The 72,089-nt window shown below is 38.9% G+C and overlaps 3 non-coding genes across 3 annotated transcripts; 2 read left to right on the top strand and 1 right to left on the bottom strand.

Annotated features, from left to right (window-relative positions):
• Positions 1–15,619: 15,619 nt before the first annotated feature.
• LOC130938470 (small nucleolar RNA R71) lies at positions 15,620–15,727 on the bottom strand. The gene has a single exon (XR_009069633.1). It is a non-coding gene; the product is annotated as a small nucleolar RNA R71 (small nucleolar RNA).
• A 28,455-nt stretch (positions 15,728–44,182) lies between these two features.
• Positions 44,183–44,290, top strand: LOC130937826 (small nucleolar RNA R71). Its single transcript, XR_009069022.1, has one exon. It is a non-coding gene; the product is annotated as a small nucleolar RNA R71 (small nucleolar RNA).
• A 13,909-nt stretch (positions 44,291–58,199) lies between these two features.
• On the top strand, positions 58,200–58,307 carry LOC130937193 (small nucleolar RNA R71). Its single transcript, XR_009068422.1, has one exon. It is a non-coding gene; the product is annotated as a small nucleolar RNA R71 (small nucleolar RNA).
• The last annotated feature ends 13,782 nt before the right edge of the window (positions 58,308–72,089 follow it).

Here is a 72,089-nt window from a genome sequence, read left to right as displayed (position 1 = left end):
TTAAAAATAATTTCTGATAAAATTATGCTTGTATCTTGAAATCTAGTTAACTTGTTTTATTCTACAATTTAAATTATTTGTATTAAAATTGTAGAAATTGGGCTTGTTATGTTTCTACTCTTTTTCTTAAATTGCTTTAGTTTAGTTTTAGTGCATTTGTGTATTATATTAGAATTTGTTAAATTGCATTAGTTCAGTTTTCATCATACCAGTGGCATTAGTTAGCATCAGTTCATTTATGCATCAAGTTAGCATTAGTTCATTTGTGCATCATTCATGTATTAAGTTAGCATTAGTGCATTTGTATATTATATTAGAACTAGTATTTTTATGCATAATAACATTACGAGAATATTTTTTTTAAATTATAATTCACTTTGTTCTAACAGTATAAATTATGCATGACACAAAAAATTTATAAAATCAAACTACTTTTACAAAAAAATCGTAAGTTGACAAAAGTTTCTGACTAAGAAGACCAAGATATCTGCAGATAAAAAAATTAAATAATAAGATTTTTAGTTATTATTTTTATATGAAATAGTCTAATTTTTTATTAGTAATTAATTTTAACATTCGTTATCTAAAATTTAAAATAATTTAATGTGTATAATTTTATATTTAAAATATTTTAATTGTAAAATAATATCGAATGACATATTTTGATTTGTCAAATTACTAATATAAAATATAATTATATATAGAGTAAAAATAGTAGAGAGAAATATAAAAATGGAGAGAGGTAGATGAGAGAATTTAGGAAATGAGTTTATTAATTTTGAAAAAAAAATTCTCAAGGACCTATTTGTCCTTCGAACTTTATTTGTAAAATGACGTCAAGGACTTATTTGTCCTTCGAAATTTTTTCCCCTTCCAACGTGGCACCGTAACGGACACCTGTACACCGTTTCAGCCACGTCAGCCAGTTCCGTTAGGTGTATGAGAGGCAAATAGACGGAAGGACTAAATTGTCCTCCGTTAGTTAAAGTCAGGGACTTTTTTGTATTTAAATTTTGTCAGGGATGTATTTGTCAAAAGTTTGAAAAGTCAGGGACCTATTTGTCTTTTTCCCTAAATAAAATTTCAAAAGACTCAAAGTAGCATCCATATTGGCTAAAAGATAATTAATTCTTTATTAAACTCAACAAATTAGATGCAAATTCACTAGGAAAAGATAGGGAAAATGCTCACGTATCAGTCCTCATGGACATATATGTGGAAGGAGCTCAGTGGGAAAGAGACTCCAAAGGCAAGCCGGTTCATTTGGGAAGGCATGACCTTAAACCCATGGCTAGAGGATTGTTGGAATTCATCCAATGCTCTATCATTCCTACTAGCAACCGATTCGAAGCGACTGTAGATCGGGCTATCATGATCCATAGCATCATGACTGGACTGGAAGTAGAAGTTCATGAGGTCATATCTCTAGAACTCTACAAAGTGGCTGACAAAACCTCCACCTTGGCAAGGTTAGCCTTTCTTCATCTCATCTGTCACCTATGCAATTTAGCTGGAATTGTCATAGAAGGAGACATCCTCATTGAAGAGGACAAGCCCATCACAAAAAAGAGGATGGAGCAAACAAGAGAACCCACTCATGGACCTTAACAAGAGCATGAGGAAGTCCCTCATCAAGAAATCCCTGAGATGCCTTAGGGGATGCATTTTTCTCCACACAACTATTGGGAGCAACTCAACACCTCTTTGGGATATTTGAGTTCGAATATGGAGCAACTAAGGATGGAGCACCAATAGCACTCCATTATTCTCAATGAAATTAGGGAGGATCAAATAACTATGAGGGAAGAGCAAAAAAGGCAAAGAAGAGACATTGAGGAGCTCAAGCATTTCATAGGATCTTCAAGAAGAAGAACTAGCCGCCATCACTAAGGTGGACCCAATCTTTAATCTCCTTGTTCTTATTTTTCTGTTTTTCAATTTTTCTGCCTTATGTTTGTCTATGTTTGTGTCTTTATTACATGATCATTAGTGTCTAGTGTCTATGTCTTAAAGCTATTAATAATTTCATGAATCCTTCACCTTTCTTCAATGAAAAATGTGCCTAATTACAAGAGAACAAGAAATACTTTAATTTCAAATTTTATCTTGAATTTTGTTTAATTATTTTGTTGTGGTGGCAATATTTTTTATTTTTTGAATGAATGCTTGAACAGTGCATATTTTTTATAGTGAAGTTTATGAATGTTAAAATTGTTGGCTCTTGGAAGAATGATGAACAAAGAGAAATGTTGTTGATAATCTGAAAAAAAAATTATGAAATTGATTCTTGAAGTAAGAAAAAGTAGTGAAAAACAAGGCTTGCGAAAAATAATGGCAAAAAAGAAAAAGAAAGAAAAAGAAAAAGAAAGAAAAAGAAAAAGCAAGCAGAAAAAGCAAATAGCCCTTTAAATCAAAAGGCAAGGGTAAAAGGGATCCAAGGCTTTGAGCATTAATGGATAGGAGGGCCCAAAGGAATAAAATCCTAGCCTAAGCGGCTAAATCAAGCTGTCCCTAACCATGTGCTTGTGTCATGAAGGTCCAAGTGAAAAGTTTGAGACTGAGTGGTTAAAGTCGTGATCCAAAGAAGAAAGAGTGTGCTTAAGAACTCTAGACACCTCTAACTGGGAACTTTAGCAAAGCCGAGTCACAATCTGAAAAGGTTCACCCAGTTATGTGTCTGTGGCATTTATGTATCCGGTGGTAATATTGGAAAACAAAGTGCTTAGGGTCACGGCCAAGACTCATAAAGTAGCTGTGTTCAAGAATCAACATACTGAACTATGAAAATCAATAACACTATCTAAATTCTGAGTTCCTATAGATGCCAATCATTCTGAATTTCAAAGGATAAAGTGAGATGCCAAAACTATTTAGAAGCAAAAAGCTACTAGCCCCGCTCATCTAATTGGGACTAAGTTTCATTGATATTGAGAGATTTATTGTATATTCTCTTCCTTTTATCCTATTTTGTTTTCAGTTGCTTGGGGACAAGCAACAATTTAAGTTTGTTGTTGTGATGAGCGGTTAATTTATACACTTTTTGGCATTGTTTTTAGGTAGTTTTTAATATGAATTAGTTTATTTTTAGTATATAATTATTAGTTTTTATGCAAAAATCACATTTCTGGACTTTACTATTAATTTTGTATTTTTCTATGATTTCAAGTATTTTCTAGCTGAAATTGAGGGACCTGAGCAAAAATCTGATTCAGAGGCTGAAAAAGGACTGCAGATACTGTTGAATTCTGACCTCCCTGCACTCGAAATAGATTTTCTGGAGCTACAGAAACCCAATTGCCGAGATCTCAATTGGGTTGGAAAGTAGACATCTTGGGCTTTCCAGAAATGTATAATAGTCCATACTTTGCCAGAGATTTGATGGCCCAAATTGGCGTCAAAACGCCTGTCAGAGACCCTTTTCTGGCGTTAAACGCCCAAACTGGCACCAGAGCTGGGGTTTAACTCCAAGAAAAGCCTATGCACATGAAAGCTTTAATGCTCAGCCCAAGCACACACCAAGTGGGCCCTGGAAGTGGATTTCTGAATCATTTACCTATTTCTGTAAACCCTAGGTTACTAGTTCACTATAAATAGGACCTTTTACTATTGTATTTTTATCTTTTGATCCTCTTTTGATCTCTTGATCACATTTTGGGGGTTGGCCATTCGGCCATGCCTAGACCTTCATCACTTATGTATTTTCAACGGTGGAGTTTCTACACACCATAGATTAAGGTGTGGAGCTCTACTGTTCCTTGAGTATTAATGCAAAGTACTATTGTTCTTCTATTCAATTCAAGCTTATTCTAATTCTAAGATATTCACTTGCACTTCAACCTGATGAATTTCATGATTTATGACACTCATCACCATTCTCACTCTTGAACGCGTGCCTGACAACCACTTCTGTTCTATCTGCAATTGCTTGAGTGTATATCTCTTGGGTCTCTAATCAACAATTCACATCGACTCCCCTAAGATAATGGGGCATCTGAATCTAAGATTAGAATCTACATGGTATAGGCTAGAAACATTTGGCAGCATTCCTGAGATCTGAAAAGTCTAAACCTTGTCTGTGGTATTCCGAGTAGGATCTGGGAAGGGATGACCGTGACGAGCTTGAAACTTGCGACTGTGGAGCGTAGTGACAGATGCAAAAGGATCTTTGGATCTTATTTCGACACGATCGAGAACCGACAGCTAATTAGTCATGCGGTATCTATGCATGGTATCTTTCATCCGAGACGAGAAATCCGACAGTTGATTAGCTGTACAGAAACCGTAGATGACCATTTTCACTGAGAGGACGGGAGGTAGCCATTGACAACAGTGATCCCCAACATACAGCTTGCCATGGAAAGGAGTATGAATGATTGAATGAATACAGTAGGAAAGCAGGGATTAAGAAGGAATAACGCATCTCCATACGCTTATCTGAAATTCCCACCAATGAATTACATAAGTATCTCTATCTTTATTTTATGTTTATTTATCTTTAAATTATAAAAACTCTATAACCATTTGAATCCGCCTGACTGAGATTTACAAGATGACCATAGCTAGCTTCAAGCCGACAATCTCCGTGGGATCGACCCTTACTCACGTAAGGTATTACTTGGATGACCCAGTGCACTTGCTGGTCAGCTGTGCGAAGTTGTGAAGAGACGTGTAAATCATGGTATTGTGCATCAAGTTTTTGGAGCCATGCCATGGGATAACAATTTCGCCTAGCAATGTCAAATTTTATATATTCGATAAATGGGTTTATCCACCCGAGATTTAGGCCGGAGACCTTTAAGACGTCTTGTTTAGTATCCGTCTTGGTCACTGTGGGTTCTTAGATTTCTTGGATCAAGCTTCTGTTATTTCCTCCTGGTTTGGTACTTGCCAACTTGGAGAGGGCGTCAACTCTGCTGTTGAGTTCTCTAGTTATGTGTCTAACTTTGGTTTTTGAGAATTGCCTAAGATGCTTTATAGTCTTTTCTAAATACTATTTCATATTTAGGTCTTTAGCCTGATATTCTCCATTCATTTGTGAGCTCACCACCTGAGAGTTACTGAAGATCACTACGTTGGTCGCACCGACTTTTTTTGCTAACTTAAGTCCGACAATTAGTGCTTCATATTCTGTTTGGTTATTGAAAGCTGGAAATTCAAATTTTAAGGAGACTTCTATTTGAGTTCCTTCTTGGTTGACTATCATAATGCTTGCACCGCTTCCGACCTTGTTGGAAGAGCCATCTACGTACAATTACCAAGTTGTGGAGGCCTCCTCTTGATTCCCTGCATGTTCTGCCATGAAGTCGGTTAGGCACTGAGCTTTGGTTGACATCTGAGTTTCATACCTCAAGTTAAACTCAGACAACTCTATAGCCAATTGAACGATTCTGCCCGCAATGTCTGTTTTCAAGAGGATTTGCTTCATGGGCTGGTTCGTTTGAACTTTTATAGTGTGAGCTTGAAAATAAGGCTTAAGCTTTCTAGACGCCACTATTAAGGCATACATAAATTTTTGAGTTTTTGATACCTTAACCCAGGGCCTTGAAGAACTTTGCTGGTAAAATGGACAGGATGCTGCCCGACCTCGTCTTCTCATATTAGTGCTGACGCCATAGCCTTATCGGCGACGGCAAAATACAAGATGAGTTCCTCTCCTACTTTAGGTCGGTTAAGAACAGGAGGTTGGCTTAAAAACCTTTTGGAACTCCTGAAAAGTTTCTTCACATTCAGGAGTCCATTCGAACTAACATCTTTTCCTTAGTAGAGAAAAAAGTGGAAGGGATCTCAATGCTGATCCCATTAGGAATCTGGATAAAGCTGCAAGTCGGCCATTCAACTACTGGACTTCTTTCAGACAAGTTGGGCTCTTCATCTCTAGGATTGCTCTACATTTGTCAGGATTGGGTTCTATCGTCCTTTGTGTTATCATAAATCCTAGAAATTTTCCAGCCTTTACTGTAAAGGTGCACTTTGTGGTATTCAATCTCATGCCGTGCGCTCTTATGGTATTAAAGACTTCTGAAATGTCGGTTAGGAGGCTGGCCTCATCCTTGGTTTTTATTAGCATATCGTCTACATATACTTCCCTTAGACTCCCAAGGTGAGGTGCAAACATGGTGCCCAAAATTGCAATCACACTTTTGCAACTCCGCATAACTAACCAGCAAGTGCACTGGGTCGTCCAAGTAGTAAAACCTTACTTGAGTAAGGGTCGATCCCACAGAGATTATCGGCTTGAAGCAAGCAATGGTCATCAAATAAATCTTAGTCAGGCAGATTCAAATGGTTATAAGGTTTTGATAATTAAAAGATAAATAAAACATAAAATACAATAAAGATACTTATGCAATCCATTAGTGGAAATTTCAGATAAGCATTTGGAGATGCTTTGTTGCTTCTGAACCTCTGCTTTCCTAGTGTCTTCATCCAATCATGCGTGCTCCCTTCCATGGCAAGCTGTATGTTGGTGGATCACTGTTGTCAATGGTTACCATTTGTCCTCTAAGTGAAAATTGTCCATATACGTTTCCGCACGGCTAATCATCTGTTGGTTCTCACTTGTGTCGAAATAGGATCTCTCTATCCTTTTGCACATTGTCACTGCGCCCAACATTCGCGAGTTTGAAGCTCATCACAGTCATCCCTTCCCTGTTCCTACTCGGAATACCACAGATAAGGTTTAGACTTTCTGGATATCAGGAATGCTGCCAATTGGTTCCAGCCTATACCACGAAGGTTCTACCTCACGGACTCGAATGCTCTGTTGTTAGGAGAGGCAAGTCAAATCCGTGGATCAGAGACACAAGAGATTATACTATGGCTGTGGTCCAATGACTACGTTGAACATCATGTAGACCGCTTGTGGTTGTCAGGCACGCGGATCTTGGCTAAGCGAGTAACGAAGATAGTGGGTGATTGTCACGGGTCACCCCTTCATTTTGACTTAACTGAATTAATTATGAGAGTATATCTTGGAGAAGAAGTAGGCGTGAATTGAAAGAAAAACAATAGTACTTGCATTAATTCATGAAGAATAGCAGAGCTCCGCACCTTATCTATGAGGTGTAGAAACTCCACCGTTGGAAAATACATAAGAGAGAAAGCTCTAGGCATGGCCGAATGGCCAGCCTCCCTCAAAGTGATCAAAAGATGATCAAAAGATCAAATACAATAGTCAAAAGTGCTATTTATACTAAACTAGTTACTAGGGATTACAGAAAATAAGTAACTAAATGCGGATAGTGCAGAAATCCACTTAGTACGTGTTTGGGCTGAGCTTTGAAGCTTTCACGTGCATAGGCCATTCTTTCTAGTGCCAGTTTGGATGCCAGTTTGGGCGTTTAACTCCAGTTCTGGTGCCAGTTCCGGCGTAAAATGCCATAAAAGGTCTCTGGTGGGCATTTGGACGCCAGTTTGGGCCGTCAAATCTCGGGCAAAGTATAAACTATTATACATTTCTAGAAAGCCCAAGATGTCTACTTTCCAACGCAATAGAGAGAACGCCAATTGGGTATCTGTAGCTCCTGAAAAGCCACTTCGAGTGTAGGAGGGTCAGAATCCAACAGCATCTGCAGTCCTTTCTCAGCCTCTGAATCAGACTTTTGCTCACGTCCCTCAATTTCAGCCAAAAAATACCTGAAATTATAGAAAAACACAAAAACTCATAGTAAAGTCCAGAAATGTGATTTTTGCATAAAAACTAATAAAAATATACTAAAAAGTAACGAAAATATATTAAAAACTATCTAAAAACAATGCCAAAAAGCATATAAATTATCCGCTCATCAAAACAACTTATTCATCGACCCTTGGTATGTGGCTCTTGTGTTTTTTAACCCAAAGGGCATTTGATGGATGGAAAATGTATCCGCACAAATTACCAGCAAATATACCGGGTTGCATCAAGTAGTAAAACTCACAAGAGTGAGGTCGATCCCACAGGGATTGATGGATCAAGCAATTTTAGTTGGTTGAGGAGTCTAGTCATGCGAATATTGAATGGAGTTTGGTAAATTTTATTAAACAGAATGTAAATTGCAAGAAAGTAAAGTACCAGAAATGTAAATGCTAGAAAGTAAAGTGCTGGAACTTAAATGGCACACGTACTAGAGAATTAAATACTGAAAGTAAAGGACAAAAACTTAAATGACGGGAAATGTAAAGGGCTGAAACTTAATGAGAAAGAAATGTAAATGACTTGAATCTTAAATTGCAAGAAAGTAAAGGCTCAAATGTAAATAGTTCTAGAAAGTAAATTGCATGAAAAGTAAAAGGGTCTTGGGTGCTGGGAATCAAAAAAGCAATAAATCAAAGCAATTAAAGTGAATTTAAGGCAATCTAAATTGAAGGAATATCAAAGAGAAAGATTTATTAGGGATTGGAGATATCATAATCCATCATGAATCAAATGGGTCTCAACTTCCTTCTCAATCATAAGAAGTAGATCTATGGCAGATTGTAATTGATTGGATCCCAATTCCTTGGCAACCCAATCTCTCTAAACACAATCAATCTTGCCAATTCCTTGATCTGATTGTCATGAGAAGAGGTTAAGCACATTCTCGTATCCATAAGCCACATAAATTCTCAAGACCTCAATTCCTCCCGAATAGTGTTGGTCAAGAGAATTGTAAAGGATAGAGCTCCAATTCTAATGCCCATGATTCCCCTTCCAAGGCTCACAAAGGCATTCAATAGGTTCAAACCCCCTTCCAGAGTGAGCGAATCACAATCAATATAGAAGATATCCTTTAGAACAAGCGGATTGAAAAGAAGAAGAATTTCATTCAATCATGTAAATTACAATAGAGCTCCTCCTCCTAATGAAGTGGGAGTTTAGTTCATCATTGTTCAGCTAAACAAAAAGGAAAAGAAATTACATGAAAGAAAGAAAAACACAACAGAAAATGATCTTAGGGTTTCCCAATTAGGGTCCTTGCTTTCCAGCCTCCTTTCTACTTCAAAATCTATCCTATTTATACACTTTCCCAATTAATCTTCAAGTCTTTGGATGTGGGATTTGGCCTTAGTTGAAGCAAGTTAGGAGTGGGTCTTTGTCATATTGACAAGGACGTTAGTTCACTAATGTTCACAAGCTTGCATGGTTGCCATCAAAACTGAGATCAGCATGGGCGTTTAGTCATCACCAACGTTAGTGTACTAACAGTGGCCAACGTTTCCTTTACAACCCTTGAGGAACGTTGTCACTGGCGTTAGTGCACCAACGTTGCTACCAACGTTTGCTTGGTCAAGCGTACGCGTTGCCCACGTGTGCGCGTCGCTAACCAACTTTCCATGCATTTCTCTTTGAGATTATCGAAGACATTGGTGTGCAATGTTTGTGGCAACATTGGCACACCAACATTGGCACTCTCTTTGCTTGCAACGTTGCCAGCAATATTGGTGAGACAACTTTGGCCACCAACGTTGCTTTGTTGAGCTTGGAACATTAGTGAGCAATGTTGGTGAGCCAACTTTGGCCACCAACGTTGCTTCTCATGCTTGGCAACGTTAGTGAGCCAACTTTGGCCACCAACGTTGCTTCATTTCTCCTCTAGCAATGTTTGTGGCAACGTTGGTGAGCCAACTTTCGCCACCAACGTTGCTTGCTTCCTCCTCTAGCAACGTTTGTGGCAACATTGGTAAGCCAACTTTGGCCACCAACGTTGCTTGCTTTCCTTGAGCCAACGTTTGGCCACCAACGTTGCTTCCTCTGCTTCTTCCTTGCCCTTCCTCTACTTCTCCTCACCTATCATCAACCAAATAAATACATCAAAGTCTTGCCATAATCACAAGATAATACATCATTCACATCATTAGGTAATTCTTACATAAATCTCATGAAAATGCACATAATTAACCATGATTGGTTGAATCAAGACATGCATGCAATTCTCATCCAATTGCTTACTTATTGCCTAAGAAAGTGTCTGAAACCAAATGAAAACTAATGAAAATGGCTTGTGAAACTAGCCTATGATGCCTAGGCATCAGCATGACCACATTGTAGTAATTTGCCCTAGGTATGATAAAAGACGTCTTCTCCTGATATGGCTTGTACATCGGGATTTGATTGTACCACGAGTACGCGCCCATGAACGATAAGTATTGATATCCCAAGCTAGAATCTACTAAGGCATCAATATTTGGAAGAGGGTATGGGTCTTTTGGGCATGCTTTATTGAGATCAGTGTAATCAACACACATCCTCCACTTGCCGTTCTGGTTTTTGACCTGCACCATATTTGCCAACCAGGCAAGAAACTTGACTTTTTTTATGAAACCTGCCTCTAGGAGGGCTTGTACTTGCTCTTTGACCACTTGAGCCCGTTCGGAACCAAGCTTCCATCTTCTTTGTTGAACAGGCCGGGATCCTGGATGGACAGCCAACCGATGGGACATGACATCTGGGTCTATCCCGGACATGTCGGAAGCTTTCCAGGTGAAGAGGTCGGAATTTTCTTGAAGGAGTTTAGCAAGCTTCTGCTTCAGGTTTAAGCTAAATTGGTTCCAAAGTTGGTGTTTCTTTCCGACTTCATACCTGATTTATATCTCTTCAGTCCTTCCTCCGTGCCGTGGTCGTAGCTCTTCTTTAACTCTAACTCCTCTGAGCTCAATGGTATTGACCTCTTTCCCTTTGCCCCTTAGGTTGAGGCTTTCACTGTAACATTTTCTTGCCAACTTTTGATCTCCTCTGATGGTGGTGATACCTTATAGTGTTAGGAACTTCATGCAAAGATGGGGATAGAAATCACTGCTCTAAGCCGATTTAGGGTTGTCCTACCTATTAGGGCATTATAAGCAGAACCCACATCGAGGACAATGAACTCGATGGTTAAAGTTTTAGATTTCACTCCCTTTCCAAAAGTTGTATGTAAAGGAATGAACCCCAGTGGTTTGATTGGAGTATCCCCCAATCCGAAGAGGGTATCCGGGTAGGCCCTTAACTCCTTCTCATCTAATCCCAGTTTGTCAAATGCTGGTTTGAACAGGATGTCTGCCGAGCTCCCTTGGTCCATCAGAGTTCTGTGAATATTAGCATTGGCAAGAATCATAGTGATTACCACTAGGTTATCATGCCCAAGCACAATACCTTGTCCGTCTTCTTTGGTGAATGAAATAGTGGGTAAGTCGAGACCTTTATTCCTGACCTGGTAGACTTCTTTCAAATGCCTTTTGTGAGATAACATGGTCACTCCTCCTCCCGCAAAGCCTCCCGATATCGTATGAATATGTCATTCGGGGGTTTGTGGTGGCGGACTTCTTCGTCCGTGACCTTCGTCATCTCCTTTTTTTTTCCGTGATTGTCTGACCTTTCCATGAGATATCTGTCCATCCGGACTTCCCTGCCTAGCTTTTCTATCTCGCTTTTTAGGTCGTAAAAATCATTGGTCGAGTGACCATACAATTTATGGTACTCACAGTATTCGCTACGGCTCCCCCCTTCTTGTTCTTGATTTGTCATAAGGGAGGTAGCTTTTCTGTATGACAAATTTCCCTGTTTACATCGACTAAGGAAACTTGTAGGGGGTGTAGGAATGTTATCTTCTGGGCCTCTCGAGCCAGACTTCTTCCTTCTTCTTGAGCTCCCTCTCATTCTCCTTTAATGGGTGAGAGTGCCCGCATCCCTAGCTCGGTTCTCGCAATCTAGTATTTTCCACCATATTGATGTACTTTTCAACTCTATCTTGTACATCACTCAAAGAGGTCAGCTGCCTTTTTGGGATGGACTGAAAGAAGGGTCCTTGATGAGCGGATAATTTATACGCTTTTTGGCATTGTTTTTAGGTAGTTTTTAGTATGATTTAGTCAGTTTTTAGTATATTTTTATTAGTTTTTATGCAAAAATCAAATTTCTGGACTTTACTATGAGTTTGTGTGTTTTTTTGTGATTTCAGGTATCTTCTGGCTGAAATTGAGGGACCTGAGCAAAAATTTGATTCAGAGGCTGAAAGAGAACTGTAGATGCTGTTGGATTCTGACCTTCCTGCACTCGAAATGGATTTTATAGAGCTATAGAAGCCCAATTGGTGCGTTCTTAATTGCGATGGAAAGTAGACATCTTGGGCTTTCCAGAAATGTATAATAGTTTATACTTTGCCCGATATTTGATGGCCCAAACTGGCGTTCCATGTCAGCATAAAAATTCTAGCGTAAAACGCCCAAACTTGCATAAAAGCTGGAGTGAAACACCCAAACTGGCACCAGAGCTGGCGTTTAACTCCAAGAAAAGCCTATGCACGTGAAAGCTTCAATGCTCAGCCCAAGCACACACCAAGTGGGCCCTGAAAGTGGATTTCTGCATCATTTACTTATTTCTGTAAACCCTAGGTTACTAGTTCATTATAAATATAACTTTTCTCTATTGTATTAGTTGTCTTGGTTATTCCGGTTCCCCCTCTGGGGCCAAAACCAATGAACACCATTATCACTTATGTATTTTTAACGGTGGAGTTTCAACACACCATAGATTAAGGTGTGGAGCTCTGCTGTTCCTCATGAATTAATGCAAAGTACTATTGTTCTTCTATTCAATTCAAGCTTATTCTTATTCTAAGATATTCACTCGCACTTCAATCTGATGAATGTGATGATCCGTGACACTCATCATCATTCTCCCTTATGAATGCGTGCCTGACAACCACTTCTATTATACATGCTATAGCTTGAGCGTGTATCTCTTGGCCTCCTGGTTCACGATGCATGGTTGCCTCTCCTAACAACAGAGCTTCCACCGTGCGATTAGAGTCTTCATGGTATAAGCTAGAATCAAATGGGAGGCATTCTTGAGATCTGGAAAGTCTAAACCTTTTCTATGGTATTCCGAGTAGGATCTGGGATGGGATGACTGTGACGAGCTTCAAACTCGTGACTGTGGGGCGCAGTGACTGTGCGTAAAAGGATCAATGGAACTTATTCCGACACTATCAAGAACCGACAGCTGATTAGCCATGTGGAAAATCATAGAGGACCATTTTCACTGAGAGTATAGATGGTAGCCATTGACAATGGTGATCAACCTACATACAGCTTGCCATGGAAGGTAGTATGAATGATTGGATGAAGGCAATAGGAAAGTAGAGATTCAGAAGGAACAAAGCATCTCCATACGCTTATCTGAAATTCCCACCAATGAATTACATAAGTATTTCTATCTTACTTTATGTTTTATTTGTCTTTTAATTATCAAAACCCCATAACCATTTGAGTTTTCCTGACTGAGATTTACAAGGTGACCATAGCTTGCTTCAAGTCGACAATCTTCGTGGGATCGACCCTTACTCACGTAAGGTATTACTTGGACGAACCAGTGCACTTGTTGGTCAGCTGCACGAAGTTGTGTATCATGATTTCGTGTACCAAGTTTTTGGCGCCGTTGTCGGGGCTTGTTTGAGTTTGGACAACTGACGGTTCATCTTGTTGCTTAGATTAGGTATTTTTCTTTTATTTTGTTCTTCAGAATTTTTAAGAACGAATTCTAGAGTTTCAGATGATGCTTTTATCATCACAAGAGCCAGTTGATTCCCATCAATTTGGCTGTTGTATGTAATGTCCTGCTGAAGCTTGTTTAACCCTGTCTAATCTTTTTAGACTAAAGCTTTAGACTAACATTGCATGATTCCTGGAATTCTTATTAAAAATTTTGAGTTTCTTATTTTCTTTTTCAAAATAATTTTCGAAAAAATACAAAAAAATTTATAAAATCATAAAATAAAAAATATTTTTGTGTTTCCTGTTTGAGTCTAGAATAAAAAATTTATTCTTGCATTTTTCGAGAATATATGCATTGTGTTCTTCATTGATATTCAAGTTGTTCTTGATGATTTTCTTTGTCTGATCTTTAAATTCTCTTGTTTTGTGTCTTTTGTTGTTTTTCATGTGCATTCTCAACTTGTTAGTGTCTACTCCAGTATGAAAATTTCTAAGTTTGGTGTCTTGCATATCTTTCTTTTCTTTAAAATTTTCAAAAATATGTTCTTGATGCTCATCATGATCTTCAAAGTGTTCTTGGTGTTCATCTTGACATTCAAAGTGTTCTTGCATGCATCATCTGTTTGATTCTAATTTTTCATGATTAGTTTCATTTTGTTGTTTTTCTTTCTCCTCATTAAAAATTCAAAAAAATTTTCAAAATTATGTCTTTTCAAGTCAATAATACAGAGAATTGAAGATTTAGAACATACAGCAGCGGAATCACAGAGAAAAAGCTGGGCATTCAAAATGCCCAGTGAAGAAGGAATTCTGGCGTTTAAACGCCAGCCAGGGTACCTGACTGGGCGTTTAACGCCGAAGGAGGTAGCCAAGTGGGCGTTAAACACCATAATGGATACCATTCTGGGTGTTTAACGCCAGGATGACACCAAGGAGGAAGTTTTGTTTCCAATTCAAATCTTTTTCAATTTTTTACATTTTAAAACTAACTTTCAAAATCTTATCTTTTTCATATCCTCTCATATCAATCATATCTTTTTCAAAATCAAATCTTTTTCATTTTACTTTTAATATTTTCGAAAAACCTTGCTAACAATTAATGCTGTGATTCAAAAAATTTCAAGTTTGTTACTTTCTTGTTAAGAAAGGTTCAATATGTAGAATCATATCTTTTAATTTCTTGTTAGTCAAGTCATCAATTTTAAAAATAAAATCTTTTTCAACCATATCTTTTCAATCATATCTTTTTAAAAATCAAATTTTTTCAATCAAATCACTTTTAATTTGATTTCAAACTCTTTTTGTTTTTCTAACTTCTTATCTTTTCAAAATTATTTCCAAATCTTTTTCAACTAATCACTATTTCTTATCTTTTTCAAAACCACCTAACCACTTTTTCAAAAATCTTTTTAATTAACCAATTATTTTAATTTTAAAATTTTCGAAAATTCCCTCTCTCATCTCCTTCTATTTAATCACTAACACTCGTCCCCTCTTAATAATTCGAACATTCTCCCCTCTTTATATGTTCGAATTCTTCTTTATCTACCTCATCCTTCTATGCTTCTTTTCCTCTGACACATCAAGGAATCTCTATACTGTGACATAGAGGATTCTATACTTTCTTTGTTTTCTTCTCTTTCATATGTGTAGGAACAAAGATAAAGGCATTATTGTTGAAGCTGATCCTGAACCTGAAAGGACTCTGAAGAGAAAGTTAAGAGAAGCTAAAGCACAACTGTTTGGAGAGGACCTGACAAAAACTTTCGAAAAAGAAGAATTCATGGCAACCAAAAATAACACCAATGCCAACAATGCAAGGAAGGTGCTTGGTGACTTTACTGCACCTACTCCTGACTTCTATGGGAGAAGCATCTCTATCCCTGCCATTGGAGCAAACAACTTTGAGCTTAAGCCTCAATTAGTTTCTCTGATGCAACAGAATTGCAAGTTTTATGGACTTCCATTGGAAGATCCTCATCAGTTTTTGGCAGAATTTTTGCAAATCTGTGACACTGTTAAGACCAATGGAGTTGATCCCGAGGTCTACAGACTTATGCTTTTCCCTTTTGCTATAAGAGACAGAGCTAGTATATGGTTGAACTCACAACCTAGAGACAGCCTGAACTCTTGGGAAAAGCTAGTCAATGCCTTCTTAGCTAAATTCTTTCCACCTCAAAAGATGAGTAAGCTTAGAGTGGAAGTTCAGACCTTCAAACAGAAGGTAGGTGAATCCCTCTATGAAGCTTGGGAAAGATACAAGCAATTGATCAGAAGGTGTCCCTCTGACATGCTTTCTGAATGGAGCATCATAGGTATCTTCTATGATGGTCTGTCTGAGTTATCCAAGATGTCATTGGACCATTCTGCAGGCAGATCTATTCATCTAAAGAAAATGCATGTAGAAGCCCAGGAACTCATTGAAATGGTTGCAAATAACCAGTTCATGTACACTTCTGAAAGAAATCCTGTGAGCAATGGGACAACTCAGAAGAAAGGAGTTCTTGAAATTGATACTATGAACGCCATACTGGCTCAGAACAAAATATTGACTCAGCAAGTCAATATAATTTCTTAGAATCTGACTGGATTACAAGCTGTATCTAGCAGTGCTAAAGAAGCCTCCTCTGAAGGAGAAGCTTATGACCCTGAGAATCCTGCAATGGAAGAGGTGAATTACATGGGAGAACCCTATGGAAACACCTACAATTCTTCATAGAGGAATCACCCAAATTTTTTATGGAAGGATCAACAGAAGCCTCAACAAGGCTTCAATAACAATAATGGTGGGAGAAACAGGTTTAGCAATAGCAAACCTTTTCCATCATCTTCTCAGCAACAGACAGAGACCTCTGAGCAGAGTCGTTCTAGCTTAGCAACCATAGTCTCTGATATATCTAAGACCACCCTAAGTTTCATGAATGAAACAAGATCTTCTATTAGAAATTTGGAGGCACAAGTGGGTTAGCTGAGTAAGAGAGTTACTGAAACTCCTCCAAGCACTCTCCCAAGCAACACAGAAGAGAATCCAAAAAGAAAGTGCAAGGCCATCCACACGTCTAACATGGCCGAACCTGTGGAGGAGGGAAAGGCAGTGATTCCCCGTGAGAAAGACCTCATGGGACGTCCACTGACCACTAGGGAGTTCCCCTCTGAGGAACCAAGGGAATATGAGACTCATACAGAGACCATAGAGATTCTATTGAACCTACTTCTGCCATTTATGAGCTTTGATGAGTATTCTTCCTCTGAAGAGGATGAAGATATTACTGAAGAGCAAGTTGCTAAGTACCTTGGAGCAATTATGAAGCTGAATGCCAAATTATTTGGTAATGAGACTTGGGAGGATGAACCTCCATTGCTCATTAATGAACTAAACACCTTGGCTCAGCTGAAGATACCTCAAAAGAAACTAGATCCCGAAAGATTCTTAATACCTTGCACCATTGGCACCATGACCTTTGAGAAGGCTCTGTGTGAGCTGAGGTCAAGTATAAACCTCATGCCACTCTCTGTAATGGAGAAACTAGGGATCTTTGAGGTACAAGCTGCAAGAATCTCACTGGAGATGGCAGACAGTTCAAGGAAACAGGCTTATGGACTTGTAGAGGATGTCTTAGTGAAGGTTGAAGGCCTTTACATCCCTGCTGACTTTAAAATCCTGGACACTGGGAAGAATAAGGATGAATCCATCATCCTTGGCAGACCCTTTCTAGCCACAGCAAAAGCTGTGATTGATGTTGACAGAGGAGAGTTGGTCCTTCAAGTGAATGAGGATGACCTTGTGTTTAAGGCTCAAGGATCTCCTTCTGTACACATGGAGAAGAAGCATGAAAAGCTTATCTCAATACAGAGTCAAATAGAGCCCCCATATTCAAACTCTAAGTTTGGTGTTGGGAGGCCCCAACCATGCTCTGAATATCTGTGAAGCTCCATGAGAGCTCGCTGTCAAGCTATTGACATTAAAGAAGCGCTTATTGGAAGGCAACCTAATCTTTATTTATCTATGATAAATTTCCATTTTCCATTGTCATTTTATGTTTTCTTTAGGTTGATGATCATGTGGAGTCACAAAAACAACTACAAAATTCAAAGCAAACTCAAAAACAGCATTAAAAACAGCACACCCTGGAGGAGGAGCTTACAAACGCCAGTAAGGGTAGCAGAATGGGCGTTAAACACCCAGTCTGGCACCATTCTGAGCGTTTAACACCAGAAAAGGGCACCAGACTAGCGTTTAACACCAAAAAAGGGCACCAAGTTGGTGTTCAACGCCAGAAAGGAAAGAAAAGCTGGCGTTAAACGCTAGAAATGAGCAGCAACCTGGCGTTTAACGCCAGGATTGGCACTATGAGGGCGTTTACACACCAAAATGGTGCAGGAATGAGAAATCCTTGACACCTCAGGATCTGTGGACCCCACAGGATCCCCACCTACCTCAACTCACTCTCTCTCTTCTTCACACCTCCCCATACCACCCTTCCCCAAATACCCCTCACCCATCACCTCCATCACCTCTTCACCACTCACATCTACCTACTCTTCCCCAAAAATCCCACCTACCCCACCTTTCAAAATTAAAAAACTTTTCCTCCCAAACCCAACCTTCACACACGGAAACACTCTCTCCTATTCTATATAAACCCATCATCCCTCCTTCATTTTCATACATCATAAACACTTCTTTCCTCTCTTGGCCGAACCATTCTCCACCATCCTTCTCTTCCATTTTTTTCTCCGTCCCTTCTTTCTTCTTTTTCCCGTGGACGAGCAAACCTTTTAAGTTTGGTGTGGTAAAAGCGTTGCTTTTTGTTTTTTGATAACCATTTATGGCACCTAAGGCCGGAGAAACCTCTAGGAAGAGGAAAGGGAAGGCAAAAGCTTCCACCTCCGAGTCATGGGAGATGGAGAGATTCATTTCAAAGGTCCATCAAGACCACTTCTATGAAGTTGTGGCCAAGAAGAAGGTGATCCCTGAGGTCCCTTTCATGCTCAAAAGTAATGAGTATCCGGAGATCTGACATGAGATTCGAAGAAGAGGTTAGGAAGTTCTCACCAACCCCATTTAACAAGTCAGAATCTTAATGGTTCAAGAGTTCTAGGCTAATGCATGGATCACTAATAACCATGATCAAAGTATGAACCCTGATCCCAAAGAATTGGCTTACAATGGTTCGGGGGAAATACTTAGATTTCAGTCCGAAAAATGTAAGGTTGGCATTCAACTTGCCAATGATGCAAGGAGATGCACGCCCCTACACTAAAAGGGTCAACTTTGATCAAAGGTTGGACCAAGTCCTCATGGACATATGTGTAGAAGGAGCTCAATTGAAGAGAGACTCAAAAGGCAAGCCGGTTCAACTAAGAAGGGTTGACCTTAAGCTTGTGGCTAGAGGATTGTTGGAGTTCATCCAACGCTCCATCATTCCTACTAGCAACCGATCCGAAGTAACTGTGGATCGGGCTATCATGATCCATTGTATCATGATTGGAGAGGAAGTAGAAGTTCATGAGATCATACCTCTAGAACTATACAATGTTGCTAACAAACCTTCCACTTTAGCAAGGTCAGCCTTCCCTCATCTCATTTGTCACCTATGCAATTTAGCTGGAATTGTCATAGAGGAAGACATCCTCATTGAAGAGGACAAGCCCATCACTAAAAAGAGGATGGAGCAAACAAGAGAGCCCACTCATGGACCTCAACAAGAGCATGAGGAAGTCACTCATCAAGAAATCCCTGAGATGCCTCAAGGGATGCATTTTCTTCCACACAACTATTGGGAGCAACTCAACACCTCTTTGGGAGATTTGAGTTCCAATATGGAGCAATTAAGGATGGAGCACCAAGAGCACTCCATTATTCTCCATGAAATTAGAGAGGATCAAATAGCCATGAGGAAAGAGCAACAAAGGCAAGGAAGAAATATAGAGGAGCTCAGGCGTTCCATTGGATCTTCAAGAGGAAGAACTAGCCGCCATCACTGAGGTGGACCCGTTCTTTGATCTCCTTGTTCTTATTTTTCTGTTTTTCAATTTTTATGCTTTATGCGTTATCTATGTTTGTGTCTTCACTACATGATCATTAGTGTATAGTATTTATGTCTTAAAGCTATGAATAATTCCATGAATCCTTCACCTTTCTTAAATGAAAAAAGTGCCTAATTACAAAAGAACAAGAAGTACTTGAATTCCAAATGTTATCATGAAATTAGTGTAATTATTTTGATGTGGTGGCAATACTTTTTGTGTTCTGAATGAATGCTTGAACAGTGCATATTTTTTATAGTGAAGTTTATGAATGTTAAAATTGTTGGCTCTTGAAAGAATAATGAACAAAGAAAAATGTTATTGATAATATGAAAAATCATGAAATTGATTCTTGAAGCAAGAAACGGCAGTGAAAAAGAAAAAAGTAGCGAAAAAAAGAGAGAAAAAAATGGCGAAAAAGAAAAATAAAGAAAAAGAAAAAACAAGCAGAAAAAGGCAATAGCCCTTTAAACCAAAAGGCAAGGGTAAAGAGGATCCAAGGCTTTGAGCATTAATGGATAAGAGGGCCTAAAGGAATAAAATCCTGGCCTAAGCGGCTAAACCAAGTTGTCCCTAACCATGTGCTTGTGTCATGAAGGTCCAAGTGAAAAGCTTTAAACTGAGTAGATAAAGTCGTGATCCAAAGCAAAAGAGTATGCTTAAGAACTCTGGACACCTCTAACTGGGGACTTTAGCAAAGCTGAGTCACAATCTGAAAAGGTTCACCCAGTTATGTGTCTGTGGCATTTATGTATCCGGTGGTAATACTGGAAAACAAAGTGCTTAGGGTCACGGCCAAGACTCATAAAGTAGTTGTGTTCAAGAATCAACATACTAAACTAGGAAAATTAATATCACTATCCAAATTCTGAGTTCCTATAGATGCCAATCATTCTGAATTTCAATGGATAAAGTGAGATGCCAAAACTGTTCAGAAGCAAAAAGCTACTAGCCCCGCTCATCTAATTGGGACTAAGTTTCATTGATATTGTGAGATCCATTGTAAATTCTCTTCTTTTTATTCTATTTTGTTTTCAGTTGCTTGGGGACAAGCAACAATTTAAGTTTGGTGTTGTGATGAGCGGATAATTTATATGCTTTTTGTCATTGTTTTTAGGTAGTTTTTAGTATGATTTAGTTAGTTTTTAGTATATTTTTATTAGTTTTTATGCAAAAATCACATTTCTGGACTTTACTATGAGTTTGTGTCTTTTTCTGTGATTTCAGGTATTTTCTGGCAGAAATTGAGGGACCTGAGCAAAAATCTGATTCAAAGGCTGAAAAAGGACTACAGATGCTGTTGGATTCTGACCTCCCTACACTCGAAATGGTTTTTCTGGAGCTGCAGAAGCCCAATTGTAGTGCTCCCAGTTGCGTTTAAAATTAGAAATCTTGAGTTTTCCAGAAATGTATAATAGTTCATACTTTGCTTGAGATTCGATGGCCCAAACTGGCGTTCCAAGTCAACATAAAAATTCTGGCGTAAAATGCCCAAACTGGCATAAAAGCTGGAGTTAAACGCCCAAACTGGCACCAAAGCTGGTGTTTAACTCCAAAAAAAAGCCTATGCACGTGAAAGCTTCAATGCTCAATCCAAGCACACACCAAGTGGGCCCTGGAAGTGGATTTCTGCATCATTTACTTATTTCTGTAAACCCTAGGTTACTAGTTCATTATAAATAGAACTTTTCTCTATTGTATTAGTCGTCTTGGTTATTCTGGTTCCCCCTCTGGGGCCGAAACCAATGAACACCATTTTCACTTATGTATTTTCAAAGGTGGAGTTTCTACACACCATAGATTAAGGTGTGGAGCTCTGCTGTTCCTCATGAATTAATGCAAAGTACTATTATTCTTCTATTCAATTCAAGCTTATTCTTATTCTAAGATATTCACTCGCACTTCAACCTGATGAATGTAATGATCCGTGACACTCATCATCATTCTCCCTTACGAACGCGTGCCTGACAACCACTTCCATTCTACATGCTATAGCTTGAGCGTGTATCTCTTGGCCTCCTGGTTCACGATGCATGGTTGTCTCTCCTAACAACAGAGCTTCCATTTCGTGCAATCAGAGTCTTCGTGGTATAAGTTAGAATCAAATGGGCTGCATTCTTGAGATCTGGAAAGTCTAAACCTTGTTTGTGGTATTCCGAGTAGGATCTGGGATGGGATGACTGTGACGAGCTTCAAACTCGCGACTGTGGGGCGCAGTGACAGTGCGCAAAAGGATCAATGGATCTTATTCCGAAACGATCGAGAACCGACAGCTGATTAGCCATGCGGGAAACTGTAGAGGACCATTTTCACTGAGAGGATGGATGGTAGCCATTGACAATAGGAAAGCAGAGATTCAGAAGGAACAAAGCATCTGTATACGCTTATCTGAAATTTCCACCAATGAATTACATAAGTATTTCTATCTTATTTTATGTTTTATTTGTCTTTTAATTATCAAAACCCCATAACCATTTGAGTCTTCCTGACTGAGATTTACAAGGTGACCATAGCTTGCTTCAAGCCGACAATCTCCGTAGGATCGACCCTTATTCTCGTAAGGTATTACTTGGACGACCCAGTGCACTGCTGGTCAGCTGCACGAAGTTGTGTATCACGATTTCGTGTACCAGTCCTTCCCGAAGTCCATTCACGAGGCCCATTATCACTGTTTTAGTAGGTAAATCTTGGATTTCAAAGCACGCTTTATTGAACCTTTCCATGTAATCCCTCAGGGGTTCTCTGACCTCCTGTTTTACTCCAAGCAGGCTAGGTGCGTGCTTGACTTTATCCTTCTGAATTGAAAATTGCATAAGGAATTTACGTGAGAGATCGTTGAAGCTGGTGACTGATCTGGGGGGGGGGGCTGTCAAACCACTTCATCACCGTATTGGTCATCTAATCTGAAGAAGGGTGAATCTCTAGTAGTTCATTCTCTTGACGATCCTACTCAAAACACCATAGACAAGGTTAGATCTTCTGGATCAGAGAATGTTGTTTCTTTGGGTTCTAGTCTCTACCACAGAGACCCTATTCTCCCAGAAAATTGACTGAACTGGTGTCTCGAGAAGTCCCCAACGAAGTTTTGGATTAGCCGTCTAAGAGATGTATAATCAAGATGGCAGTTCGCGCTTTCTAGTCACGTATTCACACGAACCCAAGTAGACACGGGTGGTTGTCAGGTACGTGGTCCTAATATGATGAACAAAGCTGATTGTCACTGATTATCCTATTCACCATGTTGAGGAACGAGTATACATCTTAGAATTAAATCAAACACAGATCAAAGAGAAACAGTAATACTTTTATTAATTCATAAGACTCAGCAGGGCTCCTCCTCTCAACCTAGAAGGTTTAGAAACTCATACTGATAGGAAAATATAATGTGTAAAATGAAATATGCTGAATGATGGGTGAAGCTCTCTTACAAAGAGTGGTCTTCTACTTTAAATAATAAACTAATGACTAGTAAGGGTAAAACAGTCTTTTTAGTGCTAAAATCCACTTCTAGGGCTCACTTGGTGAGTGTTTGGGTTGAGCTTTGATAATATCTACATGCTCTGAGGCCTCTAGGGTGTTGAACTCTGGCTAGGGGGTCCTCTTTGGACGTTTGGACGATGGTCTCTGCTCCTTGGGCGCTGGACTCTTGGAATGGGGCAGGAGGCTGGCGTTGGACGCCAGTTTTGGGCCTTTCAATTTGAAATAAAGTATAAACTATTATACATTGCTGGAAAGCTTTAGAAGTCAGCTTTCCATATCCATTGAAATTTTTTTATTTGGACTTTTATAGCTACAGAAAAGCTCTTTCGAGTGCAAGGAGCTCAGATCCGAACAGCATCTGTAGTGCTTTCTCTATCTCTGAATCAGACTTTTGCTCCAGCTCCTCAATTTCAGCCCGAAAAATTTTTGAAATTGTACAAAAAAACACAAACTCATAGTAGAATACAAAAATGGGAATTTAACACTAAAACCTATAAAAACTTAATAAAAACTAAACAAAACATGCTAAGAAACTATATGAAAATGATGCCAAAAAGCGTATAAAATATCCTCTCATCACAACACCAAAATTAAATTGTTGCTTGTCCCCAAGCAACTAAAAACACAGTAGGATAAAAAGAAGAGTAAGACATAATAAATCTCTAAGTTTCCAATGAAGCTTAATTATAATCAGATGAGCGGGACTAAGTAGCTTTTTGCTTCTGAATAGTTTTGACATCTCACTATCCGTTGAAACTCATAATGGTTGGCATCTTTAGGAATTTAAAATCTAGATGATATTATTGACACTCCTAGTTCAGTTTTTTTTTTATTCTTGAACACAGCTTTCAGAGTCTTGGCCATGACCCTAAGCACTTTGTTTTCCAGTATTACCACCGGATACATAAATGCCACAAACAATTTAACTGGGTGAACCCTTTTGGATTGTGATTCAACTTTGCTAGAATCCCAGATAGAGGTGTCGAAAGTTCTTAAGCACACTCTTTTTGCTTTGGATCACCACTTTAACCGCATAGTCTCAAGCTTTTCACTAGACACCTTCACACCACAAGCACATGGTTAGGGACAGCTTGGTTGAGCTGCTTTGGCCATGATTTTATTCCTTTAGGCCCTCCTATCCACTGATCCTCAAAGCCTTCGATCCTTTTACCCTTGTCTTTTGGTTTAAAGGGTTATTGGCTTTTTCAATCTGCCCTCCTTTTCCTACATTTTTTGGCAGTAATGGATTTTTCAGCTTTTTATTTTTTTTCACCATTGTTTTTCTTTTTCGCATGCATATATTATTTTTTCTTTTGCAGCAATTTGCTGCTTTTTCTTGCTTCAAGAATCAATTTTTGGTTTATTCAGATTACCAATACTTTTCCTTTTTCATCATTCTTTCAAGAGCCAATATTCTAAAATTCCAACTTCAAATATGCATTGTTTATTCATACATTCAAAAAATGAAAACAATGCCACCACATCGAAATAATTGAACTATTCTTATTTTAAACTTGAAATTCAAGTATCTCTCAATTCTTGTCAAATAAAAATTTCTTTTAAGCAACGTGAGAGTTATATGGAACATTCTACATTTTTAATACATCAATGCAAATGGCCATGCAACAAGAACAAGAGAACAGACAGTACATAACCGAAAATAAAAAATAATAAAAAGGAAAGGAAGTAAAAGAGAATGAATCCACCTATAATGGTGGCGGCTTGTGCTCTTTCTTGAGGATCCAATGTGATGCTTGATCTCTTCAATATCACTCTTTTGCCTATTTTGTTCTTCCCTTAAAGCCCTTTGATCTTCTCTAATGGATCCTTCATCTTCTCTTATTTCATTGAAGGTGATGGATGATAAACCCCAATTTTGTGGTTTATCTTGTGCTTAATTGGGGGGATTTTATCAACTTATCTCATATTTATTCAATGAAATAGCATGGTTTTGTAATTCTCCCTTAATTTGTGCTTGAGTGTAAAAACATGCTTTTTAGGCCTTAAAATTGGCAATTTTAATTCACCTTAATTTCATTCGATGCCTTGATCTATTTATTGAGTGATTTTAGGATCATAAGGCAAGTATCAGATGGAAGAAGTGAAGAGAAAGGCATGCAAAGTGGATAATTCATGAAAAAATGAGCATTTGGAGAATCGAGGTCTACGCGCACGCATCAGCCACGTGTATGCATGAGTTGAAGATTTGCAGACCAAAATCCAACTCGTTTCTGAGGCTATTTCATGCAGAATTCAAGCTTGGTCAAAGGGGGGAGTAATTAGTTTTAGGATAGCATCATGTAGGTTTGTTTTCTAGAGAGAGAAGCTCCATTTTCTCTCTAGAATTAGTGTTCTAGGGTACTTTGCATCTTAGATCTAGGGTTCAATTGTTGTTTTTATCTTGTTTCCTTAACAATTTCTTGCTTCTACAGTTTCATTCTCATAGTTTATAGTGTTAATTTCTCTTTATGCTTCTCTTTATGTTTATGAATGCTCATGTTGGATTTGGATCTCATTTAGTGCAATTGATGTTTGATGTTCTTTTATTGTTGATTTGAGTTGTTATTATTGTGGAACATATTTTTGTGCTAAGAACACATAAGCATGTGAGTTTTGAGCCTAATTGTGTGGTTACACCATTTAACCACTATTTTCATTCTTGTGTGTGTTATTCTCTTTTTCTGATTGCAATCTGTTATTTGTTTGATTCTTTATGTCCATTGTTTGATGTATTTATGCATTTATATGATTGAGGCCATCTTTTTATTAAGCTCACTTACCCAAATAGCCTACCCTTTTATATCCATTTGTTAACCAACTTTTAGCCTATTTCAATCCCCTTTTGTTCTTAATTTTAGCACATCATTAACCCAAAGTGAAAAAAATAATAATAAATATCCTTTATTTAGATCTTTGATTAGCTTAGGCTAGTAAGAGTGTGTATCATCTAAGTGTGGGGAAGTTTGGGAAGTTTGGTTGAGGTAAAAGTGGATTTTTGTACTTTTGTTGAAAATCTTGGGAATTGGGTACATGCTCATGCATCAAACACTTAAACCATATGCATTGACACTCTTGTGTATATATTTTAGTTTTAAAAAACATGAGAAAGAAAAAATTAAAAGAGAAAAAGGAAACAATAAAAAGGGGACAAAATGTCCCAAAGTAAAGTAACAATAACAATGCATATGAGTTGTGATAAAAAAGAAAATGCATGAATGTGTAGGAAAAGTGAGAAATGGGTAGTTAAATTTGCTTTGACTTGTATAGGTTGTTATGTAGGTTAGGTTAGAGCTTAGGCTTGTTAAAGATTCAAATTTTAAGCTCACTTGACCATATATAACCTTACCTTTACCCTAGCCCCATTACAACCTATGGAAAGCCCTCATGATATTTGTATGCATACATTGAATAAGTGTTGATTGTTAGATGAAGAACAAATCTTAGAAAGCTTGATTAAAGGAGAAATGAGTAAATTGACCCTATACACTTGAGTAATTACAGCGGATACACATCCGGTGAGGGTTTGATTGCTCCATCACATGTTTTCACCTATGATCATTTCTTTCTTGTAAGTTTGTAAAATCATTCTAATAACTCAATTCAATTGTGGGTTTGCTTTGATTGCTATTGCCTTAGCCCTTGTACTATATATGTATTCTTGGGAATTAATTTATTTTGACCAAGTAGTTGCATTCATTTAGATTGTTGCATGTAGGTAGTTTCATTTAGATAGCTTGCATTGATTAAATGTTGATACTCTTTGTTTCTTTCTTGAGTTTAGCATGAGGACATGCTTGGTTTAAGTGTGGAGAGGTTTGATAAATCCGAATCTTGTGGTTTATCTTGTGCCTAATTTGGGGAATTTTATCAACTTATCTCACATTTATTCAATGAAATAGCATGCTTTTGTAATTCTCCCTTAATTTGTGCTTAAGTGTAAAAACATGCTTTTTAGGCCTTAAAATTGGCAATTTTAATTCACCTTAATTCCATTCGATGCCTTGATCTATTTGTTGAGTGATTTTAGGATCATAAGGCAAGTATTGGATGGAAGAAGTGAAGAGAAAAGCATGCAAAGTGGATAATTCATGAAGAAATGAGCATTTGGAGAATCGAGGTCTACGCGCACGCGTCAGCCACACGTATACATGAGTTGAAGATTTGCAGGCCCAAATCCAACTCGTTTCTGAGGCTATTTCATACAGAATTCAAGCTTGGTCAAAGTGGGGAGTAATTAGTTTTAGGATAGCATCATGTAGGTTTGTTTTCTAGAGAGAGAAGCTCCCTCTTCTCTCTAGAATTAGTATTCTAGGGTACTTTGCATCTTAGATCTAGGGTTTAATTGTTGTTTTCATCTTGTTTCCTTTACAATTTCTTGCTTCTACAATTTCATTCTCATAGTTTATAGTGTTAATTTCTCTTTATGCTTCTCTTTATGTTTATGAATGCTCATGTTGGATTTGGATCTCCTTTAGTGCAATTGATGTTTGATGTTCTTTTATTGTTGATTTGAGTTATTATTATTGTTTTCTTGTAATTGGTAGTTGTTAGATTTTATCTTTCCTTGCAATTTATTATGCTATGCTTTTATGCCTTCCAAGTGTTTGACAAAATGCTTGGTTGGATGTTAGAGTAACTTTTTGAGCGTTCTTGGCTTGGGAAGAGGAATTAGGTTCTTTTGAGTTATCAATACCCAATTTAGATTGGTAATCTAGAGTTGTTAGTTAATATTATTTCCATTGACTCTAATCTCTTGGTAATCCAGTTAGTAAGTTGATTAGGACTTTTGGATTGAGATTAACTAGTCTTATTTGACTTTCTCTCATGGAAGATAACATTACACCTTCTTCCATTGTTGGAGTTGACGAAATAAGATAAGCTCTTGTAATTATTGTTATTAGTGACTAGGATAGAAATACTATATTCTCAATCCTTGCCATGAATGTCTCTCTTTATTAATTTCTTTCTTTAGTTACTTGATTTACTTTTCTTGTCATTTAGTTTCTTGCCCTTTTATCAATCAAACCCCCTTGTTTCTTCATAGCCAATAATTGATCATTTCATTCCAATTTCTTGTGAGACAACCTGAGGTTTAAATAGTTCGGTAAATTTTCATTGGGGTTTGTACTTGTGACAACCAAAATAATTAAAAGTTGATGTGAGGATCGATTATCGGTTTGGACTATGCTATCAACAGAATTATTTGTGTGAAATTTTGAACCGGTATAAATCCTTGTATCAATGGAATGCTCTTGATGCTCTACCCTCAATTGCTCCATGTTAGTGCTTAGTCCTCCAATAGAAGTCTACCATTTATCGCAATAGCTTTGAGGAGGAAAATTCATCCCTTAAGGCATCTCAGAGATCTCATGTTGAGGCAGCTGCACAGGCTCTTATGCATGCTCTCTAGTTTGCTCCATCCTTTTCTTACTGATGTGCTTGTCCTCTCCAATAGAGATATCTCCTTCTATGATAATTCTAGCTGAAATGCAGAGATGATAGATGAGGTGTGGAAATGCCAACCTTGCATTGGTGGAAGGCTTCTCAGCTATCTTGTACTGTTCTTGAGGAATCACCTCATGTACTTCCACCTCACTTCCAATCATGATGCAATGGATCATGATAGCTCTATCAACAGTCACTTCTTACCGGTTGCTAGTGGGGATGATAGAATGTTGGATGAATTCCAACCATCCTCTAGCTATGGACTTTAGGTCAAGCCTTTTTAGTTGAATGGGCTTGCCTTGGGAATCCCTTTTCCACTGTGCTCCTTCCACACAGATATCCGAGAGCACTTGATCCAATCTCTGATCAAAATTGACTCTCCTAGTGTAAGGATGTGAATTTCCTTGCATCAAACACAAGTTGAATGCCAATCTCACACTTTTCGGGCTCAAATCTAAGATTTTCCCTCGGACCATGGTGCTCCAATTCTTTGGATTTGGATTCACACTAGTGTCATGATTTTTAGTAACCCATGCATTAGCATAGAACTCTTGCACCATTAAAATCCCAACATCTTGAATGGGATTAGTTAGGACATCCCAACCTCTTCTCTGGATCTCTCTTTGGATTTCTGGAGACTCATTCTTTTTGTGTTTGAAAGGGACCTCAGGGATCATATTCTTCTCTACCACAGCTTCATAGAAGTGGTCTTGGTGGATTTTGGTGATGAATCTCTCCATCTTCCAAGATTCAGAGGTAGCGGCTACTACTTTTCCTTTCCTCTTTCTAGAGGGTTCTCCAACCTTGGGTGCCATGAATGGTAATGGAAAGAAAAAATCTATGCTTTTCCAACACCAAACGTAAAATTTTTAGAAAACCAAACATAAATTTTTTAAAATTAAAAGAAAAACAACAAGAATACACCAAACTTGAAGATTTGACACAAGATTTAACCAAAGAAACTATTTTTGAAAGAGGACTCAAGATTTTTGAAAAACTCAAGAAAAATATTTTGGACACAATTTTTTTGAAAGAGGACTCAAGATTTTCAAAAAACGCAACAAGAACAAAATCAAAAGACTTAAACTAAGAACAAAGATTACACAAAGAAAAGAAAAATATTTTGAAAAAAAGTTTTTAAATTCTTTTTTTCAAAAAAATAGAAGAAGAAAATAAAAATGAGAAACTCAAATAAAATAAAAATTACCTGATCTAGGAAAAAAGACAATCCGTCAGTTTGTCCAAACTCGAACAATCTCTGGCAATGGTGCTAAAAACTTGGTGCACGAATCCCCACACTCTGTACAGCTGTACCAGCAAGTGCACTGGGTCGTCCAAGTAATACATGAGTGAGTCAGGGTCGATCCTACATGGATTGTGGTTTGAAGCAAGCTATGGTTATCATGCAAGTCTTAGTCAGGCGACTTAGAAGGTTGTTGGATTGAGAAAATGGCAATTAGTAATAGAAATATGGTTAAGGAGTGGAGTTGCTTTGTCTTTCTGAATTAACTCTGGTATTACTGTCTTGTTTGCTTGAGTGATTTCTTCTATGGCAGGCTGTATATGATCAATGCCATTGGCAGGGGTCATCAATCTCCTCTATTTCAGATCAAACGCCATTGGCCGTGGTCATCCAATCTGAACAAGGGTGAAGCTCTAACAATTCATTCTCTTGGCAATCTTACTCAAAACACCAAAAATAAGGTCGGATCTTCCGGATCAGAGAATGATGTTTCTTTGGGTTCTAGCCTCTACCACAGAGACCCTAATCTCCCCAAAAATCGGCTAAACTGGTGTCTCGAGAAGTTTCCAACGAAGTCATGGATTAACTGTCTGAGAGATGTATAATCAAGCTGGCGGTTCGTGCTTTCCAGTCACATATTCACACGAACCCAAGTACACACGGGTGGTTGTCAGGCACGCAGTCCTAGTATGATTAACATAGCTGATTGTCACTGATCATCCTATTCACCATGTTGAAGAACGAGTATACATCTTAGAATTAAATCAAACACGGATCGAAGAGAAACAGTAATACTTTTATTAATTCATAGGATTAGAGCAGGGCTTCTCCCCTCAACCTAGGAGGTTTAGAAACTCATACTGATAGGAAAATACAATGTGTAAAACGAAAATATGCTGAATGATGGGGGAAGCTCTCTTAACAAAGAGTGATCTTCTACTTTAAATACAAAACTAATGACTAGTAAGGGTAAAACAGTCTTTTTAGTGCTAAAATCCACTTCTGGGGCCTAGTTGTCAAGTGTTTGGTCTGAGATTTGATGAGATCCACATGCTATGAGGTCTCTAGGGCATTGAATGCTAGCTAGGGGTCCTCTTTGGCGTTTGGATGCTAGTCTCTACTCCTTGGGCGCTGGACACCTGAAATGGGGCAGGAAGCTGCCGTTGGACGCCAGTTTTGAGCCTTCTAATTTGAAGCAAAGTAGGAACTATTATACATTGTTGGAACGCTTTGGAAGTCAGCTTTCCATAGCCATTAAGAATGCTTCATTTGAACTTTTGTAGCTCCAGAAAAGCTCTTTCGAGTTCAAGGAGGTCAGATCCGGATAGCATCTGCAGTGCTTTCTCTATCTCTGAATCAGACTTTTGCTCCAACTCCTCAATTTCAGCCAGAAAATACCTGAAATTGTATAGAAACACACAAACTCATAGTAGAATCCAAAAATATAAATTTAACGCTAATACCTATAAGAGCTTAATAAAAACTAAACAAAACATGTTAAAAATTATATGAAAATGATGCGAAAAAGCGTATAAAATATCCGCTCATCAGGGGTGGTACCTGCAAAGGCACTCTGATGCCTAAGTTAGCAAGGGGGTAAGCAGTTTTAGAGTATTTACACTTGCATTTACCTAAGTAAGACAGTGTATTTATAGAGAGGATCCAATAACCACCGTTGGTATAGTTCCACTTCTAAAAGTGGATAACCATTTCCTTATCTTTGGGTTGTTGAGATATCTCTTCTAGAAGTGGGTGAGAGATTTTATGGAGTAGTTACTTATTTGAATCTGCCAGTTCATGTTGAATCCGACCTCTTTGAGGAAGTCGGGCAAGTGATGAAGGCCAAACCTTTGGTTTGGGCTTTTTTAACATAGTTGGGCCTAGCCATAGCACTGGGGTAGGGTATGAACAGTTACTAATACTAGTATCTTGAAATGATTACACTATATATTTAATACAATTAAATTTTATACCAAAAAAAATACATAATCCAAAACTATGTGTTCCTTGAATTAATATTCCAATTAATTTTTAAGAGAGTACATAAAAAATTTTAAAATTTAGTTTGGGAGGGATAGAAACCACTTATGAATGGTATATAGGAAAAGTAGTTATTAATGACTTCTTAGTAAGATAGAAACTACACTTACAGTTATTTTTCCATGAACTACGTGATTTTTATTGTAAATTTTGAACTACAACAATATTATTACCCATTAACTTTTTAATTTAAATTATATATTCAATTTTAATTTTAAATGTGATATCAAATTCAAATATATTGATTTTAAAATTTTATTTTTTAACTTAAATATATTGATATCAAATTTAAAATTTAAAAATAAATACGTAATTTAAATTAAAAAATTAGTGGGCAAAGATATTGTTGCAGTTCACAGTTCATGATAAAAGTAACGTAGTTCGTGAAAAAATAACTACAAGTATGATTTCTATCTTATCAAGAAGTCATCAATAACTACTCTTCCTAATACCATTCACAAGTGTTTCCATCCCTCCCAAGTTATACTATATTTTTCATTTTTAAACCGTTTAAAAAAATTAAATAAACGGTTAATTTTTTTCACAAACATTTTATTTTCTCTAACATTCCAACAGGATAAATGGCCATTGATGCAAGAGCATCTTATTTACTTTTTTTTGTGTTTCTTAGGTGAAATTGATGACTTTGTGCTTGATAACCATGTACTTTTATATAATATTCTATTAGTACTTTGAGTATTTGAATTTTTTGTTAATTATTGGTAAATAATAGCAAAAGAAGAGTAAAGCACAAGCAAAGCAACACAACCAGGAAAGCAGTCCCAAGAAAGTAGAGGAGAGGGCGTGCAACACGCCAAAAGGGAGTATGTGCCACATACCTAGGCAACCAAAAATAGAGACTTGGTGTGCCACACGCGAACATAAGGGCATGGCACGCCGGGCCAAAACTCCATGGATAACTTTGTCCATAAAGTGGCCGTGCAACCCTGACCTCTCCATACTCCAATGAACATAACATGAGCTGCAAAAGTCTAAATGAAGCACGTTTAGGGGACTAAGATAGGTAACATCTAGAACTTTCCAACGATATATAATAGTCTATAGTGTATGTGCAAAAATGTGGGTGTGAAATACGCCAAAATCAGAGCTTGTCACACGCCCACAAAGCATGTTCTAGGAGGCCAAGAAGCATGGCGTGTAACACGCTAAGTTCAACGGTCGTCCCATTTTGGCACGCCTTCGAAGGAGCACTCATGCGTACGCATCCCTTGTGCATGCTAACAAGAACTGAAGTTTGCTAAATCATGCGTACGTGCAAGGCTTGAAAGTTTGATGGATCATGCATACGCATCCCCTATGCATACGCATGAATAAGAAATTTTACCTAGTCATGCGTACCTATATCCCATGGGTACGCATGACCCCACTTCAACAAAGGGGCATGTAACATGCCCATTTACAAGGGCGTGCCATTTTGGCATGCCTTTGAGGCCTCCATAATGCGCACAGTTGGTGTGCAACACGCCAGGTTGTGCCACACGCCCAATACCCCACCTCCCAGGATTGAAGAAAGTTTGACGTGCCACATGCCAGGTGCAAGGCGTGGCACACCGGGCCAACACTTTAGAGGCTCCAAAATCAAGCACTCTAAGAACACAGAGGGCGTGCAACATGCTGCAACAAGGACATGCAACACTCCACAGCAAGGGTGTGTCACACGCCAAGAAGAATGAAGCTCCAGAGATATCCAGAGGCTGGTGTGCCATATGCCATAAATAGGGCATGCAACACACTAAAGAGGCAACTTCCAAGTGACCTAAACTTTGGGCGTGTGACATGCCTGAGTACAAGGGCGTGCCATTTTATGTATGGGGCGGGCAACACACCATTGACCCAAGCAAGTGCAAGCCTCCATTCGAAGCCCAAGACCATGTTGGATAATGAGAAGTTGAATCACTAAAAGCCTTGAACCTGAATCACAATTGAATGTTGAGGATTAAATGTGGAAGATTCGATTTGATTTGATTTTGTTTTGAATGTAATTAAGTTTGAATTTAATGATTAGGTTTCTTTTAGTTGAGCGTATAAGGTTTCTAATAACCTACCTTCAGGACCTTTTTGGCCTTTTTCATTCTGACTTTTTGATTTTGAAGTTTAGCATGAGTAACTAATTTTCTCGGTTATAGTTTGGAGCTCTATTGATTCCTATGGACTAATGTTATAGCTTTTCTACTTTGACTAATGCGTTGATGTTTTCTTAAGAAAGAGTTTTCATTCTTCATTTAAAGGATTTGAATGTGTTGGAAAATAATTCTCTTCTAACTTGAATTCTCTTAATATCTTGGAAAAGTTTATTAAATAAATTAAGCTTGAAAACTTCCATTTATGATTCTTAGGTTTTGAACTTGGATTTGAAAAGTGACATCAAATTAACCAAGTTTGGTTCTTGAGAATTGTGTTGTTTCTAAATCGTGAACACTCTTAATCTCTTGTCACAGTTGATTAATCAAGGAATTGATAATTGATTAGCATTAGAGAAATTGAATTACCAAAGAATTAGAGTTTGATTATTTATGATTTCCCATAAGTACAACTTTGCATAATCAAGGTCGAGAGTGAAAAGCTTTTTTTCGAAAGTCTCAATATATCTGAAACCTTAACTCTTTTGAATCATATTACTTTTTCTATTATTTACTATTTGCTTTTGTTTAATTCATTATTTTTATGCAATTGCTCTTGAAACAATTGATTTTAATTGTCTAACTAGAATAATCAATTGATTATTGCTTGCTTAATCTATTAATCATTGTGGGAATGATAACCCACTCTCGTGGTATTACTTGAAATGATTTGATGCACTTGTCGATAATTGACACATTAATTCAAGAAGTTCTTGATGAAGGGACCCTTTCAAACACTACACAACACTTAAGTTCTGAAAAAGAAGAAGAGCTAGAAGAGGTGAAGACAATCGAGGAAAGCCCAGAAAGAAGGATCGTGATCAATGAACAAAAGACAATATCCGTGAAAAGGAGATGGTTAGGTAAAATCAACTGAGCCTCCTAATGAATCCATATTTGACGATATATTTTGGTTTGATTTGATTAGATTTCATCATATAAACCCACATTTATTCATCTAAATAGCATACTTTTGTATTCTCTCCCTAAATTGAGCCTAACTGTGAAAACATGCTATTTTGTGCTTAATTTAAATCCTACTTTCATCCCATTCGATGCCTTGATGGTTTTGATGAGTGATTTCAGGGGTAATAGGTTGGAATGGCTTGATAAGAGTGGAAGGAAAACATTGAAAAGGGAGAAAACATGAAGAAATCAAAGGAGAAGAGCACATTGGCGTGTACATACACACAAGAACCGCAAAGCCATGTGTGCGTACGCACAAGAAGAAAATCAGCAAGTGTGCATACACACACACACACACCTGTTTTAGACTTTAATGCAAATCGCTGGGGGCGATTTTTAGGCCTCTAGGGCCCAGTTTTAGACTTTCTGAAGCTGATTGAGTGCTATATCAAAGAGGGCCTCCTTCCATGTGAAAGGAGGAGCAATAAGGGTTAGTTTTGCATCATGTAGTTCATTTTCTAGAGAGAGAAGCTTCCCATTCTCTCTAGAACCTAGGTTTCTGGTGCATGGATTTGTGATCATCAACAATGGCTCCAATAATTTGGTAGCTCTCACACGTGAATTACACTTAGTCACAACTCCGCACAACTAACCAGCAAGTGCACTGGGTCGTCCAAGTAATAGCTTACGTGAGTAAGGGTCGATCCCACAGAGATTGTTGGTATGAAGCAAGCTATGGTCATCTTGTAGATTTCAGTCAGACTGATTCAAATGTGATTGGATTAGATAATTAAAAGATAAATAAAATAAACAGGAAATAAAGATAAAGTTACTCATGTAATCCAATGGTGGGAATTTCAGATAGGTGCATGGAGGTGCCGTGTTCCTTCCGAATATCTACTTTCTTATTACATTCATCCAATCCTTCTTACTCCTTTCCATGGCAAGCTGTATGTAGGGCATCACCATTGTCAATGGCTACATCCCATCCTCTTAGTAAAAATGGTCCAAATGCTCTGTCACAACACGGCTAATCATCTGTCGGTTCTCAATCAGGTTGGAGTAGAATCCAGTGATTCTTTTGCGTCTGTCACTAACGCCCAACCTTCAAGAGTTTGAAGCTCGTCACAGTCATTCAATCCTGGAATCCTACTCGGAATACCATAGACAAGGTTAGACCATCCGGATTCCCATGAATGCCGCCATCAATTCTAGCTTATACCACGAAGATTCTGATTAAGGAATCCAAGAGATATGTGCCCGATCTAAGGTAGAACGGAAGTGGTTGTCAATCACGCGCATTCATAGGTGAGAATGATAATGAGTGTCACGCATTATCACATTCATCAAGTTGAAGTGCAACGAATATCTTAGAACAGGAATAAATCGAGCTGGATAGAAAATAATAGTAATTGCATTAAAACTTGAGGTACAACAAAGCTCCACACCCTTAATCTATGGTGTGTAGAAACTCCACCGTTGAAAATACATAAGTGAAAGAGGTTCAGGCATGGCCGAATGGCCAGCCCCCATGAAGGTCTAAGGACTAGGCATCCAGAGATTGAATAATACAATCCAAGATGTCTAATACAATAGTAAACTACCTATTTATACTAGACAAGCTACTAGGGTTTACAGGAGTAAGTAATTGATGCATAAATCCACTTCCAGGGCCCACTTGGTATATGTTTGGGCTGAGCTTGATCTATCCACGAGTTGAGGCCTCTTTTGGAGTTGAACGCCAAGTTGTAACGTGTTTTGGGCGTTCAACTCCGGTTCGTGACGTGTTTCTAGCGTTTGACTCCAGACAGCAACATAGAACTGGCGTTGAGCGCCAGTTTACGTCGCTTAATCACAAATAAAGTATGGACTATTATATATTGCTGGAAAGCTCTGGATGTCTACTTTCCAACGCCGTTAAGAGCGCGCCATTTAAAGTTCTGTAGCTCCAGAAAATCCATTTCGAGTGCAGGGAGGTCAGATTCCAACAGCATCAGCAGTCCTTTGTCAGCCTCTTATCAGAGTTTTGCTCAGGTCCCTCAATTTCAGCCAGAAAATATCTGAAATCGCAGAAAAACACACAAACTCAGAGTAAAGTCCAGAAATATGAATTTAGCATAAAAAAATAATGAAAACATCCCTAAAAGTAACTAGAACCTATTAAAAACTACCTAAAAACAATGCCAAAAAGCGTATAAATTATCCGCTCATCAGTTTCTTAGTTTAATTTCTTGTAATTTCTACTTTTAACTCTTGTTTTCATTTACTTTTCCTTGTCATTTATTGTTATTGCATCTTTCTTCTTCTTCATTTCTCTTGTTATTTCTTTTATTTTTGCCATTTTTATGATATGAACACTCTTTGTTAATTTTACTTTTACTTAATGCATTTTATGTTTTATGTCCACTTATTGATTTCTTCAGTTGTTATTATGATTGTCTTGCTTTTGGTAGTTAGAATTTATTTTTAATGTAACTTAATATTATTTTATTTTCATGCACACCAAGTGTTCGATGAAATTCTTGGCTTAGTTTTCACTTAGTTTTTCTCCACTCTTGACTTGAAATTGATGACTTTGGTGATCCTTGAGTCATTGATGTCCGTTCTTGTTTGATACATTAGAGTAGTTAGTTAATTTGGTTTCTATTGACTCTATGTGACCCTTAGTGTTAACATAGGACTTATGGATTGAAATCAACTTTGCCTATTTGACTTATCTTCAGTGTAAGGTTGACTAAGTAGGATTAACTCTTCATAATCATCATATGTTTGTGGTCAATGTCTAGGATAGGTAACCTTAGCTCTCAATTTACTTGCCAAGAGGTTTCTTGCACTTTAATTTTCCTTGCTTTGGCTATTATTGCTTTGATGTTTTAATTTCTTGCATGTTTAGTTTTCACACTTTTGGTTGAAAAATTGGGTGTTAGGTGGAATTGAGTTGTGGATGTCCATTCCGCATTGTGTGAGGATTTTTAATTGGTTTGGTTTCCCTTGCTATTTTTCATACTTCATGATCATTTACTTTCTTGCTATTTATAACTCTTGCTCTCTTCTTTGCTTTCCCAATTCCCCATGTTCCTTCACAGCCAATAATTGTACATTTCATTGCAACTCCTACGGAGAACGACCCGATGTTGAATTACTCTTGATCTCAGTTACTTTAATTTGAATTTAACATTTGATTGATGTTCAATTGTTGGGTTTGGACTATACTTTCAACGTCAATCCTATTTTTAGTGCGAAAATCCAAACCCATGCTCTTGGGCATTTCTTTTGATCAATGTGTGTGTTCTAAACAGCGCGCACTTAGAATACGCACATTGTCTTTTATCACACCACATACCTTATTTTTCCTCAAGTCTTGTTGTTTGTGTGTTCATATAGCAACCCGGAGCCCCGGTGCCCACCAGCTGAAGGTGGAGCCTCATAAAGCATCTCTTCACCCCCCAGATTTAGTGCATGCACGGAGGACTGTGCAACATTTAAGTGTGGAGGAGGATCCGCAATTTGTGGGGCGTAAATCTCTTTTTCTCAACACTATGCACTAATTTTTTTCTTTAGTCTTTAGTAGTTATGTCTTTTGTGAATATTTGTTAGTATTTTATTTCAATGCACTTTGTTTAGTTTACTTGTATATATCTTAGCTTGTTTATAGTTTATTTTTGGCAAATGTTTGCATTTGCATGGTAGAGAAAATAATTTTGGTAAAAACAACAAGGAATTTTCATGAAACTCCTTTTAGGGCATTCCATTGATTGGATTTGAAAACTTGTTTTTGAACTTGCTTGAAGTATCTTTTTATGGAACATAAAAAAGAGCTTGAACAAAATACCTAGTGAGATTTCAGCTTTAATTGTATGGTTGCACATTTTCAACCACAACTTTTTGTTCTTGTGTGATATACTCCTTTTATGATTGTGATCTTAGATTTGCTTTAGTCTATATGTCCTATGTCTGATGTTTTAAATTGGATTTAGTATGATTGAGGCCATTTTTTTTAAATTAAACTCACTAACCCATATGGCCAACCCTTATATTCACCATTGTAAACCACTTTTGAGCCTTTAATTCCCCTTTGTTCTAATTTTAAGGACATCATTTACCCTAAGTGAAAGACCATTAATGTCCATGAATTGTATCTTTGATTAGCTTGGGTTGAGTGTGTATGTTAATCAAGTGTGGGGAGGATTTATGGGAAACAATGGTAGAAAGTTGTTTTGGGTTCTCATTGTGAAATATTTGGAAAAATGGGTAATCACTCATGCATCTTTTACCTGAAAATATATGCATCTCTTTTTGATAATAAAAGAAAAAAATTCTGGTGTACATACTATGTTCAAAAAAAAACAAAAAAAGAAAAAAAAGAAAAAGTGGTGCACGAAATTGTGATCATCAACAATGGCTCCAAAGACTTGGTAGCGCTCTCAAACGTGAATCACACTTAGTCACAACTCCGCACAACTAACCAGTAAGTGCACTGGGTCGTCCAAGTAATACATTAGGTGAGTAAGGGTCGATCCCACGGAGATTGTTGGTATGAAGCAAGCTATGGTCATCTTGTAAATCTCAGTTAGGCGGATAATAAAGGTTATAGAGTTTTCGAATAATAAATAAAGCAGAAAATAAAGATAGAGTTACTCATGTAATTCAATGGTGGGAATTTCAGATAAGTATGTGGAGGTGCGTGTCCCTGTTGGATCTCTGCTTTCATCCAATCCTTCTTACTCCTTTCCATGGCAAGCTGTATGTAGGGCATCACCGTTGTCAATGGCTACATCCTCTCCTCTCAGTGAAAATGGTCCAAATGCTCTGTCACAGCATGGCTAATCATCTGTCGGTTCTCGATCATGTTGGAATAGAATCCCTTGATTCTTTTGTGTTTGTCATCACGCCCAACAATCGCGAGTTTAAAGCTCGTCACAGTCATTCAATCCCGGAATCCTACTCGGAATACCACAGACCAGGTTAGACTTTCCGGTTTCCCATGAATGCCGCCATCAATTCTAGCATATACCACGAAGATTCTGATTAAGGAATCCAAGAGATATGCGCCCAGTCTAAGGTAGAACGGAAGTGGTTGTCAGTCACGCGTTCATAGGTGAGAATGATGATGAGTGTCATGGATCATCACATTCATCATGTTGAAGTGCAACAAATATCTTAGAATAAGAACAAGTGGAATTCAATAGAAAATAGTAGTAATTGCATTGAAACTTGAGGTACAGCAGAGCTCCACACCCTTAATCTATGGTGTGTAAAAACTCCACCGTTAAAAATACATAAGTGATGAAGGTTCAGGCATGACCGAATGGCCAGCCCCCAAAACGTGATCAATAGTCTCCTCAGATGAATAATAAAATAAAACTGAGACCAAAGATATCTAATACAATAGTAAAAACTCCTATTTATACTAGACTAGCTACTAGGGTTAACAGAAGTAAGTAATTGATGCAGAAATCCACTTTCGGGGCCCACTTGGTGTGTGCTTGGGCTGAGCTTGATCTTTACACGATCTGAGGCTTATCTTGGAGTTGAACGCCAAGTTGTAACGTGTTTTTGGTTTTCAACTCTGGTTCGTGACGTGTTTCTGGCTTTTGACTCTAGAATGCAGCATGGAACTGGCGTTGAACGCCAGTTTACGTCATCAAATCTCGAATAAAGTATGGACTATTATATATTTCTGGAAAGCTCTGGATGTCTAATTTCCAACACCGTTAAGAGTGGGCCATTTGGAGTTCTGTAGCTCCAGAAAATCTATTTCGAGTGCAGGGAGGTCAGAATCCAACAGCATCAGCAGTCCTTTGTCGGCCTTCTTATCAGAGTTTTGCTCAGGTCCCTCAATTTCAGCCAGAAATGACCTGAAATCATAGAAAAACACATAAACTCATAGTAAAGTCCAGAAATGTGAATTTAGCATAAAAACTAATGAAAACATCTCTAAAAGTAGCTAGATCCTACTAAAAACTAACTAAAAACAATGCCAAAAAGCGTATAAATTATCCGCTCATCGCAACACCAAACTTAAATTGTTGCTTGTCCCGAAGCAACTGAAAATCAATTAGGATAAAAAGAAGAGAATATACTATAAATCTCAGAATATCAATGAATATTAATTCTAATTAGATGAGCGGGACTTATAGCTTTTTGCTTCTGAACAGTTTTGGCATCTCACTTTATCCTTTGAAGTTTAGAATGATTGGCATCTCTAGGAACTTAGAATTTCAGATAGTGTTATTGATTCTCCTAGTTATGTTTGTTGATTCTTGAACACAGCTACTTTTATGAGTCTTGGACGTGGCCCTAAGCACTTTGTTTTCCAGTATTACCACCGGATACATAAATTCCACAGACACATGACTGGGTGAACCTTTTCAGATTGTGACTCAGCTTTGCTAAAATCCCCAGTTAGAGGTGTCCAAGGTTCTTAAGCACACTCTTTTTGCTTTGGATCACGACTTTAACCACTCAGTCTCAAGCTTTTCACTTGGACCTGCATGCCACAAGAACATGGTTTAGGGACAGCTTGATTTAGTCTCTTAGGCCTGGATTTTAGTTTCTTGGGCCCTCCTATCCATTGATGCTCAAAGCCTTGGATCCTTTTTACCCTTGCCTTTTGGTTTTAAGGGCTATTGGCTTTTTCTGCTTGCTTTTTCTTTTTCTTTCTATTTTATTTTTTTTCTTTTTTCACCAAATTTTTTTTTCACAAGCTTTTGCTATTCACTGCTTTTTCTTGATTCAAGAATCAATTTCATGATTTTTCAGATTATAAATATCATTTCTCTTTGTTCATCATTCTTTTAAGAGCCAACAATTTTAACATTCATAAACAACAAGATCAAAAATATGCACTCTTCAAGCATTCATTCAGAAAACAGAAAGTATTGTCACCATGTCAATATAATTAAACTAAATTCAAGGATAAATTCGAAACTTATATACTTCTTGTTCTTTTGTATTAAAAACATTTTTCATTTAAGAGAGGTGAAGGATTTATGGAATTATTTATAGCCTTAAGACATAGTTACTCAATACTAATGATCATGAGGTAGAGACACAAAACATAAACACACATATAGCATAAAAATTGAAAAATAGAGATAAGAACAAGGAAGTTAAGGAATGAGTCCACCTTAGTGAGGGTGGCACCTTTTTGAAGGAATAATGGTGCTTTTTGAGCTCCTTTATGTCTCTTCCTTGCCTCTGTTGCTTGATCCCTAGTGATTTTAGTGCTCTTATCCTTAGTTGCTCCCAATAGTTGTGTGGAGAAAAATGTATCCCCTGAGGTATCTCAGGGATTTCTAGATGAGGGAATTCCTCATGCTCTCTTGATGTGCAGTCAAATGTTCTTCTACTGAGCTATGGACCCTTGAGATGAATCTCTCCATCTTCCATGACTCGGAGGTGGAAAATTTTTTTGTCTTCCCTTTTCTCTTTTTTTTTTGAGGTTTCTCTGGCCTTAGGTGCCATTAATGGTTATGGAAAAACAAAATAGCTATGCTTTTACCACACCAAACTTAGAATGTTGCTCGCCCTCGAGCAAAGAAGAAAGAATGGAAGAAGAAGAAGAAGATATGGAGGAGAGGGGGAGGGGTGTGTATTCGGCTATGTAGGGTGGGTTTGGGTGGGAAAGAGATGATGGATGTGAGTGGTGAAGAGGTAATGGGGAAGAGAGATTGAGGTGATTGGTGGAGAAGAGAGAAGATGAGTTGAGGTAGGTGGGGATCCTGTGGGGTCCACAGATCCTGAGGTGTCAAGGATTTAACATCCCTGCACCAATGAGGCATGTAAAACGCCATCTGAGTGCAATCCTGGTGTTTAACGCTAGATTGATGCTTGTTTCTGGCGTTAAACGCCAGCTCTAAGCTTGTTCTGGGCGTTCAACGCCCATCTACAGCATGTTTCTGGCGTTGAACGCCAGCTTTCCTCAGTGTGCAATCCTGGCGTTTAAACGCCATATTACTGCATGTTTCTGGTGTTCAACGCCAGATCCATGCTCTGTTCTGGCGTTGAACGCCAGCCAAATGCTCCTTACTGGCGTTTAAACGCCAGTAAGTCCTTCCTCTAGGGTGTGATTTTTCTTTTGCTGTTTTTGATTCTATTTTTAATTTTAGTATTTTTTTGTGACCCCACATGATCATGAACCTAATAAAACATAAAAGAACAATAAAAAGAAAAATAAAATTAGATAAATAAAAATTGGGTTGCCTCCCAGTAAATGCTTCTTTAATGTCAATAGCTTGACAGTGAGCTCTCATGGAGCTTCACAGATGTTCAGAGCATTGTTGGGACCTCCCAACACCAAACTTAGAGTTTGAATGTGGGGGTTCAACACCAAACTTAGAGTTTGGTTGTGGCCTCCCAACACCAAACTTAGAGTTTGACTGTGGGGGCTCTGTTTGACTCTGCATTGAGAGAAGTTGTTCATGCTTCCTCTCATTACCAAATAACTTGGCATTTAGCTTCATGATGGCTCCTAGATATTGAGCAACTTGCTCTCCAGTTACATCTTCATCCTCTTCAGAGGAAGAATAATCTTCAAAGCTCATGAATGGCAGAAGGAGATTTAATGGAATCTCTATGGTCTCTATATGAGACTCAGATTCCTTTGGATCCTCAATAGGGAACTCCTTCCTGCTTGAGGGACGTCCCATGAGATCTTTCTCATTGGGATTCGTGTCTTCTCCCTCCTTCTTGCATTCGGCCATGTTGAGTATATCAATGGCCTTGCACTCTCTCTTTGGATTCTCTTCTGTATTGCTTGAGAGAGTACTAGGAGGGGTTTTAGTAACTTTCTTACTCAGCTGGCCTACTTGTGCCTCTAAATTTCTAATGGAGGATCTTGTTTCACTCATGAAACTTAAAGTGGCCTTAGACAGATCAGAGACTAGATTAGCTAAATTAGAAGTGCTTTGCTCAGGATTCTCTGTCTGTTACTGAGAAGATGATGGAAAAGGCTTGCTATTGCTGAGCCTAGTTCATCCACCATTATTAAAGCCTTGTTGAGGCTTTTGTTGATCCTTCCATGAGAAATTTGGATGATTTCTCCATGATGAATTGTAGGTGTTTCCATAAGGTTCACCTAAGTAATTTACCTCTGCTATTGCAGGGTTATCAGGATCATAAGCTTTTTCTTCAGAAGATGCCTCTTTAGTACTGTTGGATGCATTTTGCCATCCATTTACACTTTGGGAAATCATGTTGACTTGCTGAGTTAACATTTTGTTCTGAGCCAATATGTCATTCCGAGTATCAATCTCAAAAATTTCCTTCCTCTGAGGCACCCCATTATTCACGGAATTCCTCTCAGAAGTGTACATGAACTAGTTATTTGCAACCATATCAATAAGTTCTTGAGCTTCTATAGGCGTTTTCTTTAGGTGAATGGATCCACCTGCAGAATGGTCCAGTGACATCTTAGAGAACTCAGACAGACCATAAGGAATATATCCAGAATGGTCCATTCTAAAAGCATGTCAGAAGGACACCTTTTGGTTATCTGCTTGTATCTTTCCCAAGCTTCATAGAGGGATTCACCATCTTTTTGTTTGAATGTCTGAACATCCAATCTAAGCTTGCTCAGCTTTTGAGGAGGAAAGTATTTAGCCAAGAAGGCCGTGACCAGCTTATCCCAAGAGTCCAGGTTATCCTTTGGTTGTGAATCCAACCATGTTCTAGCTTTGTCTCTTACAGCAAAAGGGAAAAGCATGAGCCTGTGGACTTCAGGATCTACTTCATTCGTCTTTACAGTCTCGCAGATCTGCAAGAACTCAGTTAAAAACTGATAGGGATCTTCCGATGGAAGTCCATGAAATTTGCAGTTTTGTTACATTAGAGCAACTAGTTGAGGTCTCAGCTCAAAATCTTTTGTTTCAATGGCAAGAATTGAGATGCTTCTTCCATCAAACTTGGAAGTAGGTGTAGTATAATCACCAAGCATCCTTCTTGCATTATTGTTGTTAGGTTCGGCTGCCATCTCATTTTCTTGTTTGAAAATTTCAGCAAGGTTGTCTCTGGATTATTGTAATTTAGCTTCTCTTAGTTTTCTCTTCAGAGTCCTTTCAGGTTCTGGATCAGCTTCAACAAGAATGCCTTTTTCCTTGTTCCTACTCATATGAAAGAGAAGAGAACAAGAAAAGAAGAGAAGAGGAATCCTCTATGTCACAGTAATGAGGTTTCTTATTATTAGTAGAGAAGAAAGGGAATAAAGAAATGAGAATCCAAACAGAAGGGTGAGGATAGGGGTAGTGACTTGAGATGAAGAGAGGTGAAGAGAAGTGTTAGTAAATGAATAAATAAGTAGGAAAAGATGAGAGAGGGAGAAATTTTCGAAATTAATTTTGAAAAGCAGTTAATGATTTTCGAAAATTACAGGTGAGATAGAATTAAAATTAAAATTTAAAACAATTAGTTAATTAAAAAGAAATTTGAAAAAGAGGGAGATATTTTCGAAAATTAGAGAGAGAAAAGTAGTTAGGTAGTTTTGAAAAAGATAAGAAACAAACAAAAAGTCAAATAGTTAGTTGAAAAAGATTTGAAAATCAAATTTTAAAAGATAAGAAGATAAAAAGTTAGAAAAGATATTTTAAAATCAAATTTTTGAAAAAAATAAAATTTTGAAGAAGATATGATTAAAAAGATATGGTTGGAAAAGATTTAATTTTTTTAAATTAAAATTAATTACTAACTAAAAGATAAGATTCTAGAATTTAAAGATTGAACCTTTCTTAACAAGAAAGTAACAAACTTCAAATTTTTGAATCAATCGTATTAATTGTTAGCATAATTTTCGAAAATAAAGATAAAATTAAGAAAAAGATTTTTGAAAAATATTTTAAAGAATTTTCGAAAATTAATAAAAATTAAAAAGATTTAATTTTTTAAAAAGTTTTGAAAAGATAAGATTTTTAAAATTGAAATTTTGACTTGACTAACAAGAAAACAACTTATTTTTAAAAATTTTTTTGACTGAGACCAAAGATATCTAATACAATAGTAAAAAGTCCTATTTATACTAGACTAGCTACTAGGATTTACAGAAGTAAGTAATTGATGCAGAAATCCACTTCCGGGGCCCACTTGGTGTGTGCTTGGGCTGAGCTTGATCATTACACGATCTGAGGCTTATCTTGGAGTTGAACGCTAAGTTGTAACATATTTTTGGCGTTCAACTCTGGTTAGTGACGTGTTTCTGGTGTTTGACTCTAGAATGCAGCATGGAACTGGCGTTGAGCGCCAGTTTACGTCATCAAATCTCGAATAAAGTATGGACTATTATATATTTCTGGAAAGCTCTGGATGTCTAATTTCCAGCGCCATTGAGAGCGCGCCATTTGGAGTTTTGTAGCTCCAGAAAAGCCATTTCGAGTGCAGGGAGGTCAGAATCCAACAGCATCAGCAGTCCTTTATCAGCCTTCTTATTAGAGTTTTGCTCAGGTCCCTCAATTTCCGCCAGAAATTACCTGAAATCACAGAAAAACACACAAACTTATAGTAAAGTCCAGAAATGTGAATTTAGCATAAAAACTAATGAAAACATCCCTAAAAGTAGCTAGATCCTACTAAAAACTACCTAAAAACAATGCCAAAAAGCGTATAAATTATCTGGTTATCAAAAAGAAAATAAAATGTAAATAAAAGATGCATATGTGTATGAATTGGAAAGAGGATGCATGAGTGAATGTGAGAAAAGAAATAAATGGGTAGTTAGGTTATTTTGTTATGTATATAGGATGATATTGGACTAGGTGGGATACTTTAGCTAATCAAAGATCCAATCTCTTAGCCCACTTAACCATATTAATCCTACCTTTACCCTAGCCCCGTTACAACCCTCAAAAGTCCTCATGATATTTGAATTCATGAATCAAATATTAGTTGATTGTTAGATGACTTGCAAATCTTTAGGAAACATGATTAAAGGAGAATTGAGTGATTAAGCCCTACACACTGAGTAATTAGAGTGTAAACACTTTCAGTGAGGGGCTCAATTGCTCAATTCTATGTTTTCATCCCTTATCTTGTATCTTCTTGCAAGTTTTTGAACTTAATCTTGAAAAATTTCAAATCAAATCTTTGGATATGGATCATATTGCAATATTTGCTTTGCCTTGACCCTAAGTTTCTACCTTGGATTGATTGAGATTCTCTTGTTTATTTTTGCCAAACTCAATAGAAATAACAGTATATATATAGATAGATAGCATTTAGCATAGTTCTTGCATGTAGTTAGTTGCATTGAATAAATTGCTTACCCTTCGATCATTCTCCTTTGATTGTGATTAGCATGAGGACATGCTATTGTTTAAGTGTGGGGGAATTGATGAATCCATATTTGACGATATATTATGGTTTGATTTGAGTGGATTTCATCATATAAACCAGATTTATTCATCTAAATAGCATACTTTTGTATTCTCTCCCTAAATTGAGCCTAACTGTGAAAACATGCTATTTTATGCTTAATTTAATCAAATTTATCCCACTTTTAACCCATTCGATGCCTTGATGGTTTTGATGAGTGATTTCAGGTGTAATAGGTTGGAATGGCTTGATAAGAATCAAAGGAAAGCATGGAAAAGGGAGAAAACATAAAGAAATCAAAGGAGAAGAGTACATTGGCGTGTGCGTACGCACAACCTACTATGCGTATGGACAAGAACCACAAAGCCATGTGTGCGTATGCACAACTCCCTGTGCATACGCACAAGAAAAAAATCAGCAAGTGTGCGTACGAACACACCTGTGCGTATGCACAGGTCCCAACGCGTGACTCATTTAATGCAAATTACTGGGGGCGATTTTTGGGCCTCCAGGGCCCAATTTTGGACTTTCTGAAGCTGATTGAGTGCTATATCAAAGAGGGCCTCCTTCCATGTGAAAAGGGGGAGCAATAAGGGTTAGTTTTGCATCATGTAGTTCATTTCTCTTATTATTTCTTTTATTTTTGCCATTTTTATGTTATGAACACTCTTTGTTAATTTTACTTTTAGTTATTGCAATTTATGTTTAAGTTCATTCATTGCTTTCTTTAGTTGTTATTATGATTGTCTTGCTTTTGGTAGTTACAATTTATTTTTAATGCAATTTAATATTATTTTATTTTCATGCACATCAAGTGATCGATGAAATGCTTGGCTTAGTTTTCACTTAATTTTTCTCCATTCTTGGCTTGAAATTGATGACTTTGGTGATCCTTGAGTCATTGATGTCCATTCTTGTTTGATACATTAGAGTAGTTAGTTAATTTGGTTTCTATTGACTCTATGTGACCCTTAGTGTTGACATATGACTTATGGATTGAAATCAACTATGCCTATTTGACTTATCTTCGGTGTAAGGTTGACTAAGTAGGATTAACTCTTCATAATCATCATATGTTTGTGGTCAATGTCTAGGATAGGTAACCTTAGCTCTGAATTTACTTGCCAAGAGGTTTCTTGCACTTTAATTTTCCTTGCTTTGGCTGTTATTGCTTTGATGTTTAATTTCTTGCATGTTTAGTTTTCACACTCTTGGTTGAGAAATTTGGTGTTTGGTGGAATTGAGTTGTGGATGTCCATTCCGCATTGTGTGAGGATTATTAATTGGTTTGGTTTCCCTTGCTATTTTTCATACTTCATGATCATTTACTTTCTTGCTATTTACGTCTCTCGCTCTCTTTCTTAATTCCCCATGTTCCTTCATAGCCCATATTCTACATTTCATTGCAACTCACAGGGAGAACGACCCGAGGTTGAATTACTCTTGATCTCAGTTACTTTAATTTGAATTTAACATTTGATTGATGTTCAATTGTTGGGTTTGGACTATACTTGCAACGTCAATCCTATTTTTAGTGCGAAAATCCAAACCCATGCTTTTAGGCATTGTCACCTCCATCTAAAAAAGCAGTTTAAATCAAGCTAAAGAAAGTAAAAGAATGCTTGTTGGAAGGCAACCAAATCATTTCTCTTAACCAATTGGAAGAAGAGAAAAATAATTCAAGCTTAACAAGGATCAACCATCAAGCTAGTGATATTAAAAAAGCGCTTGTTGGAAGGCAAACCAACGTTGGGTAACCTCTTTCCATCTTTCTTTTTGCTTTGCATCATGCTGCATATATGTTTCATGGAATAAGTTTGGGGTTGCTACACCAACATGTTGCTTGCATTTCACTCGGTACTTGGCCCTAACCTCTCTTTGATTGTGTCACACTAAGTTTGGTGTTTGGTGCACGAAATTGCAATCACACTTTTGCAACTCCGCACAACTAACCAGCAAGTGCACTGGGTCGTCCAAGTAATAAAATCTTACGCGAGTAAAGGTCGATCCCACAGAGATTGTCAGCTTGAAGCAAGCTATGGTCATCCTGTAAATCTTAGTCTGGTGGATTCAAATGGTTATGAGGTTTTGATAATTAAAAGATAAATAAAATATAAAATAAAATAAAGATTCTTATGTAATTCGTTGGTGGGAATTTCAGATAAGCGTTTGAAGATGCTTTATTGCTTCTGAACCTCTGCTTTCCTATTGTCTTCATCCAATCATGCGTGCTCCCTTCCATGGGAAGCTGTATGTTGGTGGATCACTATTGTCAATGGCTACCATCCGTCCTCTCAGTGAAAATGGTCCAGGTACGGTTTTCACACAGCTAATCATCTGTCGGTTCTCACTTGTGTCGGAATAGGATCTCTCTATCCTTTTGCACACTGTCATTGTGCCCAACATTTGCGAGTTTGAAGCTTGCCATAGTCATCCCATCCCAGATCCTACTCAGAATACCACAGACAAGGTTTATACTTTCCGGATCTCAGGAATGCTGCCAATTGGTTCTAGCCTATACCACGAAGGTTCTAATCTCACGAATTCGAATGCTCTATTTTCAGGAGAGGCGAGTCAAATCCGTGGATCAGAGACCCAAGAGATTATACTCTGGCTATCGTCCAATGACTACGTTGAACATCATGTAGACTACTTGTGGTTGTCATGCATGCAGATCTTGGCTAAGCAAGTAACGAAGATAGTGGGTGATTGTCACGGGTCACCCCTTCATTATGACTTAACTGAATTAAGAACAAGAGTATATCTTGGAGAAGAAGTAGGCATGAATTGAAAGAAAAATAATAGTACTTGCATTAATTCATGAAGAACAGCAGAGCTCCGCACCTTAATCTATGAGGTGTAGAAAATCCACCGTTGGAAAATACATAATTGAGAAAGTTCTAGGCATGGCCGAATTGCCAGCCTCCCTCAAAGTGATCAAAAGATCAAAAGATTATCCAAAGATAAAATACAATAGTTAAAAGTGCTATTTATACTAAACTAATTAGTAGGGATTACAGAAAATAAGTAACTAAGTGCAGATAGTGCAGAAATCCACTTATGGGGCCCACTTGGTCTGTGCTTAGGTTGAACTTTGAAGCTTTCATGTGCATAGGCCATTCTTGGAGTTAAACGCCAGCTTGGATGCCAGTTTGGGCGTTTAACTCCAGTTCTAGTTCCAGTTCCAGTGTTTAACGCCAGAAAGGGTCTCTGGTGGGCGTTTGTACGCCAGTTTGGGCCGTCAAATCTCGAGCAAAGTATAGACTATTATACATTGCTGGAAAGCCCAAGATATCTACTTTTCCAACGCAATTAAGAGCACACCAATTAGGCTTTTGTAGCTCCAGAAAATTCACTTCGAGTGCAGGAAGGTCAGAATCCAACAGCATCTGCAGTCCTTTCTCAGCCTCTAAATCAGACTTTTTCTCAGGTCCCTCAATTTCAGCCAGAAAATACCTAAAATTACAGAAAAACACACAAACTCATAGTAAAGTCCAGAAATGTGATTTTTGCATAAAAACTAATAATAATATACTACAAAGTAACTAAAACATACTAAAAACTACCTAAAAACTACCAAAAAGCGTATAAGTTATCCTCTCATCACAACACCAAACTTAAATTGTTGCTTGTCCTCAAGCAACCAAAAACAAAATAGGATAAAAAGAAGAGAATATACAATAAATTTCAAAATATCAACGAAGCTTAGTTCTAATTAGATGAGCGGGACTAGTAGCTTTTTGCTTCTGAACAGTTTTGGCATCTCACTTTATCCTTTGAAGTTCAGAATGATTGGCATCCATAGGAACACAGAATTCAGATAGTGTTATTGATTCTCCTAGTTTAGTATGTTGATTCTTGAACACAGCTACTTATGAGTCTTGGCCGTGACCCTAAGCATATTGTTTTCCAGTATTACCACCGGATACATAAATGCCACAGACACATAACTGGGTGAACCTTTTCAGATTGTGACTCAGCTTTGTTAGAGTCCCCAGTTAGAGGTGCCCAGAGTTCTTAAGCACACTCTTTTGCTTTGGATCACGACTTTAACCAGTCAGTCCCAAGCTTTTCACTTAGACCTACATGACACAAGCACATGGTTAGGGACAGCTTGAATTAGCCGCTTAGGCCAGGATTTTATTCCTTTGGGCCTTCATATCCATTAATGCTCAAAGCCTTGGATCCTCTTTACCCTTGCCTTTTAGTTTAAAGGGTTACTGGCTTTTTGCTCTTGCCTTTTTGTTCAAAGAGCTATTGGCTTTTTCTGCTTGCTTTTCTTCTTTTTTTTTCTTTTTTTTTTGCCATTTTTTTGCAAGCTTTGTGTTTTTCACTGCTTTTTCTTGCTTCAAGAATCAATTTTATGATTTTTCAGATTATCAATAACATTTCTCTTTTTTCATTATTGTTTCAAGAGCCAACAATTTTAACATTCATAAACTTCACTATCAAAAATATGCATTGTTCAAGCATTCATTCAGAAAACAACAAGTGTTGCCACCACATCAAAATAATTAAACTAATTTCAAGATAGAGTTTGAAATTCATGTACTTCTTGTTGTTTTGCAATTAGAAACATTTTTTAAGAAAGGTGAAAGATTCATGGAACATTCATAGCTTTAAGACATAGACACTAGACACTAATGATCATGTAATAAAGACACAAACATAGTCAAACATAAAGCATAAAAACCGAAAAATAGAAAAACAAATAACAAGGAAATTAAAGAATGGGTTCACCTTAGTGACGGTGGCTAGTTCTTCTTCTTGAAGATCCTATAGAGTGCTTGAGCTCCTCAATATCTCTTCCTTGCCTTTGTTGCTCCTCTCTCATGGCCTTTTGGTCCTCTCTAATTTTATGGAGGATGATGGAGTGCTCTTGGTGCTCTACTCTTAGTTGCTCCATGTTGGAACTCAATTCTCCTAAAGGGGTGCTGAGTTGCTCCCAATAGTTGTGTGGAGGGAAACGCATCCCTTGAGGCATCTCAGGGATTTCTTGATGAGGGAATTCCTCATGCTCTTGTTGAGGTCCATGAGTGGGCTCTCTTTTTTGCTCCATCCTCTTTCTAGTGATGGACTTTTGAGATGAATCTTTCCATCTCCCATGACTCGGAGTTGGAAGGAACTGCCTTCCCTTTCCTCTTCCTAGAGATTTCTCCGGCCTTAGGTGCCATTAATGGTTATGGAAAAACAAAAAGTAGAGATTTTTCCCACACCAAACTTAAAAGGTTTGCTCGTCCTCGAGCAAAAGAAGAAATAAGGGAGTAGAAGAAGAAGAAATGGAGGAGATGGAAGTGTATGAGTGGTTCGGCCAAGGGGGTGAAGAAGTGTTTGTGATGTGTGAAATTAAGGGTGGTAAGGAGGGGTATTTATAGGGTAAGGAAGAGAGGGAATCCGTGTGAGAATGGGTGGGTTTGGGAGGGAAATATTTTGAATTTGAATGGTGAGGTAGGTGGGATTTTATGAGGGGTTTGGGGAATAGTGTTATAGAAAGATGTGAAGAGGAGAGAGAATGAGTTAGGGTAGGTGGGGATTGGTGTGCGAAATTGTGATCACTACTTTTCACAACTCAAATAATCCCTAGTAATGGCCCCAAGAACTTGGTGCTCAATACCATGGCATAAACACAACTTTGCACAACTAACCAGCAAGTGCACTGGGTCGTCCAAGTAATAAACCTTACGCGAGTAAGGGTCGATCCCACGGAGATTGTTGGTATGAAGCAAGCTATGGTCACCTTGTAAGTCTTAGTCAGGCAGACTCAAATGGGTATAGTGATATACGAATAAAGCATAAAGATAAAGATAGAGGTACTTATGTAATTCATTGGTAGGAACTTCAGATAAGCGTATGAAGATGTCTTCCCTTCCGTCTCTCTGCTTTCCTACTGTCTTCATCCAATCCTTCTTACTCTTTTCCATGGCAAGCTTATGCAAGGGTTTCACCGTTGTCAGTGGCTACCTCCCATCCTCTCAGTGAAAACGTTCCTATGCTCTGTCACAGCATAGGCTAATCATCTGTTGGTTCTCGGTCAGGCCGGAATAGAATCCAGTGATTCTTTTGCGTCTGTCACTAACGCCCCGCCTGCTAGGAGTTTGAAGCACGTCACAGTCATTCAATCATTGAATCATACTCAGAATACCACAGACAAGGTTAGACCTTCCGGATTCTCTTGAATGCCGCCATCAGTTCTAGCCTATACCACGAAGACTCTGATCTCACAGAATGGCTGGCTCGTTTGTCAGGCGAGCACTCGGTTGTCAGGCGATCAACCATGCATCGTGTATCAGGAATCCAAGAGATATTCACCCAATCTAAAGTAGAACGGAGGTGGTTGTCAGTCACACGTTCATAGGTGAGAATGATGATGAGTGTCACGGATCATCACATTCATCAAGTTGAAGAACAAGTGATATCTTGGACAAAGAACAAGCGGAATTGAATAGAAGAACAATAGTAATTGCATTAATACTCGAGGTACAGCAGAGCTCCACACCTTAATCTATGGTGTGTAGAAACTCCACCGCTGAAAATACATAAGAACAAGGTCTAGGCATGGCCGTGAGGCCAGCCTCCCAATGATCTAAGAACTAGATGTCCAAAGATTCCTCTAAATACAATAGCAAAAGGTCCTACTTATAGAGAACTAGTAGCCTAAGGTTTACAGAGATGAGTAAATGACATAAAAATCCACTTCTGGGCCCACTTGGTGTGTGCTTGGGCTGAGCAATGAAGCATTTTCGTGTAGAGACTCCTCTTGGAGTTAAACGCCAGCTTTAGTGCCAGTTTGGGCGTTTAACTCCTATTTTGGTGCCAGTTCCGGCGTTTAACACTGGAATTCCTGAGGGTGACTTTGTACGCCGGTTTGGGCCATCAAATCTTGGGCAAAGTATGGACTATCATATATTGCTGGAAAGCCCAGGATGTCTACTTTCCAACGCCATTAAGAGCGCGCCAATTGGGCTTCTGTAGCTCCAGAAAATCCACTTCGAGTGCAGGGAGGTCAGAATCCAACAGCATCTGCAGTCCTTTTCAGTCTCTGAATCAGATTTTTGCTCAGGTCCCTCAATTTCAGCCAGAAAATACCTGAAATCACAGAAAAACACACAAACTCATAGTAAAGTCCAGAAAAGTGAATTTTAACTAAAAACTAATAAAAAGTATACTAAAAACTAACTAAAACTACTAAAAACATACTAAAAACAATGCCAAAAAGCGTATAAATTATCCGCTCATCACAACACCAAACTTAAATTGTTGCTTGTCCCCAAGCAATTGAAAATCAAATAAGATAAAAAGAAGAGAATATACTATAGACTCCAAATTATCAATGAAACTTAGCTCCAAATTAGATGAGCGGGACTTGTAGCTTTTTGCCTCCGAACAGTTTTGGCATCTCACTTTATCCTTTGAAATTCAGAATGATTGGCTTCTTTAGGAACTCAGAATCCAGATAGTGTTATTGATTCTCCTAGTTAAGTATGATGATTCTTGAACACAGCTACTTATTGAGTCTTGGCCATGGCCCAAAGCACTCTGTTTTCCAGTATTACCACCGGATACATACATGCCACAGACACATAATTGGGTGAACCTTTTCAGATTGTGACTCAGCTTTGCTAGAGTCCCCAATTAGAGGTGTCCAGGGTTCTTAAGCACACTCTTTTTGCCTTGGATCACAACTTTATTTCTTTCTTTTTCTTTTCTTTTTCTTTCCTCCCTTTTTTTTTCTTTTTCGTTTTTTTTTTGTATTCACTGCTTTTTCTTGCTTCAAGAATCATTTTTTTATGATTTTTCAGATCCTCAGTAACATGTCTCCTTTTTCATCATTCTTTCAAGAGCCAACAATTTTAACATTCATGAACCACAAATTCAAAAGACATATGCACTGTTCACGCATACATTCAGAAAACAAAGAGTATTGTCACCACATCAAACTAATTAAGCTAGTTTTAAAGATGAATTTGAAATCCTGTACTTCTTGTTCTTTTGTGATTAAAAACAGTTTTCATTTAAGAAAGGTGATGGATTCATAGGACATTCATAACTTTTTTGGCATAGACACTAAGACACTAATGATCACAAGACACAAACATAGATAAACATAAGCACTAAAATTCGAAAAACAGAAAAATAAAGAACAAGGAGATTAAAGAACGGGTCCACCTTAGTGATGGCGGCTTGTTCTTCCCCTTGAAGGTCTTATGGAGTGCTTGAGCTCCTCAATATCTCTTCCTTGTCTTTGTTGCTCCTCTCTCATGATTCTTTGATCTTCTCTAATTTCATGGAGGAGGATGGAATGTTCTTGGTGCTCCACCCTTAGTTGTCCCATGTTGGAACTCAATTCTCCTAGGGAGGTATTTAGTTGCTCCCAATAGTTTTGTGAAGGAAAGTGCATCCCTTGAGGCATCTCAGGGATTTCATGATGAGAGGGGTCTCTTGTTTACTCCATCCTTTTCTTAGTGATGGGCTTGAGGTCATGCCTTCTCAGTTGAACCGGCTTCCCTCTTGAATCTCTCTTTCATTGAACGCCCTCTTCATAAATGTCTATGAGGACTTGGTCCAACCTTTGATCAAAGATGACCCTTCTTCATGGCCACAACTTCATAGAAGTGGTCTTGATGCACCCTTGAGATGAATCTCTCCATCTCCCATGACTCGGAGGAGGAGGCTTTTGCCTTCCCTTTCCTCTTTCTAGAGGTTTCTCCGGCCTTGGATGCCATAAATGGTTATGGAAAAACGAAAAAGCAACGCTTTTACCACACCAAACTTAAAAGGTTTGCTCGTCCTCGAGCAAAAGAAGAAAGAAGAGAGTAGAAGAAGAAGAAAATGGAGGAGATGGAGATAGCTTTGTTGTTTGGCCTTTATGGGTGGGTTTGGGTGGGTAAGTGGTTTGAATTTTGAGTGGTGAGGTAGATGGGGTTTTATGAGGGATGGATGTGAGTGGTGAAGAGAAAGCGGGATTTGATAGGTGAGGGGTTTTTGGTGAATGGGTGAAGAAGAATGAGGGTGGTGGGGTTGGTGGGGATCCTGTGGGGTCCACAGATCCTGAGGTGTCAAGGAAAAGTCATCCCTGCACCCAATGGCAAGAAAATTTGTGTTTTGAGCCAATTCTGGCGTTAAACGCCGGGCTGGTGCCCATTGCTGGCATTTAACGCCAGGTTCTTGCCCTTTCCTGGCGTTTAACGCCAGTCTGGTGCCCCTTTCTGGCGTTAAACGCCCAGAATGGTGCCAGACTGGGCGTTAAACGCCCATCTTGCTAGCCTTACAGGCGTTTAAACGCCAGTAGGTTCTTCCTCCAGGGTGTGCTGTTTTTCTGCCTGTTTTTCATTCTGTTTTTACTTTTTCAATTGATTTTGTGACTTCTCATGATCATCAACCTACAAAAAAAACATAAAATAACAAAAGAAAATAGATAAAAATATAACATTGGGTTGCCTCCCAACAAGCGCTTCTTTAATGTCAGTAGCTTGACAGATGGCTCTCATGGAGCCTCACAAATGATCAGAGCAATGTGGGAACCTCCCAACACCAAACTTAGAGTTTGAATGTGGGGGTTCAACACCAAACTTAGAGTTTGGTTGTGGCCTCCCAACACCAAACTTAGAGTTTGACTGTGGGGGCTCTGTTTGACTCTGATTTGAGAGAAGCTCTTCATGCTTCCTCTCCATGGTGACAGAGGGATATCCTTGAGCCTTAAACATAAAGGATTCTTTATTCACTTGAATGATCAGTTCACCTCCATCAACATCAATCACAGCCTTTGCTGTGGCTAGGAAGGGTCTGCCAAGGATGATGGTTTCATCCATACACTTCCCTGTCTCTAGGACTATGAAATCAGCAGGGATGTAATGGTCTTCAATCTTCACCAAAACATCCTCTACAAGTCCATGAGCTTGTTTTCGTGAGTTGTCTGCCATCTCTAATGAGATTCTTGCAGCTTGCACCTCAAAGATCCCTAGCTTCTCCATTACAAAGAGAGGCATGAGGTTTACGCTTGACCCTAAGTCATACAGAGCCTTCTTGAAGGTCATGGTGCCTATGGTACAAGGTATTGAAAACTTCCCAGGATCTTGTCTCTTTTGAGGTAATTTCTGCCTAGACAAGTCATCCAGTTCTTTGGTGAGCAAAGGGGGTTCATTCTCCCAAGTCTCATTTCCAAATAACTTGTCATTTAGCTTCATGATTGCTCCAAGGTATTTAGCAACTTGCTCTTCAATGACATACTCATCCTCTTCAGAGGAAGAATACTCATCAGAGCTCATGAAAGGCAGAAGTAAGTCCAATGGAATCTCTATGGTCTCATTTTGAGCTTCAGATTCCCATGGTTCCTCATTGGGGAACTCAATGAAGGTCAGTGCACGCCCACTGAGGTCTTCCTCAGTGGCGTTCACTTCCTCTCCTTCCTCTCCAAAATCGGCCATGTTGATGGCCTTGCACTCTCCTTTTGGATTTTCTTCTGTGTTGCTTGGGAGAGTACTAGGAGGGAGTTCAGTAACTTTCTTGCTCAGCTGTCCCACTTGTGCCTCCAAATTCCTAATGGAGGACCTTGTTTCAGTCATGAAACTTTGAGTGGTTTTGATTAGATCAGAGACCATGGTTGCTAAGTCAGAGGTCTTCTGCTTAGAACTCTCTGTCTGTTGCTGAGAAGATGATGGAAAAGGCTTGCCATTGCTAAACCTGTTTCTTCCACCATTATTGTTGTTGAAACCTTGTTGAGGTCTCTGTTGATCCTTCCATGAGAAATTTGGATGATTTCTCCATGAAGAATTATAGGTGTTTCCATAGGGTTCTCCTAGGTAATTCACCTCTTCCATTGAAGGGTTCTCAGGATCATAGGCTTCTTCTTCAGATGAAGCATCCTTAGTACTGCTTGGTGCATTTTGCATTCCAGACAGACTTTGAGAAATCAAATTGACTTGTTGAGTCAATATCTTGTTCTGAGCCAATATGGCATTCAGAGTATCAATCTCAAGAACTCATTTCTTCTGATTTGCCCCATTGTTCACAGGATTCCTTTCAGAAATGTACATGAATTGGTTATTTGCAACCATTTCAATTAGTTCTTGAGCTTCTGTAGGCGTCTTCTTCAAATGAAGAGATCCTCCAGCAGAGCTATCCAAAGACATCTTGGATAGTTCAGAGAGACCATCATAGAAAATACCTATGATGCTCCATTCAGAAAGCATGTCACAAGGACATTTTCTGATCAATTGTTTGTATCTTTCCCAAGCTTCATAGAGGGATTCTCCATCCTTCTGTCTGAAGGTTTGGACTTCCACTCTAAGCTTACTCAATTTTTGAGGTGGAAAGAACTTTGCCAAGAAGGCATTGACTAGCTTTTCCCATGAGTCCAGGCTTTCTTTAGGTTGTGAGTCCAACCATGCCCTAGCTCTGTCTCTTACAGGAAAAGGGAATAGCATAAGTCTGTAGACCTCAGGGTCTACCCCATTAGTCTTGACAGTGTCACAGATTTGCAAGAATTCAGCTAAAAACTGATGAGGATCTTCCAATGGAAGTCCATGAAACTTGCAATTCTGTTGCATTAGAGAAACTAATTGAGGCTTAAGCTCAAAGTTGTTTGCTCCAATGGCAGGGATAGAGATGCTTTTCCCATAGAAGTCGGGAGTAGGTGCAGTAAAGTCACCCAGCACCATCCTTGCATTGTTTGCATTGTTGTTATTTTCGGCTGCCATGTCTTCTTCTTTGAAGATTTCTGTTAGGTCCTCTACAGAGAGTTGTGCCTTAGCTTCTCTTAGCTTTCGCTTCAAGGTCCTTTCAGGTTCAGGGTCAGCTTCAACAAGAATGCCTTTGTCTTTGTTCCTGCTCATATGAAAGAGAAGAGAACAAGAAAATGTGGAATCCTCTATGTCACAGTATAGAGATTCCTTGAGGTGTCAGAGGAAAAGAAAAGTAGAAGACAGAAGTAGAAAATTCGAACTTATCAAAGAAGAAGGAGTTCGAATTTTTCATTAAGGAATAGTGTTAGTCCATAAATAGAAGGATGTTAGAAGAAAGGAAGTAATTTTCGAAAATTAAGTTAAAGAATTTGAAAACATTTTGAAAAACACTAATTAATTTTCGAAAATAAGAGTGGGAAAGAAATCAAGTGATTTTTGAAAAAGATTTTGAATTTAGAAGTCAAAAAGATTTGATTGAAAACTATTTTGAAAAAGATGAGGTTAAGAAGATATGATTGGTTTTAAAAAATATGTGATTGAGAAGATATGATTTGAAAACAATTTTAAAAAGATTTGATTTTAAAAATTAATGACTTGCCTAACAAGAAAAGATATGATTCAAACATTAAACCTTTCTCAACAGAAAAGGCAACATACTTGAAATGTTCAATCAAATCATTAATTGATAGCAAGTATCTTTGAAAAAGGAAAGAAATTGATTTTGAAAACATTTGATTGAAAAGATATGATTTGAAAAAGATTTGATTTTGAAAAACTTTGAAAACTTGAAAAAAAATTGATTTGAAAACAAAATCCTCCCCCTTGTGCCATCCTGGCGTTAAACGCCCAGAATGGTGCACATTATGGCGTTTAACGCCCAAAACTATACCCTTTTGGGCGTTAAACGCCCAACCAGGTACCCTGGCTGGCGTTTAAACGCCAGTCTGTCCTTCTTCACTGGGCATTTTGAACGCCCAGCTTTTTCTGTATAATTCCTCTGCTGTATGTTCTGAGTCTTCAATTCTCTGTATTATTGACTTGAAAAAACACAAATTAAAAATATTTTTGGATTTTTAATAATGAGGAATAATCAAAATGCAACTAAAATCAACTAACAATGCATGCAAGACACCAAACTTAGCAGTTTGTCTACTGCTGACACTAACAAAATGAGAATGTATATGAGACATATAAACACTCAAGTCAAGAGAATTAAAAATCAGAGTAATAAAATCATCAAGAACAACTTGAAGATTAATGAAGACACATGCATGAATGCAAAAAGAACAGAAACATGCAATTGACACCAAACTTAACATTAGACTCTAGACTCAAACAAGAAACATAAAATATTTTTGGTTTTTATGATTTTATAATTTTTTGTGCTTTTTCGAAAATTAAGTGAAAAGGAAAATAAAGGTATCAAAATTCTTAATGAGAATTCCAGGAATCATGCAATGTTAGTCTAAAGCTTTAGTCTAAAGGAATTAGACATGTCTAGCCAAGCTTCAGCAGGACATTGCATTCAAGAGCTAAATTGATGAGAATCAATCAGCTTTGGTGATGATAAGAACATCACCTTGAAACACTAGAATTCATTCTTAAGAACTCTGAAGAAAAATACCTAATCTAAGCAACAAGATGAACCGTCAGTTGTCCATACTCGAACAATCCCCGGCAACGGCGCCAAAAACTTGGTGTGCGAAATTGTGATCACTACTTTTCACAACTCAAATAATCCCTAGTAATGGCCCCAAGAACTTGGTGCTCAATACCATGGCATAAACACAACTTTGCACAACTAACCAGCAAGTGCACTGGGTCGTCCAAGTAATAAACCTTACGCGAGTAAGGGTCGATCCCACGGAAATTGTTGGTATGAAGCAAGCTATGGTCACCTTGTAAGTCTTAGTCAGGCAGACTCAAATGGGTATAGTGATATACGAATAAAGCATAAAGATAAAGATAGAGGTACTTATGTAATTCATTGGTAGGAACTTCAGATAAGCGTATGAAGATGCCTTCCCTTCCGTCTCTCTGCTTTCCTACTGTCTTCATCCAATCCTTCTTACTCCTTTCCATGGCAAGCTTATGCAAGGGTTTCACCGTTGTCAGTGGCTACCTCCCATCCTCTCAGTGAAAACGTTCCTATGCTCTGTCACAGCATAGGCTAATCATCTGTCGGTTCTCGGTCAGGCCGGAATAGAATCCAGTGATTCTTTTGCGTCTGTCACTAACGCCCCGCCTGCTAGGAGTTTGAAGCACGTCACAGTCATTCAATCATTGAATCATACTCAGAATACCACAGACAAGGTTAGACCTTCCGGATTCTCTTGAATGCCGCCATCAGTTCTAGTCTATACCACGAAGACTCTGATCTCACGGAATGGCTGGCTCGTTTGTCAGGCGAGCACTCGGTTGTCAGGCGATCAACCATGCATCGTGTATCAGGAATCCAAGAGATATTCACCCAATCTAAGGTAGAACGGAGGTGGTTGTCAGTCACACGTTCATAGGTGAGAATGATGATGAGTGTCACGGATCATCACATTCATCAAGTTGAAGAACAAGTGATATCTTGGACAAAGAACAAGCGGAATTGAATAGAAGAACAATAGTAATTGCATTAATACTCGAGGTACAGCAGAGCTCCACACCTTAATCTATGGTGTGTAGAAACTCCACCATTGAAAATACATAAGAACAAGGTCTAGGCATGGCCGTGAGGCCAGCCTCCCAATGATCTAAGAACTAGATGTCCAAAGATTCCTCTAAATACAATAGCAAAAGGTCCTACTTATAGAGAACTAGTAGCCTAAGGTTTACAGAGATGAGTAAATGACATAAAAATCCACTTCCGGGCCCACTTGGTGTGTGCTTGGGCTGAGCAATGAAGCATTTTCGTGTAGAGACTCCTCTTGGAGTTAAACGCCAGCTTTAGTGCCAGTTTGGGCATTTAACTCCCATTTTGGTGCCAGTTCCGGCGTTTAACGCTGGAATTCCTGAGGGTGACTTTGTACGCCGGTTTGGGCCATCAAATCTTGGGCAAAGTATGGACTATCATATATTGCTGGAAAGCCCAGGATGTCTACTTTCCAACGCCGTTAAGAGCGCGCCAATTGGGCTTCTGTAGCTCCAGAAAATCCACTTCGAGTGCAGGGAGGTCAGAATCCAACAGCATCTGCAGTCCTTTTCAGTCTCTGAATCAGATTTTTGCTCAGGTCCCTCAATTTCAGCCAAAAAATACCTGAAATCACAGAAAAACACACAAACTCATAGTAAAGTCCAGAAAAGTGAATTTTAACTAAAAACTAATAAAAAGTATACTAAAAACTAACTAAAACTACTAAAAACATACTAAAAACAATGCCAAAAAGCGTATAAATTATCCGCTCATCAGGGATCCTGTGGGGTCCACAGATCCTGGAGTGTCAAGGATTTCTCATCTCTGCACCTTTCTGGCGTTTAAACGCCCTCTGTGTGCCATTTTTGGCATTAAACGTCAGTCTGGCTGCCAATTCTGGTGGTTAACGCCCAGAATGCTGCCAGACTGGGCGTTGAACGCCCATTATGCTATCCTTACTGTCGTTTAATGCCTGCCAGACACCAGACACCCGTTTCTGGCGTTAAACGCCAATCTGTCTGCCCATTCTAGTGTTTAACGCCCAGAATGCTGCCTTTTTGGGTGTTAAATGCCCATTCTGCTATCGTTACTGGCATTTAAATGCCAGTAAGCCTGTCTTCCAGGGTGTGCTATTTTTGATGCTATTTTTTTATTTCGCTTTAATTCTGCAGCTGTTTTTGTGACTCTACATGATCATCAACCTAAAGAAAACATAGTCTAACACTGGAAAATAAAATAAAAAAGTAATTAACATAGATAAATAAGATTGGGGTGCTTCCCAATAAGCGCTTCTTTAATGTCAATAACTTGACAGGAAGCTCTTACAGAGCTTCACAGATGCTCAGAGCATGATTGTGGCCTCCCAACACCAAACTTAGAGTTTGAATGTGGGGACTCTGCGTGACTCTGTATTGAGAGAAGCTTTTCATGCTTCCTCTCCATGGTTACAGAGGAAGATCCTTGAGCCTTAAACACAAGGTAGTCCTCATTCAATTGAAGGACTAACTCTCCTCTGTCCACATCAATTACAACCCTTGCTGTGGCTAGGAAGGGTCATCCAAGGATGATGGATTCATCCTCTTTCTTCCCACTGTTTAGGATTATGAAGTCAGCAGGAATGTAGAGGCCTTCAACCTTCACTAAGACATCCTCTACAAGTTCATAAGCCTATTTCATTGATTTGTCTGCAATCTCTAGTGAGATGCTTGCAGCTTGTACCTCAAAGATTCCTAGTGTCTCTATTACAGAGAGTGGCATGAGGTTTATACCTTACCCCAGGTCGCACAGAGCCTTCTCAAAGTTCATGGTGCCTATGGTACAAGGTATTAAGAACCTTTCGGGATCTGGTTTCTTTTGAGGTAATGTCTGCTGAACCCAGGCATTCAGTTCACTGATGAGCAATGGAGATTCATCCTCCCAAGTCTCATTAACAAATAACTTGGCATTCAGCTTCATGATTGCTCCTAGGTATCAAGCAAATTGCTCTTCAACAATATCGTCATCTTCTTCAGAGGAAGAATACTCGTCAGAGCTCATGAATGATAATAGGAAGTTTAGTGGAATCTCTATGGTCTCTGTATGAGCCTCAGATTCCTTTGGTTCCTCATTAGGGACTTCCTTATTGGCTAGTGGGCGTCCATTGAGGTCTTCCTCATTAGAAATCACTGCCTCTTTCTCCTTTATAGGTTCGGCCATTTTGGTTATATTAATGGCCTTGCACTATCTCTTTGGATTCTCTTCTGTATTGCTTGGGAGAGTACTAGGAGGAGTTTCAGTAACTCTTTTACTCAGCTTACCCACTTGTGCCTCTAAATTTCTGATGGAAGACCTTGTTTTAGTCATAAAACTGAGAGTGTCCTTAGATAGATCAGAGACTATGTTTGCTAAGCTAGAGGGGCTCTGCTCAGAATTCCCTGTCTATTGCTGAGAAGATGATAGAAAAGGCTTGCTATTGCCAAACCTATTTCTCCCACCATCATTATAATTGAAGCCTTGTTGAGGCTTCTGTTGATCCTTCCATGAAAAAATTTGGATGATTTCTCCATGAAGGATTATAGGTGTTTCCATAGGGTTCTCCCATATAATTCACCTTTTCCATTGTAGGATTCTCAGTGTCATAAGCTTCTCCTTCATAGGAGGCTTCTTTAGTACTGCCGGATGCAGCTTGCAATCTAGTCAAATTCTGAGAAATTATATTGACTTGTTGAGTCAATATTTTGTTCTGAGCTAATATGGCATTCAGAGTATCAATCTCAAGAACTCCTTTCTTCTGAGTCATCCCATTATTCATAGGATTTCTTTCAGAAGTGTACATGAACGAGTTATTTGCAACCAAGCTAGAATCTACTAGGGCATTAATATTTGGAAGAGGGTATGGGTCTTTTGGGCATGCTTTATTGAGATCGGTGTAATCAACACACATCCTCCACATATCGTTCTGGTTTTTGACCTGCACCACATTCGCCAACCAGGCAAGATACTTGACTTCCCTGATGAAACCTGCCTCTAGGAGGGCTTGTACTTGCTCTTCGACCACTTGAGCCCGTTCGGAACCAAGCTTCCATCTTCTTTGTTGAACAGGTCGGGATCCTGGATGGACAGACAACTGATGGGACATGAGGTCTGGGTCTATCCCGGACATGTCGGAAGCTTTCCAGGCGAAGAGGTCGGAATTTTCTTGAAGGAGTTTAGCCAGCTTCTGCTTCAGGTTTCAGCTAAATTGGTTCCAAAGTTGGTGTTTGTTCCAAGGGTTACCTGAAACTGTAGGTTGATCTCGGACGAGATCTTCTATACTGGTCAGAGATGACGGGTCAGGCTTGTGTGTGGCGGCTGGGGTTATCGTGTCCGTCTTGTTGGACTGGCAATGCTGCTGATCCTTTGTCACCAGTGGGTGGTGGTACCTACAAGGGACTCCGATTCTTAAGTTAGCAAGGGTATTAAGCAGGTTTTTAGTAGAATCAGAGTATGAGTTATACTTGGGTGCTCCAGTGTATTTATAATGGTGTGGAGTGACCTTTTTAGATAAGATAAGTTTGTTATCTTATCTTATCCTATCTTATCTTTGAGTGAGGTCATCTTATCTTCTGAGGAACCGCCCTTCTCTCTGTAGGCTTGGGTTGCCTTTAGGATTTGGGGCGTGATCCTCTATTTGGGCCCTTTTTTGGGCTTTCCTGGTGATTTGACCGAGCTCTTTGAGAAGAGGTCAGATTGTCCTGACCTAAAGAGGTCGGTCGCTTTATCGTCAGACATCCCGGGTCAGACAACTTGACACAGGGTATGAACAGTGCCCCTGCTCAAGCTCGGTTTTTATTTTGGAGGTCGAGTCTTAGTTTTAGGACTTCGAACCTTCTCGGGTGGAGCCAAAGTCGAGTATTTTGTCGATTTTGCCTTTGTAGAGTTCCTTTTTGAATGCGGAACGTTTCTTTTTTCGTTTCCTCTGAAAGCACGCGCTTTTGTATTAGTGTCCTAGTCTTGGGAATGCGCGAGGGTTTTAAAGCCCTCATTAATTGGTTTTTGATGCTCCGTTTCTCTTGGCTTTTATTTTGAATTTAATTCTCAAGAAACAGTTTTCTCTTCTCTTGTTTTTTTGCTGTAACTTCCCTTTTTCTTCTCCCCTTCTGCTTTCGTCTGGAAACTTGCATTTTTGTGTTTCTCTTGTGACGTCGCTTGGTAATTGTTGATGCTTTTGCTTCGAGGAACGTTGGTGCGCGAAATTGTAAACAATACTTTTCACAACTCTCATAATCCCCGGTAATGAACCCCAAAAACTTGGTGTCAATACCATGGCATAAACACAACTTCGCACAACTAACCAGCAAGTGCACTGGGTCGTCCAAGTAATAAACCTTACGCGAGTAAGGGTCGATCCCACGGAGATTGTTGGTATGAAGCAAGCTATGGTCATCTTGTAAATCTTAGTCAGGCAAACTCAAATGGATATGGTGATATACGAATAAAACATAAAGATAAAGATAGAGATACTTATGTAATTCATTGGTGGCAATTTCAGATAAGCGCATGAAGATGCTGTGTCCCTTCCGTCTCTCTGCTTTCCTACTGTCTTCATCCAATCCTTCTTACTCCTTTCCATGGCAAGCTTATGCAAGGGTTTCACCGTTGTTAGTGGCTACCTCCCATCCTCTCAGTGCAAATGTTCAACGCACCCTGTCACGGCACGGCTATCCATCTGTCGGTTCTCAATCAGGCCGGAATAGAATCCAGTGATTCTTTTGCGTCTGTCACTAACTCCCCGCCTTCAGGAGTTTGAAGCACGTCACAGTCATTCAATCATTGAATCCTACTCAGAATACCACAGACAAGGTTAGACCTTCCAGATTCTCTTGAATGCCGCCATCAGTTCTAGCCTATACCACGAAGACTCTGATCTCACAGAATGGCTGGCTCGGTTGTCAGACGAGCGCTCGGTTGTCAGGCGATCAACCATGCATCGTGTATCAGGAATCCAAGAGATATTCACCCAATCTAAGGTAGAACGGAGGTGGTTGTCAGGCACACGTTCATAGGTGAGAATGATGATGAGTGTCACGGATCATCACATTCATCAAGTTGAAGAACAAGTGATATCTTAGAACAAGAACAAGCGGAATTGAATAGAAGAACAATAGTAATTGCATTAATACTCGAGGTACAGCAGAGCTCCACACCTTAATCTATGGTGTGTAGAAACTCCACCGTTGAAAATACATAAGAACAAGGTCTAGGCATGGCCGAATGGCCAGCCTCTCAATGATCTAAGATAGCCTAAGAACAAAGATAGCTACCAAGATCCCTAAATACAATAGTAAAAGGTCCTACTTATAGAGAACTAGTAGCCTAAGGTTTACAGAGATGAGTAAATGACATAAAAATCCACTTCCGGGCCCACCTGGTGTGTGCTTGGGCTGAGCAATGAATCATTTTCGTGTAGAGACTCTTCTTGGAGTTAAACGCCAGCTTTTGTGCCAGTTTGGGCGTTTAACTCCCATTTTGGTGCCACTTCCGGCGTTTAACGCTGGAAATTCTGAAGGTGACTTTGAACGCCGGTTTGGGCCATCAAATCTTGGGCAAAGTATGGACTATCATATATTGCTGGAAAGCCCAGGATGTCTACTTTCCACCGCCGTTGAGAGCGCGCCAATTGGGCTTCTGTAGCTCCAGAAAATCTACTTCGAGTGCAGGGAGGTCAGAATCCAACAGCATCTGCAGTCCTTTTCAGTCTCTGAATCAGATTTTTGCTCAGGTCCCTCAATTTCAGCCAGAAAATACCTGAAATCACAGAAAAACACACAAACTCATAGTAAAGTCCAGAAAAGTGAATTTTAACTAAAAACTAATAAAAAGTATACTAAAAACTAACTAAAACTACTAAAAACATACTAAAAACAATGCCAAAAAGCGTATAAATTATCCGCTCATCAGGGATCCTGTGGGGTCCACAGATCCTGGAGTGTCAAGGATTTCTCATCTCTGCACCTTTCTGGCGTTTAAACACCCTCTGTGTGCCATTTTTGGCATTAAACGTCAGTCTGGCTGCCAATTCTGGTGTTTAACGCCCTGAATGCTGCCAGACTAGGCGTTGAACGCCCATTCTGCTATCCTTACTGTCGTTTAATGCCTGCCAGACACCAGACACCCGTTTCTGGCGTTAAACGCCAATCTGTCTGCCCATTCTGGTGTTTAACGCCCAGAATGCTGCCATTTTGGGTGTTAAATGCCCATTCTGCTATCGTTACTGGCATTTAAATGCCAGTAAGCCTGTCTTCCAGGGTGTGCTATTTTTGATGCTATTTTTTTATTTCGCTTTAATTCTGCAGCTGTTTTTGTGACTCTACATGATCATCAACCTAAAGAAAACATAGTCTAACACTGGAAAATAAAATAAAAAAGTAATTAACATAGATAAATAAGATTGGGTTGCTTCCCAATAAGCGCTTCTTTAATGTCAATAACTTGACAGGAAGCTCTTACAGAGCTTCACAGATGCTCAGAGCATGATTGTGGCCTCCCAACACCAAACTTAGAGTTTGAATGTGGGGACTCTGCGTGACTCTGTATTGAGAGAAGCTTTTCATGCTTCCTCTCCATGGTTACAGAGGAAGATCCTTGAGCCTTAAACACAAGGTAGTCCTCATTCAATTGAAGGACAAACTCTCCTCTGTCCACATCAATTACAACCCTTGCTGTGGCTAGGAAGGGTCATCCAAGGATGATGGATTCATCCTCTTTCTTCCCACTGTTTAGGATTATGAAGTCAGCAGGAATGTAGAGGCCTTCAACCTTCACTAAGACATCCTCTACAAGTTCATAAGCCTATTTCATTGATTTATCTGCAATCTCTAGTGAGATGCTTGCAGCTTGTACCTCAAAGATTCCTAGTGTCTCTATTACAGAGAGTGGCATGAGGTTTATACCTTACCCCAGGTCGCACAGAGCCTTCTCAAAGGTCATGGTGCCTATGGTACAAGGTATTAAGAACCTTTCGGGATCTGGTTTCTTTTGAGGTAATGTCTGCTGAACCCAGGCATTCAGTTCACTGATAAGCAATGGAGATTCATCCTCCCAAGTCTCATTAACAAATAACTTGGCATTCAGCTTCATGATTGCTCCTAGGTATCAAGCAAATTGCTCTTCAACAATATCGTCATCTTCTTCAGAGGAAGAATACTCGTCAGAGCTCATGAATGATAATAGGAAGTTCAGTGGAATCTCTATGGTCTCTGTATGAGCCTCAGATTCCTTTGGTTCCTTATTAGGGACTTCCTTATTGGCTAGTGGGCGTCCATTGAGGTCTTCCTCATTAGAAATCACTGCCTCTTTCTCCTTTATAGGTTCGGCCATTTTGGTTATATTAATGGCCTTGCACTATCTCTTTGGATTCTCTTCTGTATTGCTTGGGAGAGTACTAGGAGGAGTTTCAGTAACTCTTTTACTCAGCTTACCCACTTGTGCCTCTAAATTTCTGATGGAAGACCTTGTTTTAGTCATAAAACTGAGAGTGTCCTTAGATAGATCAGAGACTATGTTTGCTAAGCTAGAGGGGCTCTGCTCAGAATTCCCTGTCTATTGCTGAGAAGATGATAGAAAAGGCTTGCTATTGCCAAACCTATTTCTCCCACCATCATTATAATTGAAGCCTTGTTGAGGCTTCTGTTGATCCTTCCATGAAAAAATTTGGATGATTTCTCCATGAAGGATTATAGGTGTTTCCATAGGGTTCTCCCATATAATTCACCTTTTCCATTGTAGGATTCTCAGTGTCATAAGCTTCTCCTTCATAGGAGGCTTCTTTAGTACTGCCGGATGCAGCTTGCAATCTAGTCAAATTCTGAGAAATTATATTGACTTGTTGAGTCAATATTTTGTTCTGAGCTAATATGGCATTCAGAGTATCAATCTCAAGAACTCCTTTCTTCTGAGTCATCCCATTATTCACAGGATTTCTTTCAGAAGTGTACATGAACGAGTTATTTGCAACCAAGCTAGAATCTACTAGGGCATTAATATTTGGAAGAGGGTATGGGTCTTTTGGGCATGCTTTATTGAGATCGGTGTAATCAACACACATCCTCCACATATCGTTCTGGTTTTTGACCTGCACCACATTCGCCAACCAGGCAAGATACTTGACTTCCCTGATGAAACCTGCCTCTAGGAGGGCTTGTACTTGCTCTTCGACCACTTGAGCCCGTTCGGAACCAAGCTTCCATCTTCTTTGTTGAACAGGTCGGGATCCTGGATGGACAGACAACTGATGGGACATGAGGTCTGGGTCTATCCCGGACATGTCGGAAGCTTTCCAGGCGAAGAGGTCGGAATTTTCTTGAAGGAGTTTAGCCAGCTTCTGCTTCAGGTTTCAGCTAAATTGGTTCCAAAGTTGGTGTTTGTTCCGAGGGTTACCTGAAACTGTAGGTTGATCTCGGACGAGATCTTCTATACTGGTCAGAGATGACGGGTCAGGCTTGTGTGTGGCGGCTGGGGTTATCGTGTCCGTCTTGTTGGACTGGCAATGCTGCTGATCCTTTGTCACCAGTGGGTGGTGGTACCTACAAGGGACTCCGATTCTTAAGTTAGCAAGGGTATTAAGCAGGTTTTTAGTAGAATCAGAGTATGAGTTATACCTGGGTGCTCCAGTGTATTTATAATGGTGTGGAGTGACCTTTTTAGATAAGATAAGTTTGTTATCTTATCTTATCCTATCTTATCTTTGAGTGAGGTCATCTTATCTTCTGAGGAACCGCCCTTCTCTCTGTAGGCTTGGGTTGCCTTTAGGATTTGGGGCGTGATCATCTATTTGGGCCCTTTTTTGGGCTTTCCTGGTGATTTGACCGAGCTCTTTGAGAAGAGGTCGGATTGTCCTGACCTAAAGAGGTCGGTCGCTTTATCGTCAAACATCCCGAGTCAGACAACTTGACACAGGGTATGAACAGTGCCCCTGCTCAAGCTCGGTTTTTATTTTGGAGGTCGAGTCTTAGTTTTAGGACTTCAAACCTTCTCGGGTGGAGCCGAAGTCGAGTATTTTGTCGATTTTGCCTTTGTAGAGTTCCTTTTTGAATGCGGAACGTTTCTTTTTTCTTTTCCTCTGAAAGCACGCGCTTTTGTATTAGTGTCCTAGTCTTGGGAATGCGCGAGGGTTTTAAAGCCCTCATTAATTGGTTTTTGATGCTCCGTTTCTCTTGGCTTTTATTTTGAATTTAATTCTCAAGAAAAAGTTTTCTCTTCTCTTGTTTTTTTGCTGTAACTTCCCTTTTTCTTCTCCCCTTCTGCTTTCGTCTGGAAACATGCATTTTTGTGTTTCTCTTGTGACGTCGCATGGTAATTGTTGATGATTTTGCTTCGAGGAACGTTGGTGCGCGAAATTGTAAACAATACTTTTCACAACTCTCATAATCCCCGGTAATGAACCCCAAAAACTTGGTGTCAATACCATGGCATAAACACAACTTCGCACAACTAACCAGCAAGTGCACTGGGTCGTCCAAGTAATAAACCTTACGCGAGTAAGGGTCGATCCCACGGAGATTGTTGGTATAAAGCAAGCTATGGTCATCTTGTAAATCTTAGTCAGGCAAACTCAAATGGATATGGTGATATACGAATAAAACATAAAGATAAAGATAGAGATACTTATGTAATTCATTGGTGGGAATTTCAGATAAGCGCATGAAGATGCTGTGTCCCTTCCGTCTCTCTGCTTTCCTACTGTCTTCATCCAATCCTTCTTACTCCTTTCCATGGCAAGCTTATGCAAGGGTTTCACCGTTGTCAGTGGCTACCTCCCATCCTCTCAGTGGAAATGTTCAACGCACCCTGTCACGGCACGGCTATCCATCTGTCGGTTCTCAATCAGGCCGGAATAGAATCCAGTGATTCTTTTGCGTCTGTCACTAACGCCCCGCCTTCAGGAGTTTGAAGCACGTCACAGTCATTCAATCATTGAATCCTACTCAGAATACCACAGACAAGGTTAGACCTTCCAGATTTTCTTGAATGCCGCCATCAGTTCTAGCCTATACCACGAAGACTCTGATCTCACAGAATGGCTGGCTCGGTTGTCAGGCGAGCGCTCGGTTGTCAGGCGATCAACCATGCATCGTGTATCAGGAATCGAAGAGATATTCACCCAATCTAAGGTAGAACGGAGGTGGTTGTCAGGCACACGTTCATAGGTGAGAATGATGATGAGTGTCACGGATCATCACATTCTTCAAGTTGAAGAACAAGTGATATCTTAGAACAAGAACAAGCGGAATTGAAAAGAACAACAATAGTAATTGCATTAATACTCGAGGTACAGCAGAGCTCCACACCTTAATCTATGGTGTGTAGAAACTCCACCGTTGAAAATACATAAGAACAAGGTCTAGGCATGGCCGAATGGCTAGCCTCTCAATGATCTAAGATAGCCTAAGAACAAAGATAGCTACCAAGATCCCTAAATACAATAGTAAAAGGTCCTACTTATAGAGAACTAGTAGCCTAAGGTTTACAGAGATGAGTAAATGACATAAAAATCCACTTCCGGGCCCACCTGGTGTGTGCTTGGGCTGAGAAATGAATCATTTTCGTGTAGAGACTCTTCTTGGAGTTAAACGCCAGCTTTTGTGCCAGTTTGGGCGTTTAACTCCCATTTTGGTGCCAGTTCCGGCGTTTAACGCTGGAAATTCTGAAGGTGACTTTGAACGCCGGTTTGGGCCATCAAATCTTGGGCAAAGTATGGACTATCATATATTGCTGGAAAGCCCAGGATGTCTACTTTCCAACGCCGTTGA

The sequence above is a fragment of the Arachis stenosperma genome, chromosome 6, assembly GCF_014773155.1.
Source record: "Arachis stenosperma cultivar V10309 chromosome 6, arast.V10309.gnm1.PFL2, whole genome shotgun sequence".
Classification (NCBI taxonomy): Eukaryota; Viridiplantae; Streptophyta; class Magnoliopsida; order Fabales; family Fabaceae; genus Arachis; species Arachis stenosperma.
Note: the sequence above shows the minus strand (reverse complement) of the source record. Positions and strands in the feature narration are given on the sequence as shown.